This window comes from Magnolia sinica, chromosome 13 (genome assembly GCF_029962835.1).
Source record: "Magnolia sinica isolate HGM2019 chromosome 13, MsV1, whole genome shotgun sequence".
In the NCBI taxonomy this organism is placed as follows: Eukaryota; Viridiplantae; Streptophyta; class Magnoliopsida; order Magnoliales; family Magnoliaceae; genus Magnolia; species Magnolia sinica.
In genome coordinates this window covers 71,846,269-71,918,357 of record NC_080585.1, presented here as the reverse complement: position 1 = coordinate 71,918,357, position 72,089 = coordinate 71,846,269, and the positions used below count along the sequence as shown (strand labels likewise).

Sequence of the window (72,089 nt, the reverse complement as noted above, 5' to 3'; positions counted from 1 at the left end):
GACGTTGTGTCCCAGAAGATGAAATTCAAAGTGTTATGTCCTTTTGCCACATAAAAGCATGTGGTGGCCATTTTTCTGCTAAGAAAACTACTGTAAAAATCCTGCAGTGTGGTTTTTACTGGCCCACCAACTTTAAAGACACCCACGCTTTCTGTGTTGCTTGTGATAAATGTCAAAGATTGGGAAGAGTGTCCCGACACAACATGATGCCTTTATCCCTAATTTTACCATTGGAGATTTTTTATTGTTGGGGTACACTACGTGAAAAATGGAAAAAAAGGACGGATTTTGAGACGGTTCTGGACCGTCTCTAAAATTGCTTGGTTTAAAGACACTTTAGAGACGGCCGTAAACCGTCTCTAAAATTTTAGACGGCCCCTGACTGTCCTTAATATTGTCTTAAAAATTTAAATGTCCAAAAATCATTTAAGACGGTCGTGGACTGTCATTTGAGATGGTCATTGGTCGTCCGCATTAGAGATGATCCTTGACTGTCTTATATGCAGTCATCTGAGACGGTCATTGGCAGTCTGCATTAGAGACGGTCATTGGCCGTCTTTTACTTGTAATCTGAGACTGTCAAAGACCGTCTCTATTTTGAGACGGTCCTCAACCGTCTTATAGCCTCGTCAAAGACCATCTCTATTAGAGACGATCCTAAACCGTCTCTATTAGAGACTGTCAAAGACCGTCTTTATTAGAGACGGTCCTAGACCATTTCTATTAGAGACTGTCAAAGACTGTCAAAGACTGTCTCTATTAGAGATGGTCCTAAATCGTCTCTAATGCTCCGATCCAGCCCCTACCTCAAATAAACTATGAATTTCGAAAAAAAAAAATAGTTGAGAAGCTTAGAAAAATAATTAACAATGTTTAAGAAAATTTTAAATTTTAAAAAATAATTAACAATGTTTAAGAAAATTTTAAATTTTGAAAAAAAAAACTGTAATTTTATAAAAATTTAGATTTTGAAAAAAAAATTAAGAATTTTGAATAATGTTGATAATTTTGAAAAAAAATCGATAAAAAAATTATATTTTGAAAAAGAAAATTTAAAAAATTAAATAAAATTGTGAAAAAATTGACAAATTGAAAAAATATATATATATTTTTTAAAAAAGAAAACTAGATTTTGCATTTTGACAAGAAAAATTGAAAAGTTATATAACAAAAGTGAGATAAAAAAATGATATTTTGAAAAAGAAAATTTAAGAAATTAAACAAAATTATGAAAAAATTGACAAATTGTAAAAAAAATATATTTTAAAAAAGATAACTAGATTTTTTATTTTGACAAGAAAAATTGAAAAGTTAGATAACAAAAGTGAGATTTTGATGATGTGTTGTATATCCTTGCGGCCTCTATGTTTTTCCAACCCATTTTTGGGCCGGGTATAAAAAATTGTGTAGATTTAAATCTTAAGTGGACCACACCACTAGAAAGAATGATAATATAGTACCTCGCCACTAAAAATTATAAAGAGCCCATCGTAAGGTTTTATTAATGTTTATTTGAAATCCAACTTATTGATAATGCAAGGAAGATTTAGATGAAGGTAAACTACAAAGATCAAATTGATCCAAAACTTTTGTGGCCTTTAAAAGGTTTTTAATAGTTATTCATCATTGTTTTGATTGGTATGGCCTACCTGAGATTATTGAGTTCTTGTGATTTGAAATCACATCCTAAAATATGATGGAAAAATATATGGACGGTGTCGATATACAAAAAATATATCAAGGTGGGCCCTACACGATTAGAGTAATACCCATGAAAGAGTTACCTAAATAGTGAAATGGTACTATAAGGTCAACTCATGGGAACTTCCCATGAGGTGACCTTATAGTACCATTTCACTATTTAGGTAACCATGAGGTTAATCTGTGTGCGCCCCACCATGATGTGTATAGAACATCAACACCATGCATTTGATGTGTCCCTTTTAAGTCCAAAAATCAGTTGTATACGAAACTCAGGTGGGCCATAACGTCTAAAACTGTGCGAAGACATCCCTAAAACATATAAAAGCATTTGGTGGGGCCCACATGAGTTTTGGATGTGTATGAAACTTGGTCTGACTCTAGGTGGGCCCAATAAATGATTATGAATGTTTTAATGGGAGGGTAACCCTCTCAACTATAGTATGTGGTGTGGCCCACCCAAATCATGGATTGACTTTATTTTTAAGCTCGTGGCCCACCATGGCATGGTGCATCTGATTGACGGGGTAGATCCAAAGTTCAAGTGGACCCACCATAGAAAAGAGTGGGATAGTGACACCCACTATTGAAACCTTCTTAGGGCTCGTCGCGATGTTTATTTGAGATCCAATCTATTTATAAGTTAATACAGACATGGATACAATTGAAACTTGGTCTGATTCCTCATCTAAGTGGGACACATATAATGAGTGGGTTAGATGTTTGAATCACATTTAGGCAGGCCCAATATATGATTATGAATGTTTTAAGGAAACCCTTCTCTACTATATTTAGGTGAGTTACTTGTTACTTTTTTATCAGAGTAAACTCTATGGGGTCCATTGTTAATTATTTATTTTATGCACTCCATTTATCCATGTTAACAAATAATTTGAGGTCTAAAGAACAAAAAGGAAGCATATCCAAAGCTCAAGTGGACCACACCACAGGAAATAGTGTGATTGAACCTCTACCATTTAAAATTTCTTGGAGGCCATAGAAGTTTTGGATCAAGCTAATATTTGTGTTTTTTATTCATTCATATATTTTTGATATTATGAACAACCTTTAACCGTTTTTGGACAATCTGATCAGTCCAGATTGAAGAGTAATAACTTCGGATGTTTAAATCAAAATTCACTCAAATTGTTGATCAATCTTGTTTGCCCAATATCTTTCTCATATGTAGCATGATCGGGGCGAGTAACTAGTCAAATTGAGAGTAATGATCAGTAAAATAGAGTGAATGGACCAGACATGTAAAATGGGTTAAATATTCTAGTCAAAATTGTGACCCAACTTATTGACACCCTGAGATTTTAAGAACTAATGTTAGTAAGTTTTGTGGGGCCCATCATGATGTGTATCGAACATCAACACCGTGCATTTGATAGAAGTTTTGGATCAAGCTGATGTTTGTGTTTTCCCTTCATTCATATCTTTTTGATATTATGAACATGTTGGATGGCGAATAAACATTACTGTGGGCCTAAGGAAGGTATCAACGGTGGAAATCATTATTCCACACTATTTTGTGTGGCATGGTCCACTTGAGTTTTGGATTTACCGAAAATTTGGGATCAACACACACCGTTCATCCATTTTTCGAGATCATTTTACAGAATTATCTAAAAATTGAATCATATTCAAAGATTAAATGGACCACACCACAAATAAGGGAAACAGATTGGCTACTCCCCCTACACCATCCATTGGCTGGTGGTTGGTGCTGTGTGGGCCTGATATTTGTGTTTTCCCTTATTTCTTTATTTTTCAACTTTTGAACCAGTTGGATTTCAAATAAACATTACGATGGGCCTTAGGATAGTTTCAATGGTGGGAATCACCCTCCCATTGTTTTCTGTGGTGGGGTCCACTACAGATTTTTATCTGTCTCATTCTTTGGCTCGTGACTTAAAATGATATCTCAAAATGGACGGACGGTGTCGATATAACAAATATATAGAATATTATATATATATATATATATATATAATATTCTATGCGTTGAGCTCTTGGGAACTCCCCATGAGGTTGTGTTGTGTGGGCCCCACCATGACATGTGTCATAAATCAACACCGTGCATTTGATGGGTCCCCTTTAAATTATGGGATATCCCAAAAATCAGCCGTATACAGAACTCTGGTGGGCCACACCATCTAAAATCATGTGAAGACATGCCTAAAACATATAAAAGCACTTGGTGGGGCCCCACCTGAAATTTGGATGCGTCTGAAACTTGGTATGACCCCTCATCCAAGTGGCACACACATAATGGATGGGCTAGATTTGTGAACCACATCTATGTGAGCCAAAAAATAATTATGAATGTTTTAATAGAGGGTAACCCCTCTCAACTTTTGTGTTTGGTGGTCTGTGGGCCCCACCATGATGTATATGTTTCATCCATGCCGTCCATCTATTTTTATAGATCATTTTATAATATTACCAAAAAAATGAGTTATATCCCAATCTCGAGTGGACCACATTATAAGAAAAAGTGTTGAATGAATGTCGACCATTAAAAACTTTTTGGGAGCCATAATAGTATTGGATCAAGCTGATCTTTGTTTTTTCCCTTCATCTGGGCCTTTATGACCAAATCAACAGATTGGATGTCAGATAAACAGTACAGTGGGCCTTAGGAGGATTTAAATGATGGATATCCAATCACTATTATTTTCCTGTAGTGTGGTCCACCTAAGATTTATATCCTCTTATTTTTAAGATAAGAGCCTAAAATGATCTTTAAAAATGGATGAACGGATGGGATGAAACACATACATCATGGTGGGGCCCACAGACCACCGAACATCGGCCACGGGGCTGGTTTCAGGGAAGCGGATTGCGTACTGAGTAACTCAGTACGATAAGCGTACTAAGTAAACTCCGTGGGCCCCTGTGTCATTCATGCATTATATCCACTCCATCCATCTCTTTTAAGACATAATTTTAGGGCTTTATCTTAAAAATGGAGTATATCCAAACCTCAAATGGACCACACCACCAGAAATTGTGTGAATTGAGCATCTACCATTGAAAATTATTGGGGACAACAGAGGTTTTAGATCAAGCTGATGTTTGTGTTTTCCCTTCATCCATGTCCTTCTGATCTTATGAATAGGTTGGATGACAAATAAACATCACTGGGGGCCTCAGAAAAATTTCAACGGTTGAAATCAATAGTTCCACCTTTGCCAGTGGTATGGCCCACTAGAGCTTTGTATATGCATCAAATTTGGGTTGAACCCATAAAATGATCTAGAAAAATGAATGGATGGTGTGGATAAACCACATGCATTCACGGTGGGCCCAACTGAGTTTACTCAGTACACAATCCGGTTTTAGAGCCAATCCGTCCAGCGCGCGCCCACGACCCCAATCCCTAAAATTTCTCCCTCCCTCCCTGTCTCTCCCTCTCTGCAATCCGTGCTCTCTCTCTCTCTCTCTCTCAACCTGTCAATAGCTAATCGACGTCCCCTCTCTCAACCTGTCAATAGCTTATCCGCGTCCCCCTCTCCTCTCTCTCTCTCTCTCTCGCCCTCCTCTTTCTACTCCAAACCCTAACCCATCATCCACCAACGATGTCCATAGTCTTCCCCATCGGCGGTAGCAGCGGATCAAGTCTCAATGCATGGCCGCCCAACCTCCATCAACAACAGCTACTGTCAAATCGAAGGTACTCTCTCTCGATCTCTCTTCCTTCATCTCTGTCTATCTCACTTCCCCTTTCGATTTGGGGATTTTAGGTCTTACAGATTTAGGGATTTTAGGGCTTACAGATTTGGGGATTGTAGGGCTTACAGATTTTAGGAATTTTAGGGCTTACAGATTTGGGAATTTTAGGGCTTACAGATATAGGGATTTTAGGGCTTACAGATTTAGGGATTTTAGGGCTTATAGATTTTAGGGATTTTAGGGCTTACAGATTTGGGGATTTTAGGGCTTACATATATGGGGGTTTTAGGGCTTATAGATTTGGAGATTAAAACTTAGTTGGTGATTATTATGAAACTTTAATTGGGTTTCATGTTTTCCTGGTGACATGCATAGTTTTGAATTGGGGATGGTGTTGCCTATGTGATTTGTGAGAGGTCGTCGATCTGTTTGAGTGTTTTGCTGCTGATTTTGCAATGGGTTTTGGTGATTTTCAATGATTTTGGTCTCTAATGATTTTTCCTTTGATTCTCATGGTAAAGTTGTATTTTGATTTGGGAACTAGACCATGGATGGAGCATATTCATAAATCACACTTACCAGATAATCCTAACTGTCAAATGCCATTGAATGGGCTGTTGAAAGAACACATTTAGCAGTCCAAATTCATCATGTGAAATCAGGTGGTTAAGATCATCAGATCAGTGTGATTTTTGAACTGCTTCCATGCATGCCATGTTATGTTGAATGAGCAACAGCTTACCATGTTCTAGCTCTTTGCTTTTGAATAATGTTTGTGTATAAACCTTTTCGAAGGGCTTCGTGTCCAGCAATGGAATGTCCTGGTACTGACTAGCTCCTTTATGCAAAATGCTGCAAAATATGGGAAATTTTCATTGTAATGATGATCATTATGATGATTTATTTGCTATTGCACCTGGTTATGACAATTGGTTTGGGTGTTTATATAGAAAGTAATGAGAGATTTATTTTTTTTATGAGTTTTGTTAATAATAAAGCTAGAAAATGTAGCTTTTTTTGTTTTTTTAGTAAAAACTTTGATACTCTGGCAGAGTGTGATGGTTGATATGCAGGCACTTAGAAATTCCATACAGTACATGGAAGATGAGCACTTATGTATAGATAATCTACTTGAACATCTTGGAGAAGTTGCAAATTTCCCATCACCAGGGGCTTTCTATGGGGTGAGTAACATAAATATTGTTGATGCATCTTCCGATTTGTCATTGGTTGTTAATTTACCATACCATTCATCCTCATCTGGTATAATAAAATCATGGTATGGCTAGATGCTTGCTTTTATGGCTAACTAAGATAAATGGTGTAATTTATTTTATATTTTCAGTTTCTTTACTAATTCCATTCAATCATGATCATGGTAACCTTCTCTATTTTCCATTCATTTGAAATGGTTAAGAGATAATTGGGGAACAAAACATTTGGTGGATTTGCACTTATACTAAGGAATGTAAAAGACTGATTATGGTATGATAATTGAAAGATGATTGAAAGATAAATTTTGTTTGAGTTTTAGTACATTTGAGGATGAGAAAGTTTCAAGTTCTTTATCGGTAGTTCCACATGTTGTATATCAGTTGGGTTAGTTAAAAATAAAGAGACATGGTGATAACCCTCCTGAATGTGAGTTGATAGTTTTAGAACTCAAAAGAGTTGTATGCATTTAGGTTCTAGTTAAAATTGCCAAGGCCACAGTACAATTATCAGTCACCTTTGTTTCATGAACCAAGTCTCCAACATGCCTTACATGCGTCAACTCGCAGATACATCTTGATTTTTAAGTTGGTATTACAAAGGGTGAGCTAATGCAACACTGCGGGTTCCAAATACCTTAACTAAAGATCCTAACTCATCTCTCTAACTCTTTACCTTACTTAACTAACTAAACCTCATTTGGGTTCCTGATAAAATTACAATGGTCTTAAGCTAAAATGGTCAATCCACCTTACTCTTATGAACCAATCTCATAACATGGCAGTGAGATTCTAACTTAAACTTTATCTTAACCAATCTTTTTTTTACTTACATGTCCGCTCTTTTATAGTAAGTATCCTTTCAACTCTCAACTTTTCTTGGATGGATGATGAATGTATTTGTGAATGTAAACGAAAATAAAAAGGCCCACCAACCACTAACCTATTCTCAAATCCCAAAACCTATAACCTAAACCTTAACCTTAACCTAAACCTAAACCTATAACCTAATGCTATAACCTATAACCTAAACCTAAACCTAAAACCCAAATGTAAACCCAATCTTGAACCCGAACCCGATTTCCTAAACATAAAACTAAACGTATTCTCAAACTTCCCTAAACCTAAACCTTACACCTAATCCTAATCTCAACTCCCTAACCTAAAACCTAAACTTCAATTCTTCCTAAACCTTAACCTTAACCTAACCTTAAACTCTAAACCTATAACCTACACTTATAACCTAAACCTAAACATATAACTTTATGAACCTATAACTTTAACCTAAACATAAAACTTTTCTAAACCTAAACCTATAACCTACACCTATAACGTATAACCCTAAACTTATAACTTAAACTTATAACCTTAACCTAAACATAAAACCTAAACCTAAACCTATTCTTATAACCTAAACCTATCCTTATAACCTAAACCTATTCTCAAATCCCAAAACCTATAACCTAAACCTTAACCCGAACCCGAACCCGATTTTCTAAACCTAAACCTACACCTATTCTCAATTCCCTAAACCTTAACCTATAACCTAACCTAAACCTAAACCTATAACCTACACTTATAACCTAAACCTATAATCTTAACCTAAACTTAAAACCTAACCTAAACCTTAACATATAACCTATAACCTAAACCTAAACCTTAACCTATAACCTAAACTTATAACCTTTACCTAAACTTGTAACCTTAACCTAAACCTATTCTCAAATCCCAACCAGAAACGATTTGAGACGACATTCAGTGATACTTTGCTAAATATGAAATTTATGACCTTTAGTAACTTGGTTAATTAAAAAGAACTACATAGTGGCTTGATCCCAATTTGACTTTTTGGATACGTAGGTAGCCGTTCGTAATGTACTAGAATATCGGTGCAGCCACAAATCTTTTTTCTCCTTTGAATTGTAATAGACTGTATCGGTTGCATTTTTCTGTGTCATATAGGTTATGGCTATCAAAGATATAATATCACCTCCTTATAAGGAAACATTTAATGATGTGTATAGGTAAATTCATTTTTTCTTATTCCTTATATTATTTTTCAGTTCTATTTGTGTTGGTTTCAGAGTACAGGTAGTAATAGAAAGTGTTGGTCGATTATCGCTTATGGACAAAGGGATGAGTAACCAACAATACGAATATGAGAAGCCTTCCCCAGGTATCTAAATGCTTTTAGATATAATTATGTTATTTTTAAATGTATTAGATCAAAATTGATAGAGCAGACTCGTATGTGCGTCGGAGCTATCCGGATGTTGAGCGGGGGTCCCTGGAAGGTGGGAACCACTGTTATGACCATGATGAAGTTGTCCATTTCCTATGGACAGCATTGGAGTGGCCTGACCATTTGGACAGGCCATGTTTATGTATTAACTCAAAATTGATGGAGCAGACCGGATGTGCGTCGGAGCTATCCGGATGTTGAGCGATGGTCCCTGGAAGGTGGGAACCGCTGTTATGACCATGATGAAGCTGTCCATTTCCTATGGACAGCATTGGAGGGGCCTGGCCATTTGGACATGCCATGTTTATGTATTTGATCGGAATTAATGGAGCAGACCCGGATGTGCGTCGGAGCTATTCGGAAGAGCAGGCTTCCCTGAAAAGAGGGAACCGCTATTATGACCATGATGAAGCTGTCCATTTTTTATGGACAGCATTGGAAGGGCCTGGCCATTTGCGTCGGATGGTCGTGTTTATATCTGTATTTGCAGGGACCATACCCTTAACTTAAACCAAAACCTATGACCTAAAACCTTAACCTATAACTTAAACCTCAACCTTAACCTAAACCTAAACCTTAACCTAAAACTTAAAACCTAAACCTAAACCTAAAACCTAAATGTATTCTCAAATCCCTAAACCTAAACCTATACTTAATCCTAATCTTAACTCCTTAACCTAAACCTATACCTAAACTTGAAAACCCAAACATAAACCCAATCCCGAACCCGAACCTAAACCTTAACCTTAACCTATTCTCAATTCCCTAAACCTATATCTTATAACCTAAACCTAAACCTAAACCTAAACCTTAACCTATACCTATAACCTTAACCTAAACCTAAACCTTAACCTAAACCTATAACCTTAACCTAAAACCTAAACCTATAACCTAAACCTAAATCAAAATATATAACCAAAACCAAAACCTATATCCTAAACCCGAACACATTCTCAAATCCTATAACCCATAATCTAAACCCAAACATAAACCTAAACCTATAACCTATAACCTAAACCAAAACCTATAACCTAAACCAAAGCCAAAACCTATAGCCTAAACCCGAACCCATTCTCAAATCCAAAAACCTATAACCTAAACTGTTAACTTATAACCTAAATTAAAAGTTATAACCTAAACCAAACCTAAACCTAAAACCAAAACCTAAAACCTAAACCTATAATCTATAACCTAAACCAAAACATATAATCAAAACCAAATCCCAAAACCCAAACCTAAACCTAAAACCTAAACCTAAACCTATAACCTAAACTCAAATCCCTAAACCTGAACCTAAACCTAATCCTATAACCTAAACTCAAATCCCTAAACCTTAACTTATAACTTGACCTAAACCTATACTTATAACCTAAAACTATTCTCAAATCCCAAACCTATAACCTAAACCTAACCTTTCCCTAAACCTATAACCTAAACTCAATTCCCTAAACCTAAACCTAGACCTAAACCAATACCTATAGCCTAAACTCATATCCCTAAACCCTAACCTATAACCTAACCTAAACCTATACTTATAACCTCAAACTATTCCCAAATCTCAAAACCTATAACCTAAACCTAAGCTTTTCCTAAACCTATAAGCTAAACTCAATTCCCTAAAGCTAAACCTACACCTAATCCTAATCTTAACTCCCTAACCTAAACATAAACATAAACTTGAAAACTCAAACTTAAACCCAATCCTGAACCTGAACCCGATTTCCTAAACCTAAACCATAACCCATTCTCAAATCCAAAAACCTATAACCTAAACCTAAACCAAAACCAAAACTTATAACCTAAACCCGAACCCATTCTCAAATCCCAAAACCTATAACCTAAACCCGAACCCATTCTCAAATTCCAAAACCTATAACCTAAACATAAACCTTAACCTAAACCTATAACCTATAACATAAATCAAAAACCTAAACCTAAACCCAAAACCTAAACCTATAACTTATAACCTAAATCAAAACCTATTACCTTTCCCTAAACCTTAACCTAAACCTATAACCTATAACCTAAACCTAAACCTAAAACCTAATGTATTCTCAAATCCCTAAACCTAAACCTACACCTAATCCTAATCTAAACTCCCTAACCTAAACCTAAACCTAAACTTGATAACCCAAACCTAAACCCGATCCTGAACCCAAACTCGATTTCCTAAACCTAAACCTTAACCTATTCTCAATTCCCTAAACCTATTGCTTATAACCTAAACCGAAACCAAAACCTATACATTAACCTAAACCTAAACCTAAACCTATAACCTATAACCTAAACATAAACCAAAAACCTAAATGTATTCTCAAATCCTTAAACCTAAATCTAAACCTTAACCTAAACCTTAACCTAAACCTATAACCTATAGCCTTAACCTAAACCTATAACCTATAGCCTTAACCTAAACCTAAAACCTAAATGTATTCTCAAATCCCTAAACCTAAACCTACACCTAATCCTAATCTCAACTCCCTCACCTAAACCTAAACCTAAACTTGAAAACCAAAACCTAAACCCGATCCCGAACCCGAACCCGATTTCCTAAACCTAAACCTTAACCTATTCTCAATTCCCTAAACCAATTGCTTATAACCTAAACCGAAAGCTAAACTTATACCTTAACCTAAACCTATAACCTATAACCTAAACATAACCTAAAACCTAAATGTATTCTCAAATCCCTAAACCTAAATATACACCTAATCCTAATCTCAACTCCCTAACCTAAACCTAAACCTAAAGTTGAAAACTCAAACCTAAACCCGATCCCGAACCCGAACCCGATTTCCTAAACCTAAACCTTAACCTATTCTCAATTCTCTAAACCTATAGCTTATAACCTAAACTTAAACCTAAACCTAAACCTTAACCTAAACCTATAACATATAGCATAAACCTAAACATAAACCTAAACCTCTAACCTGTAACCTACACCCTAAACCTAAACCTAAAACCTAAATGTATTCTCAAATCCTTAAACCTAAACCTAAACCTAAACCCAAGCCTTAACCTAAACCTTAACCTAAACCTATAACCTATAGCCTTAACCTAAACATGTCACCTATAACCTAAACCTAAACCTAAAACCTAAATGTATTCTCAAATCCCTAAACCTAAACCTATACCTAATCCTAATCTCAACTCCCTAACCTAAACCTAAACCTAAACTTGAAAACTCAAACCTAAACACGATCCCGAACCCGAACCCGAACCCGATTTCTTAAACCTAAACCTTAACCTATTCTCAATTCCCTAAACCTATAGCTTATAACCTAAACTTAAACCTAAACCTAAACCTTAACCTAAACCTATAACCTATAACCTAAACATAAACCTAAACCTAAACCTGTAACCTATAACCTAAACCTAAACCTAAAACCTAAATGTATTCTCAAATCCTTAAACCTAAACCCAAACCTTAACCTAAACCTTAACCTAAACCTATAACCTATAGCCTTAACCTAAACATGTCACCTATAACCTAAACCTAAACCTAAAACCAAAATGTATTCTCAAATCCCTAAATCTAAACCTATACCTAATCCTAATCTCGACTCCCTCACCTAAACCTAAACCTAAACTTGAAAACTCAAACCTAAACCCGATCCCAAACCCAAACCCGAACCCGATTTCCTAAACTTAAACCTTAACCTATTCTCAATTCCCTAAACCTATAGCTTATAACCTAAACTTAAACCTAAACCTAAACCTTAACCTAAACCTATAACCTATAACCTAAACATAAACCTAAACCTAAACCTGTAACCCATAACCTAAACCTAAACCTAAAACCTAAATGTATTCTCAAATCCTTAACCCTAAATCTAAACCTTAACCTAAACCTATAACATATAGCCTTAACCTAAACCTGTAACCTATAATCTAAACATAAACCTAAAACCTAAATGTATTCTCAAATCCCTAAACCTAAACCTACACCTAATCCTAATCTCAACTCTCTCACCTAAACCTAAACCTAAACTTGAAAATCAAAACCTAAACCTGATCCCGAACCCGAACTCGATTTCCTAAACCTAAACCTTAACCTATTCTCAATTCCCTAAACCTATAGTTAATAACCTAAACTTAAACCTAAACCTAAACTTTAACCTAAACCTTAACCTAAACCTATAACCTATAGCATAAACCTAAACCTAAACCTAAACCTGTAACCTATAACCTAGACCTAAACCTAAAACCTAAATGTATTCTCAAATCCTTAAACCTAAATCTAAACCTACACCTAAACCTTAACCTGAACCTATAGCCTAAATGTATTCTCAAATCCCTAAACCTAAACCTAACATAAACCTAAAACCTAAATGTATTCTCAAATCCCTAAACCTAAACCTACACCTAATCCTAATCTCAACTCCCTAACCTAAACCTAAACCTAAACTTGAAAACTCAAACCTAAACCCGATCCCGAACCCGAACCCGATTTCCTAAACCTAAACCTTAACCTATTCTCAATTCCCTAAACCTATAGCTTATAACCTAAACTTAAACCTAAACCTTAACCTAAACCTATAACCTATAGCATAAACCTAAACCTAAACCTAAACCTAAACCTGTAACCTATAACCTAAACCTAAACCTAAAACCTAAATGTATTCTCAAATCCTTAAACCTAAACCTAAACCTTAACCTAAACCTATAACCTATAGCCTTAACCTAAACCTATAACATATAACCTAAACATAAACCTAAAACCTAAATGTATTCTCAAATCTCTAAACCTAAACCTACACCTAATCCTAATCTCAACTCCCTAACCTAAACCTAAACCTAAACTTGAAAACCAAAACCTAAACCCGATCCCGAACCCGAACCCGATTTCCTAAACCTAAACCTTAACCTATTCTCAATTCCTTAAACCAATTGCTTATAACATAAACCGAAACCTAAACTTATACCTTAACCTAAACCTATAACCTATAACCTAAACATAAACCTAAAACCTAAATGTATTCTCAAATCCCTAAACCTAAACCTACACCTAATCCTAATCTCAACTCCCTAACCTAAACCTAAACCTAAACTTGAAAACTCAAACCTAAACCTGAACCCGAACCCGAACCCAATTTCCTAAACCTAAACCTTAACCTATTCTCAATTTCTTAAACCTATAGCTTATAACCTAAACTTAAACCTAAACCTTAACCTAAACCTTAACCTAAACCTATAACCTATAGCATAAACCTAAACCTGTAACCTATAACCTAAACCTAAACCCAAAACCTAAATGTATTCTCAAATCCTTAAACCTAAATCTAAACCTTAACCTAAACCTTAACCTAAACCTATAACATATAGCCTTAACCTAAACCTATAACCTATAACCTAAATATAAACCTAAAACTTAAATGTATTCTCAAATCCCTAAACCTAAACCTACACCTAATTCTAATCTCAACTCCCTAACCTAAACCTAAACGTAAACTTGAAAACCAAAACCTAAACCCGATCCTGAACCCGAACCCGATTTCCTAAACCAAAACCTTAACCTATTCTCAATTCCCTAAACCTACAGCTTATAACCTAAACTTAAACCTAAACCTAAACCTTAACCTAAACCTATAGCCTATAACATAAACCTAAACCTAAACCTGTAACCTATAACCTAAATCTAAACCTAAAACCTAAATGTATTCTCAAATCTTTAAACCTAAACCTAAACCTTAACCTAAACCTATAACCTATAGCCTTAACCTAAACATGTAACCCATAACCAAAACCTAAACCTAAACCTAAAACCTAAATGTATTCTCAAATCCCTAAACCTAAACCAATACCTAATCATAATCTCAACTCCCTAACCTAAACCTAAACCTAAACTTGAAAATCCAAACCTAAACCCGATCCCGAACCCGAACCTGATTTCCTAAACCTAAACCTTAACCTATTCTCAATTCCCTAAACCTATTGCTTATAACCTAAACCTAAACCTAAACCTAAACCTATAACCTATAACCTAAACATAAACCTAAAACCTAAATGTATTCTCAAATCCCTAAACCTAAACCTACACCTAATCCAAATCTCAACTCTCTAACCTAAACCTAAACCTAAACTTGATAACCCAAACATAAACCTGATCCCGAACCCGAACCCGATTTCCTAAACCTAAACCTTAACCTATTCTCAATTCCCTAAACCTATTGCTTATAACCTAAACCGAAACCTAAACCTATACCTAAACCAAAACCTAAACCTAAACCTATAACCTATAACCTAAACATAAACCTAAAACTTAAATGTATTCTCAAATCCTTAAACCCAAACCTACACCTAATCCTAAACTCAACTCCCTAACCTAAACCTAAACCTAAACTTGAAAACTCAAACCTAAACCTGATCCCAAACCCAAACCAGATTTCTTAAGCCTAAACAGTAATGTATTCTAAAATCCCTAAACCTAAACCTACACCTAATCCTAATCTCAACTCCCTAACCTAAACCTAAACCTGAACTTCAAAATCCAAACCTAAACCCGATCCCGAACCCGAACCCGATTTCCTAAACCTAAACCTTAACCTATTCTCAATTCCCTAAACTCATTGCTTATAACCTAAACCGAAACATAAACCTATACCTTAACCTAAACCTAAACTTATAACCTATAACCTATAACTTTAACCTAAACTTAAAACCTAAATGTATTCTCAAATCCCTAAACCTAAACCTACACCTAATCCTAATCTCAACTCCCTAACCTAAACCTAAACCTAAACTTGAAAACTCAAACCTAAACATAATCCCGAACTCGAACCCGATTTCCTAAACCTAAACCTTAACCTATTGTCAATTCCCTAAACCTATAGCTTATAACCTAAACCGAAACCTAAACCTATACCTTAACCTAAACCTAAACCTATAACCTATAACCTAAACCTAAACCTAAAACCTAAATGTATTCTCAAATCCCTAAACCTAAACCTAAACCTACACCTAATCCTAATCTCAACTCCCTAACCTAAATCTAAACCTAAACTTGAAAACTAAAACCTAAACCCGATCCCGAACCCGAATCCGAACCCGATTTCCTAAACCTAAACCTTAACCTATTCTCAATTCCCTAAACCTATTGCTTATAACTTAAACCTATACCTTAACCTAAACGTATAACCTATAACCTAAACATAAACCTAAAACCTAAATGTATTCTCAAATCCCTAAACCTAAACCTACACCTAATCCTAATCTCAACTCCCTAACCTAAACCTAAACCTAAACTTGAAAACTCAAACCTAAACCCGATCCCGAACCCGAACCCGATTTCCTCAACCTAAACCTTAACATATTCTCAATTCCCTAAACCCATTGCTTATAACCTAAATCGAAACCTAAACCTATGCCTTAACCTAAACCTATAACCTATAACCTAAACATAAACCTAAAACCTAAATGTATTCTCAAATCCCTAAACCTAAACCTACACCTAATCCTAATCTCAACTCCCTAACCTAAACCTAAACCTAAACTTGAAAACTCAAACCTAAACCCGAACCCGATTTCCTAAACCTAAACCTTAATGTATTCTTAAATCCCTAAACCTAAACCTACACCTAATCCTAATCTCAACTCCCTAACCTAAACCTAAACCTAAACTTGAAAACCAAAACCAAAACCCGATCCCGAACCCGAACCCGATTTCCTAAACCTAAACCTTAACCTATTCTCAATTTCCTAAACCTATAGCTTATAACCTAAACCTAAACCTAAACCTAAACCTAAACCTAAAACCTAAATGTATTCTCGAATCCCTAAACCTAAACCTACACCTAATCCTAATCTCAACTCCTTAACCTAAACCTAAACCTAAACTTGAAAACCCAAACCTAAACCCGATCTCGAACCCGAACCCGATTTCCTAAACCTAAACCTTAACCTATTCTCAATTCCCTAAACCTTTATCTTGTAACCTAAACCTAAGCCTAAAGCTATACCTAAACCTATAACCTATAACTTAAACCTAAACCTAAAACCTATTGCTTATAAGCTAAACCTAAACCTAAACCTTAACCTAAACCTAAATGTATTCTCAAATCCCTAAACCTAAACCTACACCTAATCCTAATCTCAACTCCCTAATCCAAACCTAAACCCGATCCCGAACCCGAACCCGATTTCCTAAACCTAAACGTTAACCTATAACCTAACATAAACCTAAACCTGTTACCTGCACTTATAACCTAAACCTATAACCTAAACATAAGCCTAAAACCTAAACCTAAACCTAAAATCGAAATGTATTTTCAAATCCTTGAACTTAAACTTACACCTAATCCTAATCTCAACTCTCTAACCTAAACTTAAACCTAAACTTGATAACCCAAACCTAAATTCGATCCCGAACTCAGACCCGATTTCCTAAACCTAAACCTTAACCTTAACCTATTCTCAATTCCCTAAAGCTATAACCTATATACTATAACATATAACTAAAACCTAAACCTTAACCTAAACCTATAACCTAAGCCTAAACCTTAACCTAAACCTAAACCAAAACCTATAACCTAAACCTTAACCTATAACCTATAACCTAAACTTATAACCTATAACCTAAAACCTAATCCTAAACCTAAACCTAAAACCTAACACCTAAAACCTAAAACCTAAACCTAAACCTATTTTAATGATCAGTTTTATTTTTAAAAAATGCTCACTTTTTTGGAAGAAGTTTATGCAATTCTTCATGATTCTGAATTATAATGTTTTGTTGGTTTAATATATTTTTTTCAGGTGAAAGACACAAAAAGAAAATTGTTGCTGATTTTTTTTCTTTTTTTATTTATGATGTTAAACTTATATGTATTTATGTGTGGATGAATGTAATGTGGATAAGATTGCTTGTGTTTGGATGGATGTAGTTTATGTTTGGATGAATGTAGTTTATGTTGGATTTACGTAGTTTGGGTTTAGATGGATGTAGTTTATGTTTGGATGAATGTAGTTTATGTTGGATTTACGTAGTTTAGGTTTAGATGGATGTGAATGTGAATATGATGAAATATATTATATAACAGGTGTATATCAGGAAGAATATAATGATGTAACAGGTGTATATTGACCCTCTTATAAAGGACAGTCCATGATAGTCCTTTTTAAGGACGGTCCATGACCGTCCTTTTAAAGGACGATCTGTGGCCGTCCTTTGAAAGCCCATAAGAGACGGACCATGACAGTCCTTTTTAAGGATGGTCATTGACCGTCCTTTAAAGGCTCATCAGAGACGGTCTACGATAGTCTTTTTTAAGGACGGTCCATGATCGTCCTTTTAAAGGACGGTCAATGGCCGTCCTTTAAAGGCTCATAAGAGACTGTCCGAGAACGTCCTTTTTAAGGACAGTTCACGACCATCCTTTTTTAGGACGGTCTATGACCGTCCTTTTTTCGTCAATAAAAATGACGGTTTTTTACCATCCTTTTTTCGTCAATAAAAATGACGGTTTTCGACCATCCTTTAAGAAATACGACACGTCAAAATTTGACGGCCCTTGCGACGGTCCATGACCGTCCTTTTTGGTCATTTGAGACAATTTTTTACTGTCCTTTTTTTGCAGTTTTGGCGTAGTGGTATTGATTTTATGGGCCCATTTCCATCTTCTTTTGGATTTCTTTATATATCGGTTGGTGTGGACTATGTTTCCAAGTAGATTAAGGCAGTTCTAAGTAGGACCAATGACAACAAAGTGGTTATACAATTTCTCAAGGAAAATATTTTTTCTAGATTTGGAACTCCAAAAGCCATCATTAGTGATGGTGGGTCTCACTTTTGTAATAGGACATTTGAGTCTTTGATGAAGAAATATGGCATCAAGCTTAAAGTGAGCACTCTTTACCACCCACAAACTAGTGGGCAAGCTGAGATTTCTAATCGGGAAATCAAACACATTTTGGAGAAAACTATGAGGCTAGGAAGGATTGGTCCCTTAGACTATCCGACACTTTATAGGCTTATAGGACTACTTATAAGACCCCGATTGGAATGTCCCCATACAGATTGGTGTATGGGAAGGCTTGTTATTTGCCTATGGAATTGAAACATAGAGCATATTGGGCAATAAAGAAGTTAGACTTTAACATGGAGCAAGCAAGTGGACAAATGAAATTAGAGTTAAATAAATTAGAGGAGCTGAGGAGAGACTCCTATGAAAATTTTAAAATCTACAAAGAAATGACCCAAGCTTTCCATGACAGAAAGTTTTTAAGAAAAAATTTTGAACCTTAGCAAAAGGTCCTATTGTACAATTCCCATCTCCAGTTCTTTCCAAAAAAATTGAAATCAAGATGGATAGGCCCCTTCATTGCGAAGAATGTTTATACTTATGGGGCTATTAAAATTGAAAATCCACGTAATGGCAATGTGTACAAGGTTAATGGTCAGAGATTGAAGTCCTATGTAGAAAACTTTCATTTGGGAGAGGAGTTCATACCCTTCATAAGCCAGAATATTCAAATTGATGCTCCTAGTCTGACGGAGCATTTGTGTAGAATTTGTATCATATTCAAATTTTCTTTTTTAGTGTCACTTAGCATTTGCATTTCTTCATTGTAGGTACTATCCACCCTTTCTTTTATTTTTATTTTTTTCTCTGCATTACATTAGGGATAATGTAGATTTTAGGTTGGGGGTGTGGATAGTCATCCACGTGAGAGTTATTTTTTTTAGGTTTAAGTTTATTTTTTTAAGTTTATAGGAAATATTTTTCAACATTTTCAAAATAATATGTTTATATACAAGAATGTGAACATGATATTATGCAAATTCCAAAGGCTAAGTTAAGACTTATTCTAAGTTGATAGTAGTTAGAATTCTGATGTACTATACATTAGTCTAGAGTAAGTTGTAATTTGATGTACTGAATTCAAGTGAGGAATCTGATATGTGAACTAGAATAATAAATTTTGATTCAAACAAGGTTGAATGATCTAGTATCATTGACATATGCTTAAACAGAGAATATTGAAACAAAAAGTGATCGAAAAAAAAATTGTCATTAAAGAGCATGAATGTAATGACCATAACAATCGTGTCAGTAATACAGAGTAAGGATACCTAAGTATCCATTGCTGTTACCGTTGCAATTACGATACCTTAGGTTATGAAGCAAACCCGATGGGAATCTTCATCTAAAGGTGGTCTATAATAATGAGGATATGATGATAAAAGAAGAAAGAACATGATGGAAATGAGATAACTAGTGATTTCATATTCTTGGGACGATTAAAAGGAGTTAGTATAGGGAACATGCATATTTCTCAAAGTTAGACTAGTGTCACTAAGCACCTAAGTATATTGGATCATAACTGTTCTAAAATTTGATTAGATCTCTGCACTCAAGGATGTAATGAATTAGGAAATTAAGGTTCTAACTAATTTCAAACTTAGGATAAGTGTTGCTTTGTTTTGGAATTCATATGATGAATGGAGGCATAATTGTATAAATTGCTGAGTATTGAACAATTTTCCATGTTTTTAATATTTATGGGTAACATTTCTAGAAACCCTCATGAGACTAAAACTCGTCCACTAGCAAAAACTAAGGGTTTAAAGGCTTGTTGCATATGCTAAATACAATTGAAATTACCTACGAAAATAGTGTAGTTTTAATTTTTCTAGGATTAGTTTTTATTTTTATTTCTTTACTTATTTTGCTCGGGACTAGCAAAATGCTGGTTAGGGGTATGTTGAGTGGCAAATATTGCATATTTTTCTGTATTTATATCTTGGTTTTATGAACAAGATAATGCTTAATGGTATATTTTATACATGTTTATATTGTAAGGTGAACTTGAGAGGTTAGAGTGAAAACAATGTTAAAAGCATGGATTTAATGCTTAAGAATCACCAAGTAAAATAATGGACATTTGGAGACCAAGATTAAAGATTTCAAGACCCCAAGATTCAAGAAAACCAAGTGGAAAAGGAAGTGCAGAAATTAGTGCAGAAATTGCAATAGTATTGAGAAGTTGATTCAAATGTTGTTCAAAGGACAACCTTACACCAAAAACTAAAGTTTATGGTAGGACGACCTGATTTCTTGAACTCGGTAAGGATCAAAAACCCAAACTAAAATAAGAGGCAAAATAATGAAATTTAGCTATTACAACATTCACCACATGTACATGAAATAGATACAATCATTCACCACTTATACATCACATACATCAACCACAAAACACCAGAAATTATAGTGGTTTGGTGTGTACACCAAATATTCTTGAACAACCACACCTACTCCACTCCCAATAATCACAACCCACGTGATATTGGCTTTCACTATGAAAGAAGGTTTTCAAAGGTTCACCTTAAAACCTTTACAATTGTGTTTTCAATGGGCTACCACAATTAAAAACCCCGCTTTGAGATTTTCTAACTATCTCAGTCAAAACCACAATAGAGATTTTTTGGCAATCTCAAAAACCAAAAGCAATTTAAACAAAATACTTATTTGAAGATTCTGCTTGATCTAGCCAAGTAGAACCATTTCTTTTGAAGATGAAGATGTCTAATGTTCAATCACACATATAGACAGGTTCTAGGTCTAAATGAATTTTAAATTAATCCAACCTTGGGATACTTCGATTTAATTCCTTAGATCTCAAAAGGGGTAGAGAAGAACACCCTTTTATAAAATCAGATTGAAGCAAAGATAGATCAAGAAATTAGAAATCAAAAAGCTATAAAAAGAATCATAATTTACCGGACAATAGCTTGACAATCACAGGAGCTTTTCTCTCAAAGTGGAGGCTTGATTTGGCTTTGAATGAATGAATAAAGCTGAGAAAAGACCTCTATTTATAGGCTAAAAAATGGTTCCTTCGACTGGTATAAGGTCACCTTCGACTGGTTTAAGATTCAACCAAATTTCAAAAATTCTGGTTCAATCAGATAAAACCGTCCCTCGACTGGTCGAGTGGCTTGCTCGACTGGTCGAGTGGCCTGCTCGACTGGTCAAGTATAGCACTTGACTGGTCGAGTGAGTCTAAAAAAATCTTGCTGGAGTTCGAGTTGAGCCCTACTCGACTGATCGAGCTAGTGTCCACGACTGGTCGAGCAGGGTGCTCGACTGGTCGTGACCCTACCAGAAAAATCTGAAATTTTGAAACAAAACCTAGACTGGTCGAGAAAAACCCTAGACTAGTCGAGCCAGAGCTTGGACTAGTTGAACATAAGCTAAGACTAGTCAAAATAAAGCCTATAACAAGCCTAATAACCCATACTAAATGTGTAATATGAATGACCTAAACCTAAGGCCTTTCTAGGGTCATTTATACCTGAAATATTGAACATTGAACATTGAACTTGTAGCTTCAGTTGCTTCGGTTGATCTTGTACACTTGAAGCTTTAACTTGATCTTAACCATGTAGTGCGCCTGGACTTGAACTAGCACATAAACATGAAGTAGCACTTGAACTTGGTCTTGCTCTTAAACTTGAACGTGCACTTTAAATTAAACTTACACTTGAACTTGAACTTGAAGTTGATCTTCATATGAAGGTGAACTTTCCATCATATGAATAAGTCACATCCTAAAGTGGTTTGTCTCAACGAAATTTGACAACTAAGGGTGCTAGATATACAACACAGCACTTACAATCTCCCCCTTTGTCAAATTCATGACAAAACCAACTTAGAAGAGTACACTTCACAAACTTCACAAGTTCACAAATTTCACAACTTCACTTCGCAACATAACACTCTTGCACAACATCTACTCCCCCTCAATTTGAGCTTGGCGACTTATGTAGTAAAGTACCTGTATTAACATATATAGATTTCTAAAAAAAAAGTACAAACAAACTCTACACCACATAATTAAACTCATAAACATAACCACAAATCTCTTCCCCCTTTTATCACAACTTGACAAAGGAAGATATATAGATAGAGCATAATAGTGATTATGAGAAAAGAAGAGAATAGCAGAAAAAGAGAGTTAGCATTAAGAAGTTAACCATCAACAGAGTGTCATACATCATACATACAAATCCAATGAAAAGTGAAAGTAATAGTTAAAGTTATACATGCTCAAAATAAAACAAATCCGAACCAGAGGAAGGGGGAGGTGGAATAGATGGGTCAATCTGATGAAGCCCTCTAGTTATGTGACGAAAATACTTACGCATATATTTCATGGAAGTCTTGTGACTTTCATGCAGATTGTCCTAGGAAATCTTCAACTCATTTGCCTTCTCCTCCAAAGCGTGAAGGCGCTCATCAAACTGAGGTGGCTGATAATCAGGGTCAGCCTCATCATCATCAGATTCAAGTTCATCAAAAATATCATGCATCATAGTGTCAGTTGGCAAAGTGTTTTCATCTTCAACTTCCATGTCTTCCTCATCTCTTTAGCTAGGGTGAAACTTTAGATTCATCTTGTTAATATTGGAATTATTGAAAGGAATAACCGATATTGGTGCCTCAGCAGATGGCATGACCACATTACAATGAGTAGCTTATGTAGTCATTAGATAGGCAAACGGTACATAATTATGGCCAGGATGAAGACGGAATTGAATGATAATGTAGCAAATCAATGAAGGAATACAAATAGGTATGCCTGAACGTCCATTGAAAGCAAGTAATAGAGAAAGACAACAAAAGATAGATGGGTTTACAAGAGATTAGAATTTTTGAACAAACCCTACAACAATGGATGGGAAAACTCAAATCGACTTCAAGATATAGCAATGTAAGCATGCAATGACCCAAATCAAGAAGGAAAATGAAAATGGAGCACTTACCAAGATCCTAGGTTGATGGGTCCAACGAGTCAAGAGAAGGACCGGATGAGGAAGAAGAGGAAATGAAGAAACAAAAAGGTTTTTCCCCTTTTTAAGTCAAATGGCCACAATTCACGACCGGTCGAGTACATGCTCGACCTGTCGTGACTCAATTGGTCGAGTGTGTACTCGACCCGTCGTGAGACACTAAAAATTTTAATTAATTTTAAAAATTTTCAAAAAAAATATTTGCATAAAAGAAATATAAAAAAAAATAAAAATTAAAGCATGCATACATAGTTCAATTAATTTGAATTGCACATACTAATATCAAGTTTTAATTTAGAAAATCTATTCCTGTCAAGTGGTTTAGTCAAAATGTCAGCAAGTTGATTTTCTGTCGGGATATATTCGAAAGAAATGCATTTACCTTCAACCAGTTCCCAAATGTGGTGATAACAAATGTCAATATGCTTAGTACAAGAATGCTGAAAAGGATTTTTAGAAATATTAATTGTGCTAGAGTTACTACAATACAAAATCATTGTATCTTGAGCAATTCCATAATCATTAAGCATTCTTTTCATCCAAACAAGTTGGGTACAAGCATTACCCACTATGATATATTCAGCCTCAGCTGTGGATAGTGATACCGAACTCTGTTTCCTACTGTGCCAGGAAACTAAACAATTCCCAATATAGAAACATCCACTACTGGTAGACTTTCTATCATCGATGTTCCCTGCCTAATCAACATTTGTATATCCAGCTAATTGAACATTTGTATCATATGGATACCAGAGGCCTAAATTAGCAGTACTTGTCACGTATCGAATAATGCGCTTAATAATAATAAGATGAGATCCTTTTGGATCGGATTGATATCTAGCATAGATACCTATACTGAATGCAATATCTGGTCTACTTGCAATTAAGTATAGGAGGCTACCAATCATGCTACGATATAACCGAGCATCTACACTTTTAACTGTTTCATCTTTGGATAGCTTAAGAGTCGTGCTCATAGGAGTATTGAATTTTTTACCATTTCAAATACAAATTTCTTAACCAGACTTAAAGTTACTTGATTTGAGAAATGAAGATATCATCTTCTAGCTGTTTAACCAATAAACTTAGAAAGTAGTTCAACTCTCCCACCATACTCATTTCGAATACTATTAGTATGAGTTCATTATATTTTTTAACAAATAAGTTTTTATCAACACTTCCCATAACAAAATTGTGACTGAGTAAGAACTTAGTCAACTTCTCATACCATGCCCTGGAAGCTTATTTTAAGCTATAAAGTGCCTTTTTAAGACAATAAACATGATTAGAGTGTTTAGGGTCCTCAAAGCTCTTAGGTTGTTCAACATATACCTCTTCATGTAGATCACCATTTAAGAAAGCACTTTTAACATCCATTTGATATATCTTAAACTTTTTAAAATAGGAAATGGATATAAATAGTCTAATAGATTCAAGGCGAGCTACAGGAGCAAAGGTTTCATCATAATCAACTCTTTCTATTTGAGTGTACCTTGTACAACCAATCTAGCCTTGTTTCTAATAATATTTCCCAATTCATCAAATTTATTCTTAAAAATCCATTTAGTTCCTATTATATGTTTATCAGATGGTCTTGGAACCAAATACCAAACATCATTCCTTATAAATTGATTTAATTCATCTTACATAGCAACAATCCGATTTTCATCATAAGAGCTTCTTTTACGTTGGCTAGTTCAACTTGAGAGGTAAAGCAAATGTAGTTGCAAATATTCTCTAATTGTTTTCTAGTATGCACACTAGTGAGATGGTTACCTAGTATTTGATCAGTAGGATGATCTTTGACTGATCCTAGTTTGGCATTGACTGAACTAGATGAGGAGTCAGGTTTCTCAATTATATTGACTTCATCATCTTCTGAACTAGATGGAGGTGTGTTTAGGTGATCATTAATTACCACATTTATGGATTCCTGAATTACACCTGTTCTTTTATTAAGAACATGATATGCTCTACTATACAGAGCATAACCTAGGAATATCTCTTTATCACTTTTAGCTTCAAACTTCCGTAAGTTTTCATGGTCACGTAAGATGCAGTACTTACTTCCAAAAACTCGAAAGTATTTAATAGTAGGTTTCTTATTAAACTACAATTCATAAGATGTTTTATCTTTAGATTTTCTGATGTACACACGGTTTATAATATAGCATACAGTATTTACAACTTTAGCCTATAAATTTTTAAGTAATTTCATGTTATTTAACATAACATTGGCCATCTCTTGTAGCACTATTTTTTTCTTTCAACAACCGCATTTTGTTGAGGTGTTTTAGGAGCTGAAAACTCATGCGATATACCATGATCGTTACAGAATTTCTCAAAATTACTATTTTCGAATTTCGACTCATGATCACTTCTTATCTTGATAACATTCAATTCTTTTTTCGTCTGAATACGCTTGAGTATTCTTTTAAATTCATTGAGACTCATATTTTTCTCTCATGAATGCTACCCAAGAAAATCTTGTAAAGTCATCGACGATCTCCAGAAAATACTTTTTACCACCTCTACTCTCCGTTCTAGTTGGTCCAACAAGATCCATATGGAGAAGTTCAAGAGCTTTAGATGTGGAAGTGGAGTTCACTTTCTTGTGACTACTCCTTGTTTGTTTGCCAATCTGGCATTTGCCACATATTTTATCCATTTTCTTTAATTTGGGTAGACCTCTAATCAGATCAATTTTACTTAATCTATATAAATTTCGGTAGTTAACATGTCCAAGTCACTTGTGCCATAATTCAATTTCATCAGTTTGGACCATGTAACATGAGAATGTAGACGATCAAGATTCATTAATGATATAGGAATTTTCAGACATTTTATGACCATTTAATATCACACAACCTTTTAAATTAGAAATCTCAGATCCTTGATTAGTAAATTTAACACTATGTTTGTTATCGCAGATTTGAAATATACTTAAAAGATTGTGCTTAAGACCTTCAACATATAAAACATTTTCAAAAGGAGGAACGTTAAAAATTTAAACCATACCTTGGCCAATTATCTTGCAGTTGCTTCCATCACCAAAAGTGACTGAGCCATCAATCATTTCTTTGTAGTTGGTGAACAAATCTCTATCACTTGTCATGAGTCTGGAGGAACCACTGTCTAGGTACCACTTTGACTAACTTGAAGCCTTGAAGGCAATGTGGGTAACAAGACAAGCAACCTTAGGAATGCATTTCATCGTTGCTTTGGGTTTTAGAGTACTATTGGTTTTCCTTTGTTTGATATTATTTTGTCTATCAATTCTCATATTAAAGTTAGATTTGAAAATCTCCTTGAGTAAGTCCACAATTTTTTTAGCTAAAGGATTATAACATTATTTTCTAAAACTGACATTAGTATTGACTTTAGATGCTTGAAAAGTTTTTACATTTTTAAAGTTTTTTTAATTATTATATTTCAAGCCCTTTCCTTTTGAGTTAGAGGATTCTCCTTTGACAAATGTAGGAGATACACTCTTATTTTTCTGAGGTATGTCTTTGACATAGCCCAGACCCGATCTGTCTCCACATTTTCTAGATGCGGTTAATAACTTTTTAAGTTCAGGGTCTCCATGGGCATACCTCCATGTATCCTTTGAACTCATTAGGGAAGAAACTTCAAGTTTTAATTTCTCATTTTCTGTCCTTAATTTTTCAAGTTTAGACGTTTTGAAACTCACATCGCATTTTGCTTTTTCAAAAAAATCAGAAATATGAGATTTTTCTAAAACAAAATTTTCAAATTCCTCTTTTAATTTCAGAAATTTTTCTTTTTGAAGTTTTAGCTTGATAACAATCTTACAACTTTCCCTATATTGGGCATTATAGGTATCCTGAAGATCATCTTCATTTTCAGGGTCACTCCTCAGATTTTCATATTCAGTTGAATCATAAATATCTATGGAAGTGACTCTGGCTAGAGTCATTAAAGCCTTGACTTGATTTGAAGTTTCAGGTTCTGATTCATCCGACTTAAAAGAAGCTTCAAAGTTGGATGATTCATCCCATGTGGCTAACCTCTTTGTCTTCAAAGTTGTTCCCTCGTGTGTCATTTCAAGAATGTCCCAGGCTTATTTAGCAGTATCACAAGAAATCATTCTTTTGAATTCATCAGGTGATCGTGCGCAAGGAATTTCATTTAAAGCCTTAGCATTAGCATTGCTCTCATTTTTCTAGAGAGTAGTCCACATGTAGAAAGGTGTTTCCTTAAGGGACTTGGTTCCATCACTACCTAGAACCTTAGACATCGATGGATTCTAACTAGTCACCATGGCTTGTCACACACTTTCATCAATGGATTTTAGAAAATCCTCATTCTAGCTTTCCAATAAGTATAGTTTGAGTCATCAAACGGTGGTGGCCTAGTAATAGATAGGCTATCAAAATTTGACATACTAAAAGCTCTAGATCGATAAGCTTAGGAAATAAATCCAAAAGAATGAGCAACCTAGCTCTGATACCACTTAAAAAGAGCGAGATCTCAGTCCTAGAGGGGGGGTAGATAGGAATATGCCAAATAAAAATAATTACAGAATATAAATGAAGATAGCATAATCAAATAACAATCTCAATTGCAATAGTATTGAAAAGTTGATTCAAACGTTGTTCAAAGGATAACCTTACACCAAAAACTAAAGTTTATGGTAGGACGACCTGATTTCTTGAACTCTGTAAGGATCAAAAACCCAAACTAAAACAAGAGGCAAAATAATGAAATCTAGCTATTACAACATTCACCACATGTACATGAAATAGGTACAATCATTCACCACTCTTACATCACATACATCAACCATAAAACACCAGAAATTATAGTGGTTCGGTGTGTACACCAAATGTTCTTGAACAACCACACTTACTCCACTCCCAATAATCACAACCCACGTGATATTAGGTTTCATATGAAAGAAGGTTTTCAAAGGTTCACCTTAAAACCTTTACAATTGCGTTTTCAATGGGCTACCACAATTAAAAACCCCGCTCTGAGATTTTCTAACTATCTCAGTCAAAACCACAATAGAGATTTTCTGGTAATCTCAAAAACCAAAAGCAATTTAAACAAAATACTTATCTGAAGATTCTGCTTGATCTAGCCTAGTAGAACCAATTCTTTTGAAGATGAAGACGTCTAATGTTCAATCACACATATAGACGGGTTTTAGGTCTAAATGAATTTTAAATTAATCCAACCTTGGGATACTTCGATTTAATTCCTTGGATCTCAAAAGGGGTAGAGAAGAACACCCTTTTATAAAATCAGATTGAAGCAAAGATAGATCAAGAAATTAGAAAGCAAAAGGCTATAAAAAGAATCATAATTTACCGGACAATAGCTTGACAATCACGGGAGCTTTTCTCTCAAAGTGGAGGCTTGATTTGGCTTTGAATGAATGAATAAAGCTGAGAAAAGACCTCTATTTATAAGCTGAAAATGGTTCCTTTGACTGGTCTAAGGTCACCTTCGACTAGTCTAAGATTCAACCAAATTTCAAAAATTCTGGTGTGATCGGATAAAACCGTCCCTCGGCTGGTCGAGTGGCTTGCTCGACTAGTCTAGTGACCTGCTCGACTAGTCAAGCATAGCACTCGACTCGACGACTAGTCGAGTGGGTCCAAAAAAACCTTACTAGAGTTCAAGTCAAGCCCTACTTGATTGGTCGAGCCAGTGTCCACGACTGGTCGAGCAGGGTGCTTGACTGGTCATGACCCTACCAGAAAAATCTAAAATTTTAAAACAAAACCTGAACTGGTCGAGAAAAACCCTGGACTGGTTGAGCCAGAGCCTGGACTAGTCGAACATAGGCTAATACTAGTCAAAATAAAGCCTATAACAAGGATAATAACCCATACTAAATGTGCAATATGAATGACCTAAACCTAAGGTCTTTCTAGGGTCATTTATACCTAAAATATTAAACATTGAACTAATAGCTTCAATTGCTTTAGTTGATCTTTAACTTGATTTACTTGAAGCTTGATCTTGTACACTTGAAGCTTTAACTTGATCTTGACCATGTAGTGCACTTGGACTTGAAGTAGCACTTGAACTTGGTCTTGCTCTTGAACTTGAACATGAACTTTAACTTGAACTTACACTTGAACTTAAACTTGAAGTTGATCTTCATATGAAGGTGAACTTTCCATCATATGAACAAGTCATATCATAAAGTGGTTTGTCTCAACAAAATTTGACAACTAAGGGTGCTTGATATACAACACAGCACTTATAAAACTCCCAAAATCAAATCATCAGTTTAGTTTTTATTACTTAGTTTGTTTTGTATTTGATTTTCTCCTTCTCATAATTCATCTCCCTGTGGGATTAACCCTGTATTCACAGGATATTACTTACGAACCTCTGCACTTGGAGGCAAGCAATCACTGACTCTCCCAACAATCCACTGCGACAGGCGAAAATGACCGTGGGCCGCTCGTTGGAACCCCGCTAAGTCCAAAACTATAGGAAATGTCGGCCTCACTAAGCTTGAGGACTATCGCGGACGACAAACCCAGATGGTGTCGTGAACTGCACAACTTGGACTGGGAAGGAAGTACTTAAAATGCGCAACTCTCCTAGACCTGAATCGAAAACTTAAGTGAAATAGGCTCCACCACTCATTTGTGAAATTGTGACTTTCTAACCATCAGATTATAATCAAACTTGAGCCATAAGTCAAGAATATTTTCCTACTCATATCTGTGTAACTGTGGCCCTGATTGAACACCGATAACCTTTGATCACAAGTAGGGTCCCCATGGTCGATCGAGGTATCCGATCTCCACCCGATTTGGACCAATCACGGATCCTATGATGGGGCACTTGCCCCATGCCGCAAATGAGCCAGTAGGCCCCTTTAGGAGCCCTGTAGATCAAAATCTAGCCCACTAGGGGCATGCATATTAGAAAAAAGGCCCTCGTGGCCATTTAGACATAAAATTTGGGCTATATAAGGCCTAGAAATTCACTCCCTCACTCCCATACGAATTCTAGCTACAAGGGAGAGGGAGTGGGGAGAAGTGGAAGACGGAGCTCCTTGGGGAGCTGTTACGGAGGATTTCCACACTGGCGTTGACCCACGTCCAAAATCGCCACCACGCCCCACCATAAGGGGCAACCCAACGATAAGGAAGAGGTAATCCTCTATCCCTCTTCAAATTTCACCATTGTAGGCCATTTGCATGTGCCCTTACAAGCTAATTCCATCAGCATAGGTCTTCGATACACCAATCCACAGATCCAAATCTTAGAGGAGGCGCTAAGAATTCAACGGACTACTTCTAGGTCCGGACTATTATCCTTAGGTGACAATTATCGAACCTAGGTCACAAATAATGATTGTTTTGTGAAAATTGTAATGCACATGTTAATCAACGAGTAACCTTTGATTGTTTATCTTCCATGAATTTGCAAATCATGCTTAGTGTAGCCGAACTTTGCTTTCATGCTAAAATATGCCAGAATTATTGAACTGTTGTCCATGATTTACTCTATTCTCTGACACATGCAACTAATTGCTTGATAATTGTAAAGTCTATGATGATTTTGGGCAATGTATCTGTATGTCCGACATAATGATCAGTTCGAATAGAATGCCCAGATTTAATGCCATGCATGCCTGAAATTTCTTAAAATAAGTAATGTATGTGACTCACTATGAAATGTTAACTGACTGGCCAATTGGGTTGGCTAGCAAATTGCAAAAGCCGTGTGGGCGGCCCTATCGGGTTGGCTGCTCAGGGCCAATCCATTGATCTAGGTTGACCACGGACAGCCGACAATAGTTGGACTACACAGGATGCTCTCACCCAATTTCAGGTGCACCATAATTCACCTAAATCAACCTAATTAGTCTACTAGTTGTCCAACCATGTGTGTTTACCATGTATGATTATGCCCACCAGAACCTGGGACACCGCATGCCCCTGGAACGCCCACTTATAACCAATAGTGATATGATCCACAAGTCTCGAGTGCCGGGTATGGTGGTATAGGACACTGTTCGAGCTGTCGGCCTACGCTAGGGTGATGAGCCTCTCCATAGTGACTGCGAACAATCCAATTTAAATCATGCCTATCGTATGAGCTCAACTGAGAGTGATGAGCACAGACGAATCAAGGGTCACAGGTGTGGTGGCACTACGACCGCCCTGAGCCTCACGATCAGGTTAGGGCCTTTGATTTCATGGGAGTGCCTTAGTTTCTCCAATCTTACTGGACGAACGGACTTAACTAAACACTCGGCTAACATGATCATTGTTGCATTTCATTAGATAGTGGCAACTCGGCAGTCGAGGTTGCTTCATGAGGGAGTATTGGTCATTTGCGAACGTAAGATGGAATCTCTATGAGGGAGTGTTAGATTGCGAGGGCATGCATCATATCATAACAGCATGCATGTGCATTAACAAGAGTATCTAGGGATTGTATGCTTAGCTTCTTTTCATTAATTGTGCCTGTGTAATTGATAACTTGTGTAACTTGATGCTAATGGAACCACTAAGTTGATCACTCACTCCCACTCTGGGACGGTGTTTTAAAACACTAACCAGACCCTATCTTAGATGCAGGTATCACAGAGCCCGATGCGTTGGATGAGGCGACCATAAATGCCGAGGAGGAGCTCTCATACTTTCAGCTGTTGGGCGGGTCACCATAGGCTACCCTAAGGCCAACGATGAGGCCTTAAGGTAGGGATATTTTGTATTTTTTTGGACTGTATGTATTTTTTCTTGGACGTGGTCCCGTACACTGAACATAAAATCATCATTTTACTAGTCTTGTCTTAAGTTAAGTTACGTTTATTTTCGTGTACTTATGTGACCCATTTAATTCCTCGAATGCTCATACAACAAGTAAAAACCAAAATCATCCACTTCCGCTAAGCATAAGTGACACCCGAGATATCGGAAGTCACTCATTACTCGATTCCCGAAATTTAGGGCGTTACACCGTAACTTCAGTTGGTATCAAATCTTGAGGTGTTTTGCCGAGCTTGCGGAATATGGCCATGGGGCATAATGTTGATAGTTGCACTATTGTCAATGGATTTTAGGGTGACTGGACAAACATCCATATGTGCTGAAATATATAGAGGCTTAAGATTTTTCTTCATTAAATGAGATAGCTTTATAATGACAACCTTTTTTGCCTCGTCTCCCTACTCAATGGCCACGATTGGTCTAGCTTCGTACTCATGGATGATGGTGGAAGATGATGATTCAAACTGGTCTGAATTTCTCCTTATTCCACATCACATGCCATATGATTGGTTTGTTGGGCTTCACTTAGAACATCATTGGGAGCATAAGGATGATGCTATAGTCTAACGTAAGGGATGGTATGGTCCCAAATCGGACTGCATTCTTCCTGACATCTTCTACGGGCTTTGACAACACATCTTCCTTTATGATATCCCCTAAAAAGTCTCCACTCCAAGGAGAACCATCAAGGGATTGATTGGCCGTGAGGGATCCTTCAAGGGTAAAGTCGTCTTCCACAAAGTCTTTGTCCATTGCGGTGTTGTTTGACTTTATCTAGGCGGCTTGACCATTCCTTTCCAGAGATGCCTAAACTTTAGACCAAGGCCCGAGGCACTTGGCTATCAGCCGTGGCCTCTTTCGAATGACATTCTCGACTATCATGAATGTTTGAGCCATGGCCCTCTGTCTTTGTAATTGACATTTTTACATCTTGGTCAACCCTTGAAGTATTTGTGAAAACTTAAGATGAACAACAATGGTCTATCGACATAACCTGGCTATCATTAGCCTCACCATCCTTAGACATTGAGGAGACCTTTCAGTTAGGTAGTCATACCTTTCAAGGATATGTCTCTTTAAGGCTTGATGAGGATGTTGTGGGTGTTCACAATGTAGGGTCGTGATGTAGTAATAATCTCAGTAAGACCGAGGTCGAATCCACAGGGACTGAACTTGTACATTTCTGAAATTAAGTAAAACTAGAACTAGGAGAATATGTGAATCTAATTTTAAAGTAATTGAGAAAGTAATTGTGATTAAAGTAATTAAAACTTGTAAATTTAAAGTTAGGAACTAGGGTTTTCAACGATCCACTTGTAGCAATCAAGGTGATACTATACTTGTTCAAGGACACAATTGGAATCAGAGTACTATCTTATCCAGTTGGAAGAAGAGACGGTCAGATCTCTGAACTTCTCATGAATCTAGTCATCAAAGAAGGAGAATTGGAAAGATTGGAAGGGATTCTGTTACCTAACCATGCCCATAAGATGATGACAAACAATAGGATTTACCAATCCATCAATCTCAAAATAGGAAAGGATGATATTCAAAGCTATTGCAAATCTATTGTAATTTGTCATAACAAATCATTAAAAACTTAAAATATTCCTTATAATCAAACTAGAATTAAAGAGAATTCAACATAAACATGAATCAAAGCAATAGAAACATCCCATCACGCTACAAGCTTCACCTACTACTTAAGGAGTCCTTTAACTATTTTGCTTGAGATTATCATGAGACGCTTGGCCTGGACAGAGACTTGGTCGAGCACCATCTCACAATAAAAGAAGGGTTTAGGTCATTCAAGCAACTAACAGGGAGGATAATGCCTAAGGTCACCTTAAAAGTAAAGGAAAAAATATAACGGCTACTGAAGGTCGGCTTCATCTAGCAGATTTGTTATGCTAACTGAATCTCAAACATCCTACTAGTCATAAAGAAAATGAGAAACTGAGAGTATGCATCAACTTCAAGAATCTCAATTGGCAACTCTAAAGGATGAGTATCCGATGTTAATTACATATCAATTAGTTGATAAGGCTGTTGGGCATAAAAGTTTGTCATTCATGGATGACCCTTCAGGGTATAATCAAATTTACATTGCCACCGAAGATGTTCATAAAATGGCCTTCAGGTGTCCAAGGGCAATTAGGACCTATTGTTGGTCATGATGCCTTTCGGACTACAAAATGTTGGTGCAACATATCAGAGAGCCATGAAGCCATATTCCATGACATGATTGGGAAATTCATAGAGGTCTACATTGATGGCGTGGTGGTAAAATCGGTTGACCTAGGTGATCACCTAGCACATATAAGCAGATCGTTTGAACGCATGAGAAAACATAAGCTTAAAAAAAATCCCCTCAAGTGCGCTTTTGGGTCTCAGAATGGAACTTCCTAGGATTCTTCATCCATCAACGAGGGAAGAGGTTAACCAAAATAAAGTTTGACCCATCCTGGAAGCGCAACCACCATAGAATAAGAAGAACCTATAGAGATTTATTGGTCAAATCAATTTTATTTGCCGATTTATCTTAAATTCAACCAGAAAATCAATGTGTTCCCCCTCTAGTGAAACTAAAGGTGAGAGAATTCATATTCAGGAAGAGCATTAGACAATCTTCAATCAAATTAAAGAGTACTTAACGAAGCCTCTAGTATTAATTCCCCCATGAAAAGATCAACCATTTTAGCTACATATCGTAGCAGCCGAAGAATCGACTAGAGCATTATTGGCCCTAAAAAAATAATGACAGAAAGGAATAGGTAATCATTATCTCTTCAGGACCCTTCATGATACCGAGTAATGGTATTCTACTATAGAGAAGCTATGTATATCTTTATATTTCTCCACCATAAGCTCTGACACTCTCTGTTAACTAGTAGGGTCTATGTTGTTACTTCAACTGACCTTATCAAACACATGCTCACATGCCTGATTCTTAGAGGGAGAATTGGAAAATGAATTTTGACTTTATCAAAGTTCTACTTCAAATATGTCATTCAAAAGGTTGTCAAGGGTCAAGTCTTAGCCAATTTCTTGGTCGATCACCCATTAAGAATAGATGATAAAATTCTGCTTGATATTCTGAGAATATATACTATCCACCTTACTCCCTGGAGGTTAATCTTCGATAGATCGAGGACAAATCAGTCATCTAAAGTCAAGATTATTATCATATTTCTGAATTAAAAAATAAAGGATTACGCTTTCCAACTCAGTTCGAATGCATGAATAATCAAGCGGAGTATTAAGCCTTAATCAAGCAACTCAAAATTCTAATGGAGCTCAGAGCAAGGAACGTCGTGATCATCGAAGATTCCCAACTGGTCATCAACCAGTTGGTCAACTTACATAAATATTCGAGTTGGGAATTAGTGTCATATTATGGGATGGCAGTTTAGTTGATGTCTGATTTTGATGGCATGCTTCTAAAATATATTCCTCACAAGCAGAAAACTGATGCTAATGAAATGGCATAAATCGTAGTAAGACTTCAACTAGCTGATGGAATGACCAAGAGGCTCCCAAAGGTCTAAGGGAGATCACTTCCAATGGCCCAATAGAGGGTCATGCCCATGAAATCACTTCTCTGGATGTCTCTCAGGACAATTGGAGAATGTCGATTATCTAATATCTTATGAGACCGAGTAATAGAACTCAGTCTATCCAGAGGATTTCCCCACATTATCTCCTTCTTGAGGATGATCTTTATCTAAAAGGAGCTGATGGTCTCTTATTGAAATGCTTAGGAACATTTGAAGGCATAATCATTATAAGGGAAGTACATGAAGGAATTTGTGGAGCTCATCAAGCGGGACAGATGATACAATGGTTTATCCGATGACATGGTTATTATTGGTTGACAATATTAAAGGGCTGCATAAAATACTCTAGAAGACCCATCTAGGTAAATCTCCTTTGGAAATCAATTATCCATTAGTTGTAGGAGATTCCACCATCCTCCCACCACCTTTGTCACCTCATCGAGGCATCATATTTAAGGTGGATGATCGTAGGAGCTGAAGCATTGGTATCAATAATCGAGAGAACAATTAAGAAGCTGATTGAAGCACAAGAGAACATCGATAAAGCATCTCAAACAAGGTGCTACAATGAGACTCAATCCAACAAGTAAGGTTATCAATCGTAGAATCTGTTCACACTCTTTTTTTGTGTAAGATTGAGTGTAGAGTTTGTGACCCAAACTCAAATAGCTTCTTGTGTAGGACCTAGGCTCTTGTGTGGGGTCGAATTCACTGGACATTGGTGTGTATGTGTTATTCTCCATGGAGAGCCTCCGACAGGAGTGTACGTAAAGCCTTAGATAGGACCACATTCACGAATACAGGTGTACATATGTTAATCTCCATAGGGAGCCTCTGACAGGAATGTATGTAGGGCCTTGGATTAGGAACGTTAGTGGTTATTGGTTAGCCGATAAAAAAGCCAACTAAAGTCTCTTATGATAGCCACCAACACGAGTGGAAACATGTTCCTTCGACACGGGAGTGTACATGTAGGTAAGTGATTAGTTTAGGAGAAACCATTGTAGAGGTTAGAGGTGAACCTGATTTAAAACATCCGATAGTGAAATTCCAGTACACTTGAGGAGAGTGCGTCCAACAAGAGTGGAGTAGGCAAGTAGTTGAACCAATATACACACTTGTTTTTGAGATTGTTACTTGCACACATTTTTATTTATACTTGTGAGCTTAATTCCTTGAATTATATGAATGCATAATTAGATATACGCTAGGTGTTAAATAGTTAGTATATCCCACACATAAGATCGATATCTTCCTATAGACTGGTTGCTTATTGTTGTATCTTTTGTAGTCTATATGATTGGGCTCACTTTGGCTTGGAAGCCTAAAGTGTTAATTGCCTTATTGATTTAAACTGATAAAGTAGTTAATTAGGCAAATAATTTTTAAGTGGTCCTATTCACTCCCCCTCCCCCCTAGAACTTAGCCATAATTATAAGCTCTAATATGTTTCTACATGTGTCGTGGTAGACAATCCATGCAAATTGAGAGGCCATAATTACTTAGTGGCCTAATCACTCTAGTAATCACCATCTACATGTGGTGAGATTTAAGAGACCATGACCACTCAGTGGCTTAACCGACTAGTAATCACTCTAGAAACCACACACAATAATCAAAATGGTGAATCACTTCACAAATTTCATCAAATAATGCTTGAATGATTATAAATCATGAAAGGTGCCTTTTAAGGATGAAATTACAAAATTGCCCACGGCTAAGATTTTCTTTTAAAATGAGTGAAAGTCAAGACTTATGTGGTCCACATGATCCATGTATAACATCCAAGCCATCCAACATATGCAACCCACCATGGTGATCATCGAACAAATAAAAAAATAAGGCCGATCAAATCATCAAATGGGTTACACTTAATTTTAAATGTTTTAAGTGGTGTATATTATTTTTTACGGATTAGCCCACGTTATGACTGGATCACAATATTTTTTGTTTGCTGGTCAGCTTCTGTTGGACAGGTTAGATGTCACACAGATGCTATGGTGACCTTACAATTCTAGATTCTCCACTTGGCGAAGAAATAAAGAAAAAATAGCCTACATGAATATGAGCTCTGAAGGCACTAGTTTGTAAAATCTGAATTGTTAGACAGTTTATGGTAAATACAGTTGAAAAGGGATTTTTTTCTTTTGGCCACTGTCATTTCGACTGGAGACTGAGGGGTCGTTTGGCAATGTGGATTGGAGGGGATTTGAGGGGGTTTCAAATCCTTGTGTAACATGTGTGTCACTATACACTATTATTCTATTAGGCACATGGCCCACTAATGATGATCAATGTTGATGTCAAAATCTGGACCACCCTCCACTCGGTGCAGCGAACCTCCAAGGAACCCTAGTCTTGCACAAAGAGTGAGCAAAGGAGACCCTGGCTAAGTCAGGGGACCCTCCGATGCCCAAGTCAGGTTAAGGGAATCTAGGTCTAAGTTGATTGTAGAGATAGGGTGTGAGATGTTGCATACCTGTAGCAATGGAGTCCCATCATATTTATACTTGCCTATCGGACGGTCTGGGTCCATTAATCTCAGCATGATTCAAGTCTGTTAATCTCGGCATGATTCACTCAATTAGTGGGATACTATGATCGTGGAGATATTATCTATAATTCGGGGATCGTGTAGTGTATCGTGCGTATCTGCGGGCAAGACAATCGGTCGTGTCCTCTTAAGGCAGTTTCTCAGTTTAGCCCATGGAACGTCCATGTCCAACCTCGGCCTTGGCTCGAGATCTCAGGCTAAAGAGACCCTGACTCTGAGCCTCGGACCTGGACTAGCATACATATGGATGGACTTTTTCCATCGAGTTATTAAGCGAGGTCTGCGCCTAGAGTCTGAGACAAGCTCTGGCTTGGACTTATGGTGGACTCGGCCTTACTTGTCTGTCATATACCTTTGAGCTTTCCCCTCCGAGCTCCAAGGCGTGTAGTGGGCTTGACTCGTTTAGTTGAGTTTCCCCGTAACGGGGACTCGCGGATATGGCTGGTCAAACGATTCGTCTCTGGTCAAGCCATAGTAGGTTTCGATCTCGTGAGAAGGTTTTGATCCGAGCCCCACACTGACTGCCCCGTCCGTAGATTATTCGAAACCGACAGCTTCGGAGCAAGAGCGTAACTGGGGCCTAGCTAAGAATCATCTTTCCCTTCAGTCCTTTTCACCATTCCAGATAACTTCTTAGGTACCTGATCGTATTAAGGTGGTGTCGGTCCTTGGAATTAAAGGGGCTCAGATCTTCCCATAACAGAAGCCCCCTACTCTCCAAGTTTGGACACGGACTCAGAGAGTAAACATATGTGGAAGATCAACAATTTCTCATGTCGTATCTTCCACGCGTGCAGTTGTAATTATGATTTCTACATTTGAAGAGATACGTCCTCGGGGTTTCTTGTCCATGGGCTAACCTCCAGCGGATGCGTGGTGACGGTTAAGCCCTCAAATCGTTGCTGAACCTATGGCTGACTGCCATATATGCCCTGGGAGATGTTCGAGCGACTCTTCCCTTGCTCGAGCATCGCTTCCTCTACCCCGAGTTGGTGACCCAACACCAGAAGCACACGGCCTGGCAGGGCTTGAGCCAGTGACATGCAGCCACGTGTGTCCTAGAGTCAGCTCGCGACGATTCGGCTGCGATCATCATGCCTCGCCATTAATGTGAAGATCCTTCCCAGGCTATATAATCCCTAGCATTTCAAAAATGTTCCTCATTCCTGCATTCTGAATTCATGTGGCCGCTGGTTCCCTAAGGTGGTGATTTTCGATGAAGGCGATTCCGACCGATTTGGTTTTTCCGGAAAGGTGATTCCGACCGATCAGGGGTTTCTGACGAAGGCGATTCCCTGTGGACATCTGGTGAGTCCCCCCTTTCTCTAGCGTCGCTTCTTTTTCCTTTACCTCAACGGGATGTTGGCCGATTTAAACATGGTCTAAGAAGACTACGACCTGGATGACGACTCCGGGCTGAGGAGCTCGGATGATAGGAGAGGGGCATCTGAGGGCCCCTTGGAAGCAGTACCTCTCTTTCCCCAGCCGAGAAGGGGCAAAGAAACGAGGGCTCAGACTCGTCGCACAGGTAAAAAGAGTGCCGCCCGAGCCCCCGAGACTCTGTGGCAAAAAAAGGGCCGCCTGAGGCCCCCGAGACTCTGTGGCGGGCGGTGTTGAGATGCCCGCGAGTGGGCGGGCCTCAGAGGTCATCCCTGGAGGCTCCGTGCTGGCGGACTCCCAGATGGGATGAATCTGATTAGAGTTCAAGATCCTGTACTCCGTGCAGATAAGGGCACCATAGCCCCTCAACACCGCCGGTGCTCCTTCTGATGGGGAAGTTGTAATTTTCCTTTGCACTCTGCAGTGCGGCCTTCAACTCCCTATACACCCCTTCGTCTAAGCCCTGACGGCCTACCTGGGACTTGCTCCTGGTCAATTTATCCCCAATGCTTAGAGGGTTTTGATCTCTTCTTACATCATCAGGTGTCAAGTTAGGAACCCAGAGCTGACACCAGAGGAGCTGATAAGCTTGTACTTAGTCGAGCATGACGGCCATGAGCCATGGTATTACTTCGCGACTCGCGGTAGCAAAGGGTCAGGGCTGGTCATGAATCTTCCATCCTCTAACAAGGATTAGAAGAACAAATGGTTCTGGACTTCGGTCGAATGGAAGGCACCAATGGCAGAGTTCGGGGACTTAACGACCCGGGTCCCCACCCAATTTACTACACCAAGTTAGACCTCACACATTTTTTTTATTTTTACATCCTTTTCCCTTCTGTTGTGGTTGGACTGAAGCATTCTTTTTATTTCTGTAGACTTTCCAAGAGGTTCACCTCTCCTTACCTCAAACCAAAAGCATTAGGTCACCAAGGCTAAGGCGCACTCAGGAGATCTCCACTCCTGGTCGGATCTGATCACAACCACCAACCTTCATTGGTCTGGGCTTTGCAAGTCTAAGCCCCTTCCCACTTCTTTCAGTAAGTTTTTCCTTCATCCCTTACTTTGAAAGGACTGAATCTCTAAACTTGGTTGCTGATTCATTACTTTATAAGCAGGCATGGCCGAGGCTTCTGGGTCCCAGAGGAGGAAGGCCACCCTGACAGTCGAGGAGATGTTAAGGGCCGAGACCCGAATAAAGACTACTGTTCGGAGGAGGCCTGTGGCTCCTCGCAGCGAGGGCCCTTCGGCCCTAATTTCTGTCATTGCAGCTCTAATTGCAGCTTCAATTTCTGTTGCTGCGGCTTCGACTATAGCGCCTATTGCAGCCGAGGTCGCTGCTGTCAATGCTCTGGCTCCAACCCTTCCTCCCGCCACCGCCCCTCATGTTGTTGAAGCGCCTCCTGCAACCTCCAAGCCCTGCATAGCTGTCCCGTCTTCATCAGAATAGGAGGAGGCCTTTCGAATGGCTGACGTCATGCTCTCCCCTCCTGAAGTCAGGAACGATCTCAGGGCTGAGGCTCAGGCCTCAGAGGGCAGCCAGACTAGGTCCAGGGAAGCGACCGAGTTGGCCCAGGTGGGAACGAGCAGGGAGAGGTTCCATCCGAGCTATCACATGTCCTGCTTGGTTTGCTGGGCTTCTAAGCACGCCCCGGAGGAAGAAATAGCCAGCCTTCTCACCAAATCGATCGAGTCTTTCGTCAACGACATAGCTTTCATCTTTTACCGGGTACTTCTATCGACTTTTCTTGCCTTCAGTTTTTACTGTTTTTGAATGCTCATTCTCTTGTTTTTATTCAGTCCATCCTGAGGCTTCTTCTGACTCGAGAGAGATTGAGGGAGCTTACGAAGAAAGAGCCAAGGTGGAGACCCTCAGGGGTGACGTTGAGACCTTGCAAGATGAGGCCACATTCCTCCAGATGAAGCATGTTGAACTGCGTCCGCAACTTGACGATGGGAAAACCCATGAGCTCCAGCTAAAGGAGGTCATGAGCGATCTTGAGGCCAGATGCGGTGTGGCTGCAGCTGAGCTATCCCGAGCCAGGGCCCACGCAGACTCACTCTCCAAGGAGAATGCCTGATTAGTAAATGCGTTGTAGCAGACCAAAGCCGAGGCGATGGAAGAGCTGCACTGAGCGGTCTCCTAGGCGAAGGAGGCACAACGAGCTGAAGACGAGGCCTCCCTGGCCTTAGTGGTGGCTGCAGCAGTAGATGCCTTCAAGGCTTCAGAGGAGAGGGCCGCCAAAGCGACTAAGTTTTACAACTGTGGCTTTGACGCTTGCATTGATGTAGTCCAGGCACTGTATCCGAACCTCAACCTTGAGCCTCTGCTACCCGAAGATGCTAGGGAGAAACCCTCTAAAGACGCTCGCCCAGATCAGGCTCCTACCTCCCAAGCTCCTTCTCCTCCTCCGACTGAATAGTTTCCAGCATTTCTCTTTTTATGGCTTTTTTTGAACTTGTCTTTTGATGAATGGTCTGGTGGATGATATTTTTTGACCCTCTGGAGAGGGCATATGGATGATGATTTTTTATATGTTAATTCGTAGTTGATTTTTAGATGGTGATTGTTAGTTGTTGATTGCCAAACCGATTCATTGATAGGTTGATTTATCTCGGGGCATTGCCGAGCCGACTCCTTGATGAGTCAGCTCATTTCTATGTCGTTTCATAGAACTCTGCAGTATTGCAATTGTTAGGACCTAATCCCTAGGGGATCGTTTCCTCCCATAATTGGTGAGCGACGTTTAGTAAACTCATTGGTCGGACGATAAACCGACATCTCTGTTAGGGAGTCAGGTCATCTTTGAGCTTTTCCCCGAACATGAGGGGATGCCTTGTAGAACTTTTCATGGGATAACGCACTAACCCCTTCTTTAAGGGATCAGTTCGTTGAGTCGGCCCCTGCTTATGAGAGGTAACTTATTTGTAGTAGGTAATCCGCTCATGTAGATACGAAGAAATGTGAATTTTTATTAGGGGCCTTAAAGGCTAGTCACTCGAAGGCGTACACTTATTACGGGCCTTAAAGGCCATTACATCAAGGGTAGTAGACTTTTAGGTGCTCGGCGTTCTAGGGGTGGGGGAGCTGACGGCCCTTGAGATCTTCTAAGTGGTAGAAGCCTGGTTTGATCGATCGGACCACATGATAAGGCCTTTCCCAGTTAGGCCCGAGTGCCTCAACCCTCGGTTATGCGGTGTTCTGGAAGACCCGATGAAGGACTAAGTCCCCTGGACGGAACCGCCAGGTCTTGACCTTAGAATTGTAAAATCGTGCCACCTGTTGATGTCGAGCAGCAACCCGGAGTCTAGAGATGTCTCTAGCTTCTTCAAGTAGATCCAGGTTGGCTGCAATTTGCTCGGTGTTTTGATTCTCCTGATAATTTCTGACCCAAGCTGTAGGGAGACTGATCTCGACCAACACCATTGCCTCTGAACCTTAGGAGAGTGAGAACAGAGTTTCCCCTGTGGATGACTGAGCCGTAGTCTTGTAAGCCCAGAGGATAAATGGGAGTTCTTCAGACCAGTTGCCTTTTACTTTCTCCAATTTTATCTTGAGATGGTGCTTGATGACTTTGTTAACTGCTTCCACTTGCCCATTGAATTGCGGGTGCCGAGGCAAAGAATACGCGCTCGAGATGCCGAGCCCTTGGGCACATACTTCGGAACTTGTTGTTATCAAACTGCTTGTCATTATCAAACACGATGGTGCGTGGAATCCCGAATCGGTAGATAATGTTCTTCCAGACAAAATCGATCACCTTCTACTCGGTGATTTTCACAACTGGCTCAGCCTCGGCCCATTTGGTGAAGTAATCAACTGCGATGATGGCGAATTTACCCTGCCCTTTCTCGGTGGGCAGAGGTTCGATGATATCAATCCCCCATTGGGCGAATGGCCATGGACTACTCATGGGAGTCATTTCTTCTACAAGTTTCCTTGGCACATTCGCGTACCGTTGACACTTGTCGCACCTTTGAACGTAGTTTTTCGAGTCTTCCCTGATGGTCGGCTAGAAATATCCTTAGCGGAGTATTTTCAAGGCCAGGGTCCGACCCCCAGAATGGTTCCCGTAAATGCCTTCATGAATCTCCCGAATCACGTAATCCGCTTCATCGAGTCGAAGACACCTGAGATAGGGTTGTGAATGCCCTTTTTTGTATAATATCCCGTCCATGACTACGTACCATACCGCTCTAACTCTCAGGCGCCTAGCTTCCAACCTATCCAGGGGAACATCACCGAATGTGAGGTAGCTATAAATCGAGTCCATCCAGCTCAGAGTATCATCTACTGGATTGACCATTTTCTTCTCCGTCTGGTCGATGCTCGGATGCTCTATGAATTCCAGAGGAATGACCCGCAGGATCTTCCCTTCCATGGCCGAGGCTAGCTTCGTCAGGGCGTCGGCCCAGGAATTTTCTGTTCTAAGAATCTGGTGAATAGTGTAGCTCTAAAATCTTTCTATCATTTTCTTGCTTCAGCTAGGTAGGCAACCATCCTAGTCTTCTTGGCCTTGTATTCGATAGAGATATGGTTCACTACTAACTGGAAATCACTTCGTACCTGGAGAGACTGGACTCCCAAACTAGCTGTCAGCCTGAGTCCAGCCAGCAGAGCCTCGTACTCCGCCTCATTGTTAAAGGCCTTGAAACTGAGTCTGATCGCATACTGGATGGATGTGGAATCATGCGTGACCAGGACAATTCCTGCTCTGGCACACTTGGCATTGGACGACCCATCCATGTAGAGAGTCCATCCTGGTTCTGATACCGCCTCTTGATCACTTGGAGGAACAGGCGAAGGAGTCGTCTCAACTTCAGCACCGATCCCTTCTTCGTTCGGGGTGGTGAATTCTGCAATGAAGTCAGCCACAGGTTGGCCCTTAATGGCTTTCCTTGGTAAGAACTGGATATCGAACTCCCCGAGTTCAATGGCCCACTTGGTTAGCTGAACCGACACTTCGAGCCTCTAGAGGACTTATCTAAGGGGAAAGTCGGTCAAGACGACGACGGAATGAGTCTGGAAGTACGGACGTAACCTCCGAGCTGAGACAATAAGATAAAGTGCTAACTTCTCTAGAGCCAGATATCTCGTCTCGGCATGCACCATGGCCTTACTCACATAATATATGGGATGTTGCTTGCCCCCTACCTCTCTAATCAGGGCCGAGCTAACAGATGAGGTTGAGACCGTAAGATATAAGAACAGCGGCTCGCCTTCTTCAGGCTTAAATAGTAGGGGTGGTAAACCTAAATACTGTTTTAGTTGTTGGAAAGCTTGTTCACACTCCGACGTCCTTTCTGCCTTCTTACGACCCTTCAACTGTTGAAAAAATGGGAGGCATTTGTTCGTGGCTCTAGATATGAATCGTCTGAGTGCTGCTACTTGTCCGGTGAGACATTGTAACTCCTTGATAGTCCTAGGCTGTAAGACCCGTGTCCTAATCCGTACCATTCCGTTAGCTTCCGCGGTCCTTTCGGTCAAATTCCGGCAACCTTCGCACCGTATTCGGTGTTTGTGCACGATCCTAAGCCAGGTCCCGCGCACCGACGTCGGCTCGATCTGAAACTTATGTCTTGGCGATCGCGTCGTCGCCGCGGTTCCAGCGCCGTGACTTGCGCACCGAACCGATACCCAGGTAAGAAGATGTCGATCAGCGTTTATTCCGAAGAAACACCGTGCGTTGCGGATTTCGAGGGAATCTCTACACAATTAGTCCCACTAATTAACCATAAATGCAACCATACCTCAAAGTACTTCACCCATTCCCTCTTTTTCCAAAAGTCCACCATCTTTCCACCTCACCATTCCTCTTTTTCTCATTTTCAACCACAACCATCCCTCTTCTCCACCAATTTCAAACTAAACCATACCTCTCATCACTCCTTTCTTACAACCATCACTCCACCCATCCCTCCATCCATTATTTCTATCTCTCCCTCTCATTCTCTAGCAATTTTTCCAAATCCCATGAGAAACTTCTCACATCCAACACTCTCCCTCAACTTCAAGTGTGGCCCACCCTCTCATCTCCAATCTCAACCATTCATCTTTCATCAACCTCCATTAAAAGTGAAGGTAAGGAGCTAAGGAGTCCAAGGGAGCAAGGAGAAGGAAGATAAGGTGGGTGATCCACCATTAAATCTTGATCTTTAGGGTCCACTTGTTGGTGGGACCCATTTGGATGTATGTGATTTTATCAAGAGGGCCCATAGTGGCGGGGTTCCTCTATCTCACCGTGTACCTCTCTTTCTATCTCTCTCTCTTTCTTTCTTTGTAATGGTGTGGATCCCACCAATATGTGTTACATCTACTCCGTCCATCTACATCAGACGGTGTGGCCCACTCTATTACAAGTGATGATCCACACCATCCACTGTTTGGATGGGTCCAATACATCTATATATATATATATATATATATATATATATATATATATATATATATATATATATATATATATATATATATATATATTTATATGTGTATATTTTATATAATATACATATAACATATATAATATAATATGTATTTTATATATATACTATAAGATATATTATAAGTAGTGGTGGGCCATATCTACGTGGGACCCACCACAATGATGAGAATTTGTAAATCGTCCAGCGTCCCTGGACGCTGGACGTTGCAAACAGTTTTTTAAAAAAATAAATAAATAAATAAAAGGGAGAGGTGGGCCACTCATGTAGGCCCCACCTTGATGTATATGTAAGATCCAAGCCGTCCATGTTGTTCCTCAACTCATTTTAGGCGTTGATCCGAAAAATGAAGTTGATCCCATTTTCTGGCGGGCCATACCATGGGAACTAGTGGTATTACCCTTAAAATCCACCGTGACCCTTCTATTTGCCAAAAATAGGGCGAATATTGGACTCCTTGGGTCGGTCTTGGACCAAGGAATCCAATGGTTGGTGTGGATCTTACTAAAGCGGGCCCCACCTAGGAAAAACCGCAAAAAAAAACCCTTTTTTCAAAAAAAAAAAAAACAACGAAGCAGCAGCGCTGCTGCTGCTGCTACTATCAGCGCTGGCCGCGGCTGACGGACGGACGGTCGGGCTGGGCTCACGGCCCCAGTTGTGGACCCCACATTGGTTCCTTTCGACCATCAGCACTGTGCATTTGACGGGTCCCCTCAGTCTACACGTCCACCCCGAAAATCAGCCTTATACGGAACTCAGGGGGGCCACACCATCTAAAATCATATGAAGACATGTCTAAACATATAAAAGCACTTGGTGGGGCCTACCTGAAATTCGGATGCGGCTGAAACTTAGTCTGTACCCTCAGTCAAGTGGGGCACACATAATGAACGGGCTGGATTTGTGGACCACATCACAGTGGGCCCCAAATCATGACCCTATGAACGGTTTTTTTTAAAATATATATATATATATAAATAAAATAAAATAAATAAAATAATCATAATAATAATAATAATAAAAAAAGGGGTTCCGTGACCCTGTGGCAGGTTGGATGGCAGCAGACATCAATGTGGGCCCTGGTCCCGTGACCTTATGAATAAGTTGGATTTCAAATGAACATTTCAGTGGGCCTTACCCAAGGTCCAAGTGACCTTATGAATAGGTTGGATTTCAAATAAATATTATGGTGGGCCCTAGGCCCATGTGATGGAGCCATATTGATGTATTTCTGGCCGTTGGGGAGGCCCACCTTGATATATATATATAAGGCCCATGAGATTAGGCCCATTCGACGTATTGGTGGCCCGTTGTCGAGGCCCACTCTGATATGTATAAGGCCCATGTTACGAGACCCATTGTGATGTTTTCAAAGGCCCATGGAGTATGACCCATTGCAATGTACATGAGGCCATTGATGCGGCCCACTTGACTTATATAAGGCCCATATGAGGCAGCCCACTTAATGAACCTAAGGCCGTTGGGACGAGGCCCAATAAGATTTATGTGATTCATGGAAGGCTATTCCTTGGGAGCGGTGTTGGTTTGACGTCCACATTGATAATGTTGGTTAAATGTCCGCATTATAGCTCTCCCTAAGGCCCACTGATAAGCCCAAAAATTATGGTAAGAAGGCCGCCTAGGGCCATCTCCATTATATCCAGAGCCCATCTCTTTATTCATGTTTAGTATAGATCCATGATTCATGATCATTCGCACCATATGTATGCCTGATGTGAGGAGTGACCGATCATAGCATATACCTTTGGATAGACTTTTATGGGCTCCCTGATAGGCGGAATTGCCTCATATAAGTGCATGGTATATACAGGACTGTTGCATGACTGATAGTGTGACTCATGCACTTGCATTTGTGTGATTGTAGTTACTGTATGCCCTAGCGACATCAGGGCCATAGCCTCCATAGACACATCGTGGATGGCTGAGTCGGATACCGAAAATATTTGGTTCTAGCATACGGGCGCCATAGACGTCCCTGGGTGAAAATCCCTAAACCCGATGGTACCAGAGGATGACTCCAATGTCGAGACCGAGTGGATATATGAGCGCACGAGGGCCGAATACCAGGAGGCCGCGTCTCCCACTGTGTCGTGGTCGGTTGGAAAGGGGTGTGGCCTTACTCGCCCGAGGGTAGGGGGCAATACTAGGCTGAGTTTGACTAGCTCGCGAATGGGTCCGCTATCGACATGCCGGATAGGTATTGGCAGACTATTGGTCAGGCGGATAGTGAGGTTTCTTACGCTCACTTGGACTGTGCGGCTAGGAGAGCGACAGTGCCATTTGGAGTGTATTGAACCCCGGTGATTATCCAGAATGAGAACTGTACTGATACATGTTGAGGATTGGCATGCTTGAGTTGCATCTTGCATCGCATGGCCGTGTTATGGCCGATAGCATTCATATCTTGCACCGCATAGCCTTGGTACGGCTGATTGCATTCATGTGCTCATCACCATGATTCCGCATCACTCTGACCTTGCATTTTGAGCACGTTTATATTGCGCACACACTTACACCACCCTCTAAGCTTTCCATAAGCTTATGCACGATTGATGCGTGCAGGTGACGCCAGGACGCAGTCGCAGCCATAGTCTCGCTATAGTTGGAGCATGTAGCCGAGCTTCTGGAGTTTTGTTTCTTTTGTTACATTGTATTTTATTTTCTTTCAGTCGCATTGTACTCAAAAAGTTTTTGATCATAGTGGATTTTGTGGTGGTGTTCTTGTGGTTATTGTTTGTGGGTTATGCTTTTGTTATGCTCATTATGAATCAGACTAATGATTTGAAACCCTCCTTGTAGTATTCCAGGATCAGAACCTGGTGAATGGGTGCCGGGGTCCGAGAATGGGGTTCTACGGAGGCTGTCGGTGCCGGATTCGGCGATCGGGAATTTTGTGAGCCCGGTTTCCGAGTTTGGGGCGTGACATAGGCAAACTCATGTCGAGGAGTGCCTTGATCTTGTTGGGGTTCGCTTCAATGCCTCTTTGACTAACTTGAAACCCAAGGAATTTAACGGAGCCAACTCCGAAGGCACACTTCATGGGATTCAGCTTCATCTGGTATTCTCGGAGGATGGTGAAGGTTCCTCCGAGGTCTGTTAAGTGATCGATGCCTTGATGCTCTTGATAAGCATGTCGTCAACGTAGACCTCCATAGTGTGCCCGATCTGTTCAACAAACATTTGGTTCACCAACCTTTGCTATGTGGCCCCAGCGTTCTTCAGGCCGAATGGCATGACCCGGTAATAGTGGAGTCCCTTGTCAGTGATGAAGGTAGTCTTCTGCCTGTCTGGGGGATGCATCGTGATCTAGTTATACCCAGAATAAGCGTTCAGGAAGGAGAATAATTCGTGCCCCGCTGTACTATCCACCAGCTGATCTATCCGAGGCAATTGGAAGCTATCCTTCGGACAGGCCTTTTTCAGATCCGAGTAATCCACACAGACCCACCATTTTTCATTGGTTTTCTTGACAAGGACCACGTTTGCTATCCAATTTAGATAGTGTACTTCTTCTATGAAACCGGCACCGAGCAGTACGGAGACTTCATCGACTATTGCTTCATACCGCTCGGCATCGAACGGTCTTCTTTTCTGCTTCATTGGTTTGTGATCTGGATCCACATTCAGCCTGTGGACCATGACATCCAGAGAGATCCCGAGAATATCCTAGTGTGACTAGGCAAAGACATCCTCGTGTTGTCGCAGGAAAGCTAACATTTCGGACTGCTGCTTAAAATTCAACGACGTTCCGAGATGAACAGTTTTGCTTGGGTCTGCCTCGTCGAGCAGTACCTTCTCCAGGTCCTCCACAGATGAGTCCTCTACAGGTCCCCTGGGATCTAGTACGTTGATGGTGAGCGCTTGCTTCACTGACCCTTTCTTTACTGTTATTGCGTAGCATCTCCAAGCTTTGCGTTGGTCGCCTCGGAGGTATCCTATTCCGCCCTCGACGGGGAATTTCATCATCAAATGATAGGTGGAGATGACTGCCCTCATTGCATTGAGAGAAGGTTTGCCCAAAATGACGTTGTGTACTGATGGCACATTGACAACTAGGAAGTCTACCATGAGGGTGACTTGATGTTGTCCTTCTCCCACGATCACAAGGAGGGAGATGGCTCCCTTAGAGATCACCCTTTCTCCGGTAAAGCCGTGCAGGGGGGGTCTTCACAGGTCTGAGGCGTGACCTTAGAATCCCTATTCTTTCAAAAGCCTCAGAATAGATTACATCTACAGAGCTCCCGGTGTCGATCAGGATGCGGTACACCTTATGGTTGGCTATGGTCATAGTGACCACTAGGGCGTCGTCGTGCGGATGCTGGATTCCGCGCGCATCGTCTTCCGAGAAGGTCATATTGCATGGGCTGACCTAGAGTTCTTTGTTCAACCGCTCGGTCAAGTGGATGTAGTGTTTCGGATCAGACTTCCGAGAATGGGCTTTTCGAGCCCTGTTCGAATCTCCTCCACTGGATGAGCCCCTGAAGATGGTGCGAATTTTGGCTGGCTCTTCCATTGCGTTATTCGGATGCTCTCGCTCTTCTTTCCAAGCGGTTCTCTCTTCCTTGGTATATCAGTGCAGATGACCCTTATGAATAAGGGTCTCAATCTCATCTTTGAGATCCACATAATTGGCTATGTTGTGGGCGTGATCTCGATGGAAACAACAGTACTTGCATTTGTCTCGATGATCCGGATCGGCCTTCATACAAACAGGCCAATTCAAAAGCTTGTGCCCTCTGATGTCCAGTAGGATTTACTCGGTAGATGTGTTGAGGGGAGTGTAGGAATGGAATTTACCTTCTGATTTTCTGCTCATACGACGATCGCGAGGAGCGCGGTCATCTAATCCTTTGCTGGACGGCTAAGGTTCTTCGTTCCTTGGCCTCTTCCCCTTGCCAGTCAGCTCTGTCACTTGAACATTTTTGTGGGTATTTGAGAATACCTCGGCATTAGTATACTTTTGAGCTCTGGCGACGAGGTCAGCTAATGTCTTTGGTGGATTCTTTCCGATGGAGAAGGTGAACTTTTCCTCTTTCAGACCACTGAACACGGCGGAGAGTGTCATCTTGTCATTGTAATCTTCCACTTGTAATGCTTCCTCATTGAAGAGAGCGATGTATTCCTTCAATGACTCCTTAGGGTCTTGCTTGATGGTGAACAGATGAGTATTTGGCTTCCGACTCTTCTTACCACTTATGAACTGGGTAAGGAATAATCGGTTAAGTTCTGCAAAGGAACCAATAGAATTAGGTTTGAGCTGACGGTACCAACTCCGAGTGGATCCTGTGGATGTGATCGAGAACCCCCTATACATCATCATGTCCGTTGCTGTCTGGATTTGCATCCATGAACGAGAAGCCTATACCTGCTCGGATGGGTCACCAAACCTAGAGTATTAGATGATGGGAGGTATCCGGAACCTTTGTGGCATCACCTCACTCATGATCACCAAGGTGAAGGGAGGCTCAGTCTCTTCCATCATTGCCTGAACGGCGATGGAAACTAACAATGGCTTTTACTTCTTTCTAGTGTCAGAATCTTGTTGTTGAGCGCTGCAAACCGTGTCTCCCACGGATCTTTATTTTTCGCCACCATCTCTTGTGTGTTTTCTACTTCGGGAGTTCTCCTCCCCCTCCTCCTTTCTAACTCATGTCGGAGATCCGTTAGTGCCTGGGCCTAGGTGACCGAGGCATTCGTCGGAGCTCAAGTCACTGTGTTCCAAGCCGGAACTCGGATTTAGTCAGGGGAGGGTTTTAAACCGAAGCTGGTGCTCGAGCGGGTTGACGTTGAGGCCCCTCGGGTTTCATACTCCTCGTCATGGAGTGAGCTTCCGCAACCAGACCAATCGGTTCAGGAACAGGGTTTTCCTGAGTAGGATGTGGTTGCGGTTCTTGTCGCTGCTTCATCTAATAAATTTTGTCGCGCAGGACTTATATTTCGCTTTGCATAGCTCGATACTTACTTGCCCGATTGTGAGAATGCTGGGAAGGCCATGGAGCTAATTCGGCGTGAAGTAGCGAAGAGGAACGGGTCTGATCATTTTACTCCGGTTCTGCAACTACCACTTTCTTCTTTCCTCTTGTCATTATGCTTAAAAATAGGAACCTAACATTTCATATCAGATTCCCCCAGACGACGCCAAAAAATGTTAATGTTAAAATCTGGACCACCCTCCACTCGGTGCGGCGAACCTCCAAGGAACCCTGGTCCTGCACAAAGAGTGAGCAAAGGAGACCCTGGCTAAGCTGGGGGACCCTCCGATGCCTAAGTCAGGTCAAGGGAATCTAGGTCTAAGTTGATTATAGAGATAGGGTGTGAGATGTTGCATACCTGTAGCAATGGAGTCCCATCGTATTGATACTTGCATATCGGACGGTCTGGGTTCGTCAATCTCGGCATGATTCAGGTCCGTTAATCTCGGCATGATTCACTCAATTAATGGGATACTATGATCGTGGAGATATTATTCGTAATCTGGGGATCGTGTAGTGTATCGTGCGTATCTGCGGGGGTGACAATCGTTCATGTCCTCTTAAGGCACTTCTCAGTTTAGTGCATGAAATGTCCGTGTCCAACCTCAGCCTCGGCTCGGGATCTCAGGCTAAAGAGACCCTGACTCCGAGCCTCGGACCTAGACTAGCATACATATGGATGGACTTTTTCCATCGAGTTATTAAGCGAGGTCTGCGCCCAAAGTCCGAGACGAGCTCTGGCCTGGACTTATGGTGGACTCAGCCTTACTTGTCTGTCGTATACCTTTGAACTTTCCCCTCCGAGTTCCAAGGCAGCTAGTGGGCTTAACTCGTTTAGTTGAGTTTCCCCATAACGGGCGACACGCGGATGTGGGTAGTCGAATGATTCGTCTCTGGTCGAGCCATAATGGAGCAGCCTGAGATCTTGCGAGTAGGTTCCGATCTAAGCCCCACACTGACTACCTCGTCGTTAGATTATTCTGAGCCGACAGCTTCGGAGCAGGAGCGTAACTGGGGCCTAGCCGAGAATCATCTTTTCCTTCAGTCGTTTTCACCATTCCAGATAACCTCTTAGGTACCTGATTGTATTAAGGTGGTGTCGGTCCTCGGAATTAAAGGGGCTCAGATCTTCCCATAACAACCAGCACCGTCTAAACATTGTCCATGTAAATCAGCACGGTCCAAACATTGTCCATGTAAACCAACTATAAAAAATCGTTGGTTAGTTACTTAGGTATGATCTTGTGCTTGTGGCCCATCCAAGACTTGGAATTTCATCATCTTCGGGCAAAGCATATATTTCAGTGGGCTTATCACAACCATTGTGTCAAAAATTACATATCTCGCTAATTAGGGATATTAAAGTTGATTTTGTAATGAAATTCCAACGATAGGTACTTTTGGATTAAAGTTGATTCACACTCCAGGCTACCAAACACACCGGGAGGATTGCAAATCCAGGGGTTTCTAATCTTGGGGTTCCAAATCCACGCTCCCAAACAGGCCCTAAACCTCTCACTTTTAAACTATTTCCCCAAAATCCACCAACTTATTTCATACACCATGCGACCCTTGAACTAAGGGATGGTAGATGGTTAACAGATAGAACCGTTAACTATCCAAAAGTCAGTTTTAACGCCCACTTTTTGAGAGATTTGTGGGGCCAGAGGGTTTTGAGAAATCTATCATTTCCATTGAATTTCCCATCTCATTTTAGGGCATGGCCCGAAAATAAAGCAGATGTGAGGATCAAGTGGGCCACACAACAAGAAACATTATGATCGAACACCTGCCATTAAATTATTTTGGAACCACTGGGGACCCAAATTGAACTTTGGATCTGCTTTATTTTTTGGCCCATGCCCTAAAATGAGGGGGCAAAACAGATGAACATGATCGATTTCTTATAAACATCGAGATGGGCCTCGTGTATGGTCAAAGCTAGGGTTGATACAAACTCCTGTGAAAATGACAGGAAAGAGTGGGGGATTGAACGGCCACTGTTGAAGCTTCCTGAGGCCTACTTTGAGCTTTGACAATGTTAGGCCCATACCTAAAATGAGTTAGAAAAACAAATGGACATGAGAGATTTCTCACAAACATCAAGAGGCCATATGTACTATGGGGTTACAATGTTTACACGAAAATTAAGATGGCCAGTAAAAATAGGAGTTAAATTTTGTTAATAAGAAAATACAAAAACTAATTCGTATAGGTACTGTAAAAACAGGAGTAAAAACAGGAGGATGGTTTTATCCATACAAAAATTCAAAAACTAATTCGTGTAGGTAACTAACAGCGCTTAGTTTAATGTCTGACGGGCGGATTTTGAAAAATAGATTAAAGACGGGAGGTTTTTGCTTCATAGCAAAAAACAGGCGTTTGTGTGGGAAAAAATCCCAAAATAGAAGCGAAGGAACAGCGCATCTCTCCGTCTAATAAGATCATATGCCTTCCTCTCTCTCACCCACATCTCCTCCCCTCCCCTTCTCTCTGTCCCTTTCCCATTCTCTTCCTCTCCAATCCCTCCCACTTCTCTCCCATTCAAGCCCAAACAAAGGCAACAGAAATCACAACAGCAAGAGTGAACTTTTCAACCCCTGCAAAACCCAAAAAGGTATGCTTCTCACCCCCCTATCATCACTCATTTTCCCATATACAAATCCTACCAAACCGACAAAACCATTCCAAAACCATCTCCACCTCATCAAGAAAAACACTCGGTTGCCCCGAAAACTACAAGCAGAACCTCCTCGCTCGCCTACGGATAATGGTTTAATACCAACAAAAGAAGAAACCCAAATTTTTAATTCCTTTGACGGAAATAGAAGATTGCCCGCCAAAGGAGAAGTAGGAAATCTCGATTTTACGGGAAATGGAAAAGCACCCACGAAAAATCAAGGAGGATTCTTCAATTCTGTCGAGGAAATTGGTAGATTTCCCACAGATGAAGTAGAGAATCTCGATTTTAAGGAAAATGGAAGAGTATGCACGGAAAATCGAGTAACACTTGTTGATTCCGTTGTTGGAAGTGGTTGTCTGTTGCCCAAAGAAGAAGTCGAAAATCTCAGCTTCTGTGAAAATGGAAGAATGCCCACAAGAGAACAAGTACGATTCCTCAGTGTCATCAAGAAGAATGGTGGATTTCCGACCCAAGAAGAAGTCAAAAATCTCAATTTTAAGGAAAATGGAAGAATGCCCACAGAATATAATCCAAGAATCATCGAGTCTGTCAAGAAAATTGATAGATTAAATGCCCTAGAAGAAGTGAAACTTCCGCATTCTGTTGAGAGAAGCAGTAGATCACATGTTCCTTGTATTGTTGAAAGAACTGGAAATTTACCCCAAAAAGATGATGCAGAAATCGTTGAATCTATCATGCTAAATTGTAGATTGCAAACTCAAGAAGAAGCTGAAAATTTTAATTCCGTTGAGGAAAGTGGTAGATCAGATTTTCTCCATAGTCATGAAAGATATGGAATATTACCCACAAACAAACATATGGAAGTTGTCGATTCTGTTGAGAGAAATGGTAGATCAGTTGTTCTTGATATTGTTGACAGAATTCAAAGAATACCCGCAGAAGAACCAATAGAAATTCTCGATTTTTTTGGGAGATGCAGTGAGCGTCCAACGCTTTTTGACTTCAATAATCTCCTCATTGCTCTTGTCAAAGCTGATAGATGTGAATCCGCCGTGAATTTGTTCTCTGATATATCATCCTATGGCTTATTACCGGATTCCCGGACCTTTTCAATCATGGTTAGATGCTTTTGTGCTAAGAAAGAACCAAATGAGGCCAGAGAGATTCTGCGCATCATGATTGAAAATGCTTTTCATCCTAATGTTGTAACTTTCACAATTCTAATCAATTCTTTCTGCAAGAAGGGAAGATTGCAGAAGGCATTTGAGATTTTCGAGATCATGGGTCAGATTGGGTGCAAACCCACAGTCCAGACCTACAATTGTTTGATCAAGGGTTTGTGTTTTGTGGGCCGGATAGAGGATGCCTATGAGCTGTTGGTGAAAATGAAGAAATCTTCAAAGAAACCCGATATCTATACTTTCACTGCGGTCATGGACGGTTTCTGTAAAGTGGGCCGATCGGATGAGGGGATGGAGCTGCTTGAAGAAGCTGAAAGGATGGGTTTGAAGCCCACCGTGGCTACTTTCAATACACTTTTCGATGGGTACTGCAAGGAAGGTAGGCCTTTGGATGGGATTGATCTTTTTAGAGAAATGGAGGAAAGAGATTGCCGGCCTGATTTCATCAGTTACAGCACTTTGTTACATGGGTTGTTGAAATGGAATGAAGCTTCCGCAGCACTAGAAATCTACAAAAGAATGTGTGGGGCTGGTTTCCAACCTGACGAGCAGATGATGAACACCCTCCTTAGAAGACTTTGTAGGAAGTCATTGGCTGATGAAAAGTTTTTCAAGGATGCAGAGGAGCTGTTTGGGAGGATTATGGAAGTGGGGTCAGGTCCCACACCTTATACTTGTTGCTTGATGATTCAAGCTCTTGCTATCAGAGGACGGACAGATGAGGCTCTCAGTCTTTTACCTGAAATGATAAGAACTGGATATTCTCCAGGAGCAATGACATATAATGCTGTTATCCGAGCGCTTTGTAGTCAGGCGAGAGTCGACGATGCATGGCTTGTTTTGGTTCTTTTGGTCGTTAGAGGAAGAACATTTCCTAGTAGAATCCCATATAAGTTGTTGCTCAATGAATTCAGTCAACAAGGAAGGCTCTTGGATGCTTGTAAGGTTTATGCATTGGCATTCAAGCGAGGCTTGTTCCTCCATCAGAAACCATTGGAGGATTCATTGAATGAGAAAGAGCCTGAGAAAGATGTTTCAGAAAAATGAAGTGACATTTGAATGCTAGTTTGACAATAGAATGCATTGTTACCAACAAGATATAAGTTGTTCATTAGGCGGGCCTTACCTAGTATGTTGCATGCCCCAATGATCCGGACTGTCCTGTCATCAGGTGGGCTAAATGTGAGAGTCGGGTATGGGCCATTTTCAATTCTTTATAACCTTCTTTCCTTTCTCTCATACATACATATGGTCCACCTTACGACCAGGCTTGCCTGATTTTCAGGGTAGAGAATCTATACAGTGGGGCTCACCTGATGAAAGGCCCAGATTTTGCAGAGACTTGCCACACTGACACGTTTCAGGGAAGTAGGATATGAAATCCTAATTTGGTGAGTAGCCATCACATTTGTCATCTCTGTTATCTGTAACGAACTAGAAACATATGCAAGTTTCATTGTCATTGCGATAGTTGAACTGTACATTGCTCGTCTTGCCTACCTCAAAGGAAGCTCGACCTCTAAATGAAGTTTGCAGTATGTCGATAGCTCTGTGGGTTGTTATATGCCGTCTCAATTTCTTCTACAAGGATCTGCAGCACTAGTGGTTTGAGGGTCTAGAAGCTTTTTCCTCTCAGAATCAATTCTCACAAATCATGGCCTCGCGACTTGAATATCAAGTTTGTACTCTGAAGGTACGTGTCCATGCACATTGTATGTGAAAGTGATTTATAGATAGTAGTTCAGAGCTGGTACCCTTGAGAGTTTAACATCTTTTATTGCTTCATGCTATTTCAATATTTCTAGATTTATTAAGGAGAAGAACTTTGATACTCTTACAGAGTGCGGTGGATGATACACAAGCACTTAGAAATTGCACACATGGCATACAAGTAGTCAAATTAAATTGTACAAATTATTCTCCCAGTGTAGATGTATTGCGAACCAAAATTTAAGCTTAATTGATTTTCTAACTATCATATTGGTGGGCATTTATTGGAAGATTTAAAAATAATAAAAATAATAAAAATCCCAATCCTATTTCCACAAACAACTATCCACGAATCAGAGATTAGCGTGGTGTACCGTAACAGTATTGGTGGGCGTGTAGAAAGGTCTTACCTGAGAAAGAGGGAGTCTACATAAAAACTCACTATCAAAATGAAAATCTCGGTACCCATGGTTGCTCAATTTCCACATCCTCATCATCATCCGACTACGGTTGTGGCATGCCTTATGCATACCCATAATAGCCAGAACTGTAGGGAAAGACCATGTCAACGAAACTTGTGGATGGTGGATAACTGATCAAGATCCTCACTAGACATTTGCTTTGTTGACCCCATTCCTGAGTAAGAATATCCAATAGCGCCATAGTCATAGCCACCAAGCCCACCATAATCGTGCTTGTACTGTGGTTGCCTCCAATATAGCTACTCGCACTCGTTTTGATGAGAGTGAGACTATGATGACAAATGACTCAGATTTGGATCCAACTGTATATTCATATGAAACATATTAACCAGGACCAGTCCAACATGAAAGTGACTCAATAAACTTCCTATATTTCCATGGTCATATCCATATTATCTGTAAGCCATCTAATGTTGTGAACCTATTGATGCTCCATCTCTTGCGGTGCCACTAGTGTCGGCCTCCCTATGATGCTCTCCCTTGGCTGGTTGTATCATGACTCCATATGCTTATAAGTTTAGCCTCCTTTATCTCATCGATGCTTATCAATCTCGCGATCTATTGTCAGTCGTACCCTCCATGTGCTAAGCAACACCAAAAGCATGTGCATCATCACCAGCAACACCATGATCATCTATGTCGGTCTTGCTACTGCTGCTTTTACTCTTCCGCTAGGTAACTTGGGTTAAATTTACCCTCTCTGGGGTCCAAGACAACTACACAACTCTCTTACAGCCATATACATAAGACTGGGTCATGCACCTCGACTTCTTCAGTATCATCTTCTAACATGTTTCTCCATTTGCTCCAACCAAGGTAGAATCGGGACCTCCTCATTATAAATATTGTCTAAGCTTATTAAACAGAAGTTTGCCTTTGTTATCTAGATTTGCCACACGCCTTGTATTCCGTAGTCGTAGCTTTATGTTATCTAGCTCAAAACTTTTAATCTCAATTTTCTTGAGGGCCTTTGCACTTTCTCCAAAATGCATCTTACCAATCAGTTGTCTAGAAAAAAATTTAAAAAAAAAAAATTTAAAAATTAAAAATTAAAAATAATTTAAAAAAAAAAAAAAAAAAAAAACACTTATGTTAATAGGTCATCACTGGTAAGATAATTCCTACGATAATAGTAATAACTAATAACTAATAAGACATGTGTTTTCTACCTGGAGTTGTTTTAAAGACTACCCTTTGTGCAAACACATCTTCGAAGCTACACTGGCAAAGTGCATATACTTCCAACCATGGACAATATGATACATCAAAACATTTAGAGTGTTTTAAGCACCAAAATTAAATATGGATAATTTGAAACTTGTACTCACTTTGCTTAATACCCATATGTGCATATCTAGGTCAGGCTTTGATGTCTTCATAGCGTTCTTCAAGCTGACACGAACCTCACCATCCTCGACAAATGCAGAAGTGTATTTGTATCTTGGATTTTAGATAGCATCTAACATTCTAATGATGAAAAAAAAAAAAAAAAATTTAATAATCACACCATAAAATAAATTAACTAATAACTAACAATAACAAGTGCATAATAACAAAGAGTTTACCTATTGCATGAAGATCGTAGTGAAGTTGTTTTCTTCAACATTTTTTTATCATCTTTTAGTAATCCGCGTAATGTTTTCAATCACAATGAATAGCCAACTTTGTTTATCCATGGCATCATAAAGGAAGCCCATGATAGGTATCTCGTCGGATTCTATAAGATGTAGGACTCTCATTAGGGGGTTCCATGACCGTAAGAATGTTTGAGACATTCTTCCAATATTTGTTGTCCTTTTGGTAGCAACAACCTTAACTAGTGTCCCCAATATCTTGTCCCCATGTTTTGTATTCAAGCATTCCCAAAAAGCAATCATCTAGCTCAACGATCCCCAATGCTAGTACAAACTCTCGAGGGTTATAAAATTTGTCACAAATTTAGTCACCACAAGCCTAAGTAGCTCTTTTCCATTCATAAGCTTCCTTATTATGGTAACTAGTTGGTTATGGTTGTAGGTGAATTTCGTGGCTTATCTTCTCATTTTAACCAATTTTATGGCACTTTTCTTCTTTTCAATATTTTCTAATATGAGATTGATGCAATATACAGCACATGGTGGCTAGAATAAATGTTCTCTCTTCACCATCAACATTCTTCAGGCAGACTTATATGTTACCTGATTGTCGGTCACAATGTGCACCATATTCTCCTCCAATCTCATCAACCATCTTATCCATCTAGGAGAAAATATAATCAACATTTATTGTTGCTTCTGATGCATCGTTGATTTGTGGAACACCATTCCCAAGTGGTAGTGTACCATAAAGTTGATCATCCTACATCTGATTGGGTCAGTCCAACCACTGCAGATAATGGTGCATCCTCTAGTCTACCATAGGGGTTTAAAGGTATCCACATAAGCCTTCGCATCTTAACACTACTTAACTACCAATTTTTTCCTAATCTTTGTAGTTGTGGTTGCCTTCACTCCTTCGCTTGCTTCTGTCACTGCATCGATCACCACTTGTCAATAGGTAGAGTTGGCAACATTTGAAGCTATGTTACATTGTATGAATAGCCTGGCTTCTATCCTACCATGCTTCTCAATTGCAATTTAAGGCCACATTTGTGTGATCTTCTTACGTTTTGTCATATCCTTTTTGTAAACATAATTGAATGACATAAGAGTCTCTAGAGCTCCACATCTTCTCGGCCATAAATGGAGCATGTGAAGCAGACTCTCTTCAGTTGAAGGCATGTAGTAATCCACCAAACATACCCCTAACTTCACTCAGAATTACTCTCAGCCCCACTCCCACTCCGACAGCCTCCCCTACATCACATATAGACCTCATCCCCCCAATTATGTGCCAATGCTCTTCATCTCCATGAGTGGTTCACATGCTATCTCTCCTAGCCATGGCAACCACCCAATTTGAATCTTCACCAAGCTCAACATTCTCCTGCTCACTAACACGCATGTAATTAAGACCAAACACCTCCTTTCAGGCCGCATAAAAAACACGTTACCTTTTCGTTTGCATGCAGCTTTTTTTTCTTTTTTTTTTACTTTTGACTCTCCCAAATTTTGTTACATCATATAAATTACCTCTCTCGGCACACTGTTACACCCCATGATTTGGCCCTTTTGATATATCAAACGTTATAAGAGTCACATTATTCCACAAGTTCTCACTCTATCACAATAGTCGCTCTTCATTGAATACTTTCACCCACCCTCTCACAATGTTGCCATCCAAAATTCTCACTTCCTTGTTGACTGGCCATTTTCTCACTACTTCCTACAAGTTTAAAGCAAATTAACATGTAAAGTGCAAACGAAAGTCTAAACTTGAAAGTAGTGAAGTTTAAGTTCTCCAACACTAAAGCCTCTAAATTAAATTGTTGAGTATAAGCTAAAGTCAAAACTCAAAAGTGTAAAGTCTAAACGAAAACGAATCAAGCTCTTCACATGCCCAAAATATAAACATATAAATATAATTATTATACATATAAATACTATCAAGATGAAGGTTTTAAAAAGAAAAACAACAACAACAATTTATGCACATGTTAATTCACAATTACTATTCATCCAAAAAAATTTAAAAATTAAAAAATATATAATGCAGTTAAAAGTACTAATATAAGGCATGGTTTTGCACATGTAATGTTGGAATCATCCCTACTAAATAATAGAAATGTTTTTTTTTCTCATAGTCCCTATTCATCCAAAAATCGTTAAACTTTAAAAATTCAATATATATATATATATATAATGTAGTTAACGTTACTAATCTATGGCATGATTTTGTACATGTAATCATCCACATTATATATCAGATACAAAAATATATACTTTTTAAAGGTTTTTTCCTCATAGTCACTATTCACCCGAAAATCATCAGAAATTAAAAAATGTAAAATGTGGTTAACATTACGCACATCGTCTTACATCTATTATGATTATCCACATTAAATATTAGACACAAATATATATATATATATATATATATATATATATATTGAGTGTTTTCCTTTCATATTCACCGTTCATCCGAAAATCGTGAGAAATTATATATAAACTAATCAGCCACAAGTCTAGCAAAGTATAGTCGATTTGGTTTTGTTATCTTCAAATAAACTATTTCTACCAATTTTTGGAAAAAAAAAAATCTAATGAGATTTTTTTAAAATGAACAATTACTCTTATTACAAAATTTTCCCAAAATGGCCCACGGAGCTTTAATTTGTCCAAACTGCTTTAATTAAGAATTTTAATCCACAAAGAACGCTGAAGCTAGGTTGAAAATAGCTTAGGATTACTCTAACATGGGAAAGGGAGATTTTTAAAAATAAAATTTTTTTAAAAAAAAAGGTGAAAAAATGGATATTTAGGTTTTTATATTTTATTAGGAAAAAAAAAAAAGGAAAAAAATCTAGCCTTTTCTTTTTTTTTTCTTTTTTTTCTTTTTTTTTGTTATAGTTACATGGGGATGTGACTATGATGGGGGCAACGGTCATTGCACCCCATTACAGCACTGTTTTTTCCATGGTCACCATTTTCAACCCTGAATCGCATAACAAGTAGTGCCGATACAGTCATGTAATGGCCGTTATGATCGTTACGTAACCATTTCGGTACAGCTTAGAGATTAGACTCGTTAAACCAATCTGATATTGGGATTGTGACTTCCTCTGACAGTGGGCTGTACAATCTAGTTGGTTGTTTATTTGAGCTAATATACGCCACGTGTACAATTTCTGATTGCTTGCATATCAAGCATCATACGACAACCTGAGTATCATGACTCCTTTATTTTAAGATTGTACATTTTGACTGGTCTAAATCTTGGGTGATATTTGACATATTAAATGTCGGGTGGATGATTTTTATTGCTGTATCTGCTTAAGATTTCAAGCCACAGTTATGCTATGCTTAAGACATCACGATACTTATGATTGTGGTTTATATCCAACGTTTGCTACGAAGGGCTAAATTGTGCAGCTCATCCATGTACATAGACACCATTCTAGATGCTCAAAGTTGTGGGCCACATTGTGTATGAAACATAGCCAAAAATACAAAGATAGGAAGATGGCAACTTTTTTATTAGTATTCATCAAAGGGGCAGTTAAAAAAGAAATGGGCTGTGGTCCAAATTCAATGATTTCAGAAATCAGATTATCAAATCATCTGATAACTGTGGTTCTTAGACAATGCTCCATCCACAATGGAGCCTATGATTTTGACCTTATGAATTGCCTGTGCATTCATGCCACTTGTACTGTGGATGTGGCCAACATTCTAGTGCTTTGTGGCTTAGGCATGTTGGATCCTACCTTTTAGTGGCGGTTAAAAAACAAAAACATGTTTTCGTGAGGTGATGTTTATGCTTATGGAAATGGGATTATCGGACCACAAAATTCAAGAACGCAACAGTTTACCTGGAGCAATTTCACAGAACTGAGTGTATCAATACTTGAGATAAATAAATGTAGTAAGTTGGTTTTCAGCAACTGGTGAAATCTTGGTAGCTTCCTTGATCATCATCATCATCATCATGTAAGCCTTGTTTTGGGTATTTCAGCCAGCTTTACTAATCTTGTTTTCATAAATGATGAAAGGGCAAGGGAAAGGCCCAAAAGTATGTGGGTTGAGGTATTGAGAAAAGACTTTTGACCTACCATCTAATTGAAGTTAAGGCCCTCAATAGAGTGGAATGGTAGAGAACAAAAAATTCATGTAGCCAACCCCAATTAGTTGGGATTAGGCTTGGAAAGCTTACTAATACCACAAGCATGTACAAGTCAACTTATGCACACGCCACTACATAGGCCAGACATGGTGGACAGGTGAAATATCCAAGCCATCAGGTGGACCTCACCATGTAGATTTTTCTGACCGAAGATAAAAGGTGGTCTATTCTATTAGAATTAAGTTGATGGGTCAGAAATTTGCACTGATATTTTCACAACCGTACATTTGTTCAGTTGATTATGACCCACCTGACTAGTGGATTAACCTGGTTCTTTGGATAGGGAATCTACATGGTGGTATTCTTCTGATGGATGGCTTGGATATTGCTCGTCTGCCATGCTGGCTTATTTGGCGGTGTATTAACACATATGAGCTTAGCAAAGTTCAGGTTTAGATGATGCTGATGATGATGAATGAAACAATGGGTTATCACAAGCTGCTTTCTTCTTTAGCTAAATAGAACCATTGGCAAATCCTTGATGTTTGTGAATAGAAAAAGGAGAAATTCAATGACTTGTTAAAGAAAGCACATACTTGCATAGCAAGGTGACCGCTACAAAACAATTGATCAGGATCATCGTATCTAGCCCCAAATGATGCCATGCATTTGGAGACCAGCTGCACTTCTGGTCGCCTAATAATTTTGTTCATCGGGAGCAATCGCATACATCAGATGCCGTACAAGAAGAGAAATTTTGCATGGAATGTCTTCATGTCATAAATATTTCGCCCAATATCAAATCACAACAGGTTGTAGAACTAATTGCCTGGGTCCTTACTCTTTCTCCGGTGGTAGACTCTAAGGAGTTTCAACACTAGGTCAAGGGTTCGAGTACCCTATAGAAACTTGTTGACCGTTGCATTCCTGTCTAACAACAGAGGCATGGTTCGAAACAAAATTGACAAACGACTCCTCTCCAAACCAACAATCTTCTCTCCCTTCCTTACCATCCATTTGGAGTTTCTTAATTACAACAGCATTCATATCAGCATGCAACACCAACCCATCTCCCTTAGTTGTCTGCACCTTGTTTTCCAAACAAACTGGAACTGATTTCATATATTTACCCTCTCCAGAATTGTTCCCACAAATATTCATTTATCATCACCGTCCAACAATTCTCTACTTGTAAACCATGAAACATCTACAAGCTGACGAATACCAAGAGCGGTTGAAATCTTACGAGGCATACGCTTCCAACTCCACCAATGCTGTTTACTTGCCTGTTTTTCCTGCCAAAGAAAGTTTGCAAGCAGAGCCTGCATCCACTAAATTACCTATAATGGAACTGAAATTGCAGATGGTAAATGGACTGCCGTAACCCAATAAAACATGTCTTTCCAATACAGTTCTACCACCAACAGATGGCATTTTGATTTCCATCCTGCAACTTAAAAGACTCCTATTACTAAACCAGGGTGAAAGCTGGGAAGAATACAAACAAAAGGGGCATGCCTCTAAAGAAAAAGGAAAAGAGGAGAAAGGAGGTCACACCCCGAGCTCCAAGGGGAGAAAGGAAAACAACAGAGGAAAAACAGGAAAAGGAGAGGAGAGAGGAAAAAGGGGAAAAGAAGTAAAAAGGCCCATGGCCCAGGCCAGGCACTACAATAATGAAGCAATGGCAATCACTGAAATGAGGCCATAGGGAGAGATCAGAGTAGCTACAGCCAACTTCAATATCATTCTCCTGAAGCGGGGCTGGGTAATGCTGGCAGTGCTGCTGGAATCAATAGTATAGACATGATTACCATGTGCGTAGAGCCGCATCTCCCAAAAAGAAGAGGAATCTAAAAGACTAGCAAGGCTTTCGCAGTTATGAACTTGAATGCTAGTGCCAACAAGATTGACAAATAAACCTTAGAAATACCTTGAGACGGGATTTGAAGGCATTTATCCATTGGCCCCCGCACACCATCGTCAGTGCCGATTCCCCAAATAGGTTAAGATGTGGGGGATCAACAAAGGAGCCCCACTTTAGAATCCCTAATTTCTGCATAGGCCAAAGTCCAAGTTGGCACTACCCTACTCCGGTTAGGTATCCTTGAAGCCGGGTGACACTCAGCAGAGTAAGAAGTTGGAAGGTCCCAGGCCGCAGAGAGAGCACTAGTAGGCATGGAAGCTATAGCTGGGTGAAATAGGAAGATGATCCTGGCTCTTAGGTCAGCTATTACATGCCTAAAGATAGCTTCCTTGTAGGTTGTTTTTGCACTGAAGACACGATTGTTCCATTCTCTCCAGACATGCCATGCAAGGGTAGGAAGGTGAGCCTGCTGAGACATTTAGATATTTCGTCAATAGATTTATCGACTATATGATTGACTGACTGTAAAATAGTTGGATGATAAGTGAAAGGGATGAGGAGGTTGGCATGCAGACTTCTCCATATCCAACAAGTAAATCAACAAGAAAATAACTAATAGTTAATAGATTCGACTCCATTCATACAGAAGACACAAGAAATATCGTTAATAATGTTAAGCCTATGCAATAAGTCTTTTGTTGTAAGACACCCCAGGAAAATCTTCCAAGCTGTTATGGAGTGCCTAGCGATTAAACCAAACCAGCGTGATCCAATGGGTTCACGGTCAATAATCCTACAAGCTTTGATGACAAAGGCAAAGGAAAGAGATCATTTGGGCATAAGGTCCATAAATTTCATAATCAACAGGTATAATTAGGCACATTTGAATTTCTAGAAATATTACTGCTAGGAGGAGTGTTTAGGTTGGGAAATTGCATTCAGTGTCTTGAATTAGTATGCTAACAATGAAGTTTGTACCTAGCTGAAGATCCTAAATCGGTTGGTTCCCAAAACAGACAATTAGGCTAGAATCACCTGGCCATGGATCATTCCAAAACTGAGTAGAGAGACCATTTCCTCTTGTAGTTTTTTGCAATGTCATGAGTGCTAAGAATACTTTTCCAAGCCCAGGAAGCATTCATGGGAATTTGGATGCGCCAAATAGAGTTTGAGTGAATGTATTTAGCATAGACCCATTTGTGCCAGAAGTTGTCCTCTTTTCAGATAATTTTTCATAGTTGCTTAAGAAGAAAAGCTTTGGCAGAAATCTCCAAATGAGTAATAGCAAGCCCACTTTCATTTTTTGGCTTAGAAATTTGATTCCAATTGATAGAGTGAATGCTAGAGAAGCCCCATAAAAAATTCTTAATATGCCTTTTGATGATGCCATAACAAGTTTTGGGCGGGAGGAACGAATGGGACCAAAAAATGTGGAGGCTTAAGAAGGTAGATCTTATTAACTCGAGCCTACCCGCAAAAGATAGGAGGGAAGCTTTTCATCCGCTAAACTTTTTATTAAGGTTGTCCAAGAGAGGTTGAAAATCCCTAATATAAAGCCCTAGCAGAGAAGAGGGGAACTCCAAGATACCTAATAGGACGCTCTCATTCCCCTATATTGAGAATGCTTTCAATTGTATCTTTACACTGGTAGGACCCGAAGATTAATAAGACACTCTTGTGGAGGGTTATTTGTAACCTTGAATTGTTCAAAAAAAAAAAATTATAATAATAAAATCATGAGATTATGCGTTTTTGTAGGGTCTGCACTTGTGAATATCATAAGATCATCCATAAAGAGGAGGTGGGAGATAGACAAAGATCCAACAATTAAAGATGTTCCAATCATCCCATTAGTACAACATTTGTTAAGGAGAGCATAAAACATCTCCATAACAATGGCAAAGAGAAAAGGTGAGAAAGGGTCTCCTTGTCTGAGACCCTATTACTTTTATAAAAAAAAAAAAATACATACACCTTCCCATTAAAATTTATCAAGGAGAGGGAGGTGATGCAGGCATGAACTCAGCTGGTCTAGATATCTAGAAAATGAAGGATATAGAGAGCTTCAAGGAGAAATTTTCAATTTACAAAATCAAACACCTTTTTTAGATCAACCTTAACACACATGCTAGGTGCTCCTATGTCATTTTATCTAAATGGATTCCTCTAATCAAGTCATGACAAACCAAGATGCTATTAGAGATGTTACGAACAGGAATGAAGGCAAATTAGGCATGACTGATAATCAAGGGAATAACCATGTTCATTCTATTGACCATAATCTTGTAGATGATTTTATAAATTTCATTGGTAAGAAAGATTGGTCTTAGATCATTTAGGGACTCACGGTTTTCTACTTTGGGAACCAAGGTGATGAGAGTATTGTTCAGCTGCTTAAGAATTTTAATTTTTTAGATTGGAAAAAAAAAAAAAAAAAAAAAACTCATAACGGCAGCACGAATATCTTTCCAAATAATAGGCCACTAGACTTTGTAAAAGTGAGCATTGAAACCATCTAGTCTAGGGGCCTTATTGGGATTAGCCACTTTTATGGCATTCTCTATTTCCAAAATAGATATAGCTTTAACGAGATTATCACACTAGGCCTGAGTAAGCTTTGTAATGTTATCTATGAGCCCTAAATTGACCCAAGAGCGATCAATCTCATTACCAATGAGAATGCTTTTGAAGTTATCAGTATTATGCTCTTTATCTCATCTTGGTTATCAGTGAAGACACCATCTTTATCATTAATATTCTAGATTTTGGAGGAGGCTTACTTTTTCTTAATAGAGGCATGGAATAATTTGAATTAGCATTACTAAGGTTTAATTTGGTCTCTATTGCCTTTTGCATAAACATAGACTGAAATTGTGGTAACGGGCCGTAATGCATCTATGTGCGAAATATGGTGGAGCTATAGAATGTAAGCTAAGTCATAGGGAGGTGATTAGGATCGATTAAAAATTATACATATTAAAAACACTAGTTGTCTAACTTAAACTAAGTAAGGCAATATAACTGTAAAGCTTCCAAGCCATTAGAGGGTCCAATTACATAGGCTACACTATATATACAAGTTAAGCAACTAGCCTATATAAGATAGTGTATATGAGTATGTGGGATGTGCTACCTATCAATCACTAAGCATTTATCTAATCATGCTAGCATAATGTAACATTCAAAACCATAAGCATAATTAAACAATTGGCCAAATGACAATCCCAAACACAATCATATATAGTGGTTCAGCTACCTGCCTACTCTACTCCTGGCAGATGCACTCAACCTATGAGTGTACCGAATTTTACTATCAAAGGTTTTAAATCAGGTTAACCTCTAGCCTTTACAGCCCTATATAAGGACTCTACAATTTATGCCCTACTCAAGAGTAAAGGTCCTACACAAGAACCTAGACTTTATGTCCTATACAAGGACAATGGTCTTAATCCCGAACATGGTAATTTAGGCCACACAGGCCAAGGTCCTAATCCTAAACCGAGAAATTTATGCCCTACACAAGAGCCAAGGTCTTAATCCTGAACTTAGAAATTTAGGCCCTACACAAGAGTCAAGGTCCTAATCCTGAACTCAGTACATATTCTCCCACCGGAGGCCTGCACAAGGACTTGAGTTGGTTTTTCCTTTGGTTAACCAACAACCTAGGTCCTACACAAGAACCACAGATTTAAGCCACACAGACCAAGGTCCTATGAAATAACCCAGGTGAGTTTGAAAATGAACTCTTGCACTCCAACCTACACAACGAAGGACTACAACAATGGACTCTAAAAATGACAACTCACTTGTCTGATTGAGCCCCGCTTGTCGTGCCTTGTGGATTGCTTGATCTCCGCTCTCCCGTACTTCAATCAGTTCTCCGATGCTCCCTCGATCATGTTGCTACAGCTTCATCACGGCTTCATCTCCACGATCAATCACCTTACTGAAATGTTCCTCTGAGATGCCCAAGGTGATAAGAGTGGGTTAAATCTCCTACAACTAATGATTTCATAGGGGATTTAACTAGATGAGTCTCCTAGAAGATCTAGACAATGATTTACCAGGATGCTTAAGTCCAATCTCTAGGAAATGGAAGAGTTCAAGCATATCTCCAGTGGTGAGGTTGGAATCCTCATTAGAGTTGAAATCTCAAGGAAGATTGCTTGAAACTCATAAGAATAGAATCATAGGGTTAAGGATTTTCCTATGGGATCACCTTACCTTTGGTTGCTCCAAAAACCCATCATAAAGCCCAAGAACTGAATGCCCTTTATAAACAGTTTGAGCTCCAACGGTTAAAAAAACGAGAAGAAAACGGTTCTGTCGATGCCATCGAAGGGTTTTCCGATGTCATCGAATAATCCAAACAAATATAGTATTTTCTTACTGGACAGATCTTAACCAGTTTCGATGTCATTGAATTGTCCTTGGATTGCATCGAACATCAAGCTTCGATGTCATCAAAGGTGCTTCGATGCCATCGAGAAAATCAGGAAAAATTCCACAAACCTTGTTAGACAATCTCTAGATCTCAATCGATGCCATAAAAACATAAGTTTCAATGTCATCAAGAATTCTAGGGAGAAATCCAGTTTGATTGTTAGACATTTTCTGACTCTCAATCAATGTCATCAAGGAGGCTTCGATGCCATCAAAACATAAGTTTCGATGTCATCAAAGGGACCTCGATGTCATCGAGAATTTCAAAAGGAAATCCAGTTGGTTGCTTGACATCCCCGACTCTCAATTGATGTCATCGAGCAGGTCTTCGATGCCATCGAAGACTATTCGATGGTAACTTGATGCCATCGAACATCAATCGAATTCTGTTGTTTGGGCTTATCTTATACACAACATATTCGCACCTCTTGTAGCTTTGTTTATCATATTTTTCTTGGTCTCCTAAAGCTAAGGGATAATCAATTGATTATTCCTATCGGGTGAAGATCATCTAGAGGTCAAATGGTTGTTTTGGGTCAACGGTTAGGGTCACCAAGGCATATGTTTACCTGTTCTTGCTGCCTTAATACTTCTACTCTACTGTGTCTTCAGTCTTCACTTTCCAAAGGCTCAACCGACGTTACGACACAACGACTCACATGATTGACAAACTAAGGTGCAAAATGAGTGCACTAACATAGACAACTTCAAAGATTGAAGATTGTCGAGTTTATCTTTAGTCGCACACTTGGCTTCAATATTAGTGGTGGAGGGATTTGATTGAATGCACAATTGAATGGTTTCAAGTTCATCTTTGCCTTTTTGGAGATGGTCACCCAATTTGGTCTTATTTACAAGCCAATTTTTAATGGCCAATTTTAGAAGTTTGAGCTTAATGGAAACAACAAACATGGGAGACCCATCAATGAGTTTCCCAACTTTTGGCTACTACCTTGAAAAACTCATCAAGCTTACACTAATAATTGAAGAAACAGAAAGGCGATTTATAAGCCCTGGATGAAGAAATGTCTAAAGTCGTGGGGGCATGGTTAGAGAGACTTAGACTTAAGTAGGAGGCTTTGTATACACCAAAGGAGGAAATGAAGATAGAATTAGCAACGACCCTATCAAGCCTACATTCTGTCTTTTGGGGCACAGCACTAAAGTTGGACCAAGAGACGATATTACCCAAGATAGCTACATCATCCAAGCCGAGAGGAGCAAGGCAATTATTGAATTCTTTGATATCCTTAAAGTTTGGATCTGATACTCTGCATTTTCTTAGATAAATTTGATGCAATTAAAATCACCTGCTATGAGCCACGGTATTGGGGGATGCGTGAAAGCAACACCGAGTTAGAATACAATAAGAGATTAAATAAACTAAGCACATAGAGAACACGAGGTTTTACATGGAAAAACCATCGTGGAAAAAAACTAAGGCACAAAGCAACAGCAAATCCACTATGATATATAATGTTACGAGAGATGGAAGAACTTACATATCCATGAATTAACCCCAAATACCATACAAAAAGCCCTAGCTTTTATCTCCATTTGCTCATTTCCAATACCCTAATCTCCAATTATAAACCCTTAAATAGAGTTAAAACCAAATTAGGAAACAAAACCCTCGATTCCGTAAAACTGCGCAAGTCAGTTGATGAGAGCTTCAATCAAATAAAGTGTCATCAATGACCCATCGATGGGATCGAAGCCATATTCAATCAGATCGATTTGAAC

At 39.3% G+C, this 72,089-nt stretch overlaps 2 protein-coding genes across 2 annotated transcripts; one reads left to right on the top strand and one right to left on the bottom strand.

Annotated features, from left to right (window-relative positions):
• Positions 1–49,656: 49,656 nt before the first annotated feature.
• On the bottom strand, positions 49,657–50,418 carry LOC131224316 (uncharacterized). The gene is made up of 2 exons (XM_058219837.1): positions 50,066–50,418; positions 49,657–49,978 (listed from the first exon to the last, which is right to left on the bottom strand). The coding sequence occupies exons 1-2, from the start codon at positions 50,416–50,418 to the stop codon at positions 49,657–49,659; spliced, it is 675 nt and encodes a 224-aa protein (XP_058075820.1).
• A 4,295-nt stretch (positions 50,419–54,713) lies between these two features.
• LOC131223857 (pentatricopeptide repeat-containing protein At1g06580-like) lies at positions 54,714–57,915 on the top strand. The gene is made up of 2 exons (XM_058219382.1): positions 54,714–57,340; positions 57,433–57,915. Exon 1 carries the CDS (start codon positions 54,771–54,773, stop codon positions 57,192–57,194), a length of 2,424 nt encoding a protein of 807 aa, XP_058075365.1. The 5' UTR covers positions 54,714–54,770; the 3' UTR covers positions 57,195–57,340; positions 57,433–57,915.
• Positions 57,916–72,089: the final 14,174 nt, after the last annotated feature.

What these genes read in the sequence shown, in the direction of transcription:
- LOC131224316 (XM_058219837.1), bottom strand. Translation starts at nt 50,418, where the DNA reads ATGGTAGACTTCCTAGTTGTCAATGTGCCATCAGTACACAACGTCATT. An exon ending in TTTAAGCAGCAGTCCGAAAT is followed by an intron (nt 49,979 to 50,065) that starts GTTAGCTTTCCT and finishes CATGGTCCACAG; the next exon opens with GCTGAATGTGGATCCAGATC.
- LOC131223857 (XM_058219382.1), top strand. Translation starts at nt 54,771, where the DNA reads ATGCCTTCCTCTCTCTCACCCACATCTCCTCCCCTCCCCTTCTCTCTG.